General features: G+C 42.8%; 2 long non-coding RNA genes and 1 pseudogene across 6 annotated transcripts; 1 reads left to right on the forward strand and 2 right to left on the reverse strand.

The window, feature by feature from the left end:
* Window positions 1-8605: 8605 nt before the first annotated feature.
* LOC123072179 (uncharacterized) lies at window positions 8606-15482 on the reverse strand. 4 transcript variants are annotated; one of them, XR_006434885.1, is made up of 6 exons: window positions 15330-15482; window positions 14871-15210; window positions 10952-11090; window positions 10828-10888; window positions 10580-10680; window positions 8606-9995 (listed from the first exon to the last, which is right to left on the reverse strand). It is a non-coding gene; the product is annotated as an uncharacterized lncRNA (long non-coding RNA). The 4 variants fall into 4 exon arrangements; XR_006434886.1 differs by having other exon boundaries at window positions 10580-10674; window positions 10828-11090; XR_006434883.1 differs by having other exon boundaries at window positions 10828-11090.
* LOC123072178 (uncharacterized) lies at window positions 11084-14660 on the forward strand. 2 transcript variants are annotated; one of them, XR_006434882.1, is made up of 5 exons: window positions 11084-12246; window positions 13024-13235; window positions 13358-13592; window positions 13827-13899; window positions 13976-14660. It is a non-coding gene; the product is annotated as an uncharacterized lncRNA (long non-coding RNA). The 2 variants fall into 2 exon arrangements; XR_006434881.1 differs by having other exon boundaries at window positions 14348-14660.
* A 3292-nt stretch (window positions 15483-18774) lies between the features above and the next one.
* LOC123066334 (BTB/POZ and MATH domain-containing protein 1-like) lies at window positions 18775-20238 on the reverse strand (annotated as a pseudogene).
* Between the last annotated feature and the right edge of the window lie 51851 nt (window positions 20239-72089).

Consider the following 72089-nt stretch of genomic DNA (forward strand, 5'->3'; position numbering starts at 1 on the left):
GGCGTATTGGTGGTTACCCATGGTTGTCCTTGCGATGGAGCGGTCAAGCGAATTGTGGCATTCTATGGTCAGGGCTTTGGCATGGACTTTGGTGGCATTCTCTTTCTTATGCACTTGTCACCTCTGATGCACGCACATAAAATGTTGTTTTACAGGTCTCATAGTGTATTTGTAGCACAATAAAATCTAAAGCAGGGTTGCACTACTACATCAACATAATACCTTGACTTTAGAAATAACTTCTTTTGAGTGTTAAAAATGTGGACAACTACACCACTCACAGTAGAATTAAATGACCACAACAGTTTGGGTTGAAGCAGTGATGCTAAATTTCAACAACTACACCACACTCAGTAGAATTAAGTGATCACAGCAGTTGGCACGTGATGTTTGGTGAAGATGCGCCGGAGGAGGAAGACATGGTGTAGGGCATGATTGGAAATCGGGAGAAGCTAGATGGGAAGTAGGAAGGCTCTGATTACCATGTGCGAGATGCGGAAACGTCTTACCCTCGTTGGAGGAGACGACTACGTGTTTATAGGCAGGGGCGCAATAACCCTGATGCGCATACAAGAGAGGTTGAGATATTACAGGAGATTACAATATATATATATCTATATATATATATATATATATATATATATATATATATATATATATATATATATATATATATATAAGAGCTAACTACCAAGTCTATCTCTAAGCCGGTCACATATCTCCTTGAATAGTCGTGAGACAGGTATAATGACCTGTTTAACACCCTCCCTTAATCACAATTTCATCAAGTTGATATTATGTTTGAAGTCTTCAAAACTTCTTGTAGGCAAAGGCTTTGTGAATCCATCTGCAATTTGATCTTTGGAATGCACAAACCTAATGTCAAGTTGCTTCTTGGCAACTCTTTCTCGTACAAAGTGAAAATCTATCTCAATATGCTTGGTTCTGGCATGAAAGACATGATTAGCAGATAGGTTAGTGGCACCAAGGTTATCGCACCACAAACATGGAGCTTGAGTACTTCTGACACCAAGTTCCTTTAACATGGATTGTACCCATATAATCTCAGCTATAGCATTAGCTAATGCTTTGTATTCTGCTTCTATACTGGACCTGGAAACAGTAACTTGTTTTCTTGCACACTATGAAATCAAGTTAGAGCCAAAGAATAGTGCAAAGCCACCAGTTGAGCGTCTATCATCTAGACATCCTGCCCAATCAGAATCTGAGAAAGCACTAATAAGTGTTTATGGTGGCTTGCTAAAATTGACCAAGATTGAGAGTATTCTTGACATATCTAACTATACGTTTTGCAGCAGTCCAATGAACTGTAGTGGGTGCATGACGAAACTGGCAGACTCTGTTAACAGCAAAAGATATATCAGGTCTAGTGAGTGTCAAATATTGCAGTGCTCCTACTAGATTTCTATACCTTGTGTTGTCATCTTGGTTTAAAGGTTGTCCTTCTGTAAGAGATAATTTTTCTAAGCTTGATAATGGAGTAGGTGAAGGTTTACAACCTTGCAAGCCAGCTTTCTTAACCAGATCTATTGCATACTTTTCCTGAGAGAGATGAAGTCCATCATCATGTTTCTTCACCTCAATTCCTAAAAAGTAATGCAAGTTTCCAAGGTCCTTGAGTGCAAATCTGACCCAAGATCCTTCAAAAGTCCTATGATGGCCTCATCAGAAGAGCTTGTGACAATAATGTCATCAACATATGTGAGAACAAATATATGTGTGTTGTACTTGTTGTAAATGAACAATGAGGTGGCAGACTTAGAAGGAATAAAACCAAGAGTTTGCATTTTGTGACTGAGACGAGAGTACCACGCCCTCGGAGCCTGCTTCAGTCCATATAATAACTTGTCAAGCTTGCACACATGAGAAGGTGCATTCTTGTTCAGAAACCCAGGAGGTTGCTTCATGTACACTTCCTCTTCCAGAACACCATGGAGAAACGCGTTCTGTACATCTAGTTGTCTGAGACTCCAGCCCCTGGAAACAACAATAGACAAAACCAGGAGAATGGTGGCAGCTTTTACAACAGGACTAAAAGTGTCCTCATAGTCTATACCATAACGTTGTTTAAAGACTTTTGCAACGAGTCTTGCCTTATAGCGATCAATAGTTTCATCAGACTTTCTTTAAATTCTGAATACCCACTTGCAGTCAATGAGGTTTTTACCTTGCTGTGGAGGAACCAAATGCCAAGTCTTATTTTTCTGTAATGCCATATACTCTTCATCCATGGCCTTTTTCCATCTTTCATCTCCAAGTGCCTCTTCAAGCGTGTGTGGTTCACCAGGTTCACCAGTAGAACAAACCATCCCATACTTGGTTACATGCTTGTAATTAACAGGTTGGATTACCCCTTTTTGTAGTCGTGTACGATGTTGAGACAATGCTGCTGAAGCTTGTGCCACAGAAGATCCCGTGACATGCACAGAATCTGCTACTGCAGTTGCTCCCGAGGCGGATTCTGGCGCAGCGCCAGCAGGATCCACCTGAGCTTGATCTTTTGTGGCAGCCGGAGAAGTTCTGCAGGGTGTAATGGCCACAAAGGATCCGGCCCTGCATGCCTCATCATTGCCGGATGATGGCGCATCCACACGGGGTTCTGCGCCTCTCCCCGCGCCTGTCGAGCGGGCCGCTTCGCGTCGCTTGTAGCAAAGCGGCTGGACCGGGAACCTCGTCCCAGTGGAGCCAGCCGCGGGCCGCCAGGTGGAAGCATCTTGTTGGTGCGGAGCAGGAGAGGTGCTGCCCCCGGTTGTGTGCTGCCGTGTGTCGATGCGGGAGTCGCTCCCGCCCGAGCGCCCGACCGCACCTGACGAGGGATCCGGCGCGGACTCTGAGGCGGATCGCCCTGGCCCACCTGGCGCACCTGCAAGCGGTGATCCCGAAGACGATGCGCCTGGCGCGTCTGATGGCGTGGATCCCAAGGAGGATTTGCTCCCTGTGCCTGGACACATGCGATATGGCTGTGTTGAGGCGATTTCTTCATCATTTTGGCATCGGTTTTTTCTGCATGTTCTCCTGCGTCATCACAAGGCTCATACATGGGATTAGTCAATAGTTGATCATCACAGTTGTTACCCCCTTGATCAATGCCGATGAGATGAGGAGACAAAAGAAGGATTTCTTTGCGAAGAAGAGCTCCGGCGTTTGGATGCAGATCAGAAAACGGAAACTTTGTTTCGTCGAAGACTACATCACGGGATATATAAACACGACCAGTGGAAATGTCAAGGCATTTAACACCTTTGTTTTGGGCACTGTACCCAAAAAATACACATTGTTTTGACCTAAACATAAGCTTCCTATTGTTATAGGGATAGAGATTCGGCCAGCAAGCACAGCCAAAGACGCGAAGAGACTTGTAGTATGGCTTGATGTGGAGAAGCCGTTCCATGGGAGTTTCTTTGTGTATGACACGACTAGGAAGCATGTTAATAATATGCACGGCGGTCAAAAAGGCTTCATCCCAAAACTTAAGGGGCATAGAAGCACCGGCCAGAAGAGCAAGACCAACTTGAACGATATGGCGATGCTTGCGCTCAGCCGATCCGTTTTGTTGGTGAGCGTGTGGACACGACACGTGGTGTGAAATGCCAAGAGTTTGGAAGAAGGAATTTAACTTTTCGTATTCCCCTCCCGCAGTCCGATTGGACAGCAATGATCTTACAATCAAACTTGCGTTCTACTAACACTTGGAAGTTCTGAAACACTTGGAAAACATCGGATCTTTTCTTAAGAAGATAAATCCAAGAAAATTTACTATAGTCATCGATGAAACTGACATAATATGTGTGTCTACCAATAGAGCTAGGGGCAGGGCCCCAAACATCTGATAGGATTAATTGCAAAGGTTGAGTAGAAACACTAATAGAAATAGGGTATGGCAATTGATGACATTTTGCTCTTTGGCAAGAATCACAAATAGTTTCAGTATTACGCTCTCCAACAAATGAGAGCTTATTCTTTCTAAGCAAGCGTTCAACCAAAGGAAAAGAAGCATGGCCTAAGCGATCATGCCATCGTGCGATAATTTGGTGGCACTGTAGACTTGTTTATTGAATCTTGTAAACTCCGGAAGCAATGGGTAAAGCCCTCGAACACATCTACCTCGATAGAGTACTTTCTTCGTGACTTGATCCTTGATCAAAAAGAAGAAAGGATGAAACTCAAGGAAGACATGGTTATCAATGGCAATTCTATGAACAGAAAGAAGATTCTTATGGGCACTTGCAAGATTTTCCTAAGGTGTATTTTGCGATGAGGCGTATGTATAACTGAATGACCAACATGACTGATCCTCATACCTGCACCATCGGCAGTGTGAATCTGATTCTTGCCGTGGTACTTTTCACAGAGAGTCACTTTTTCCAGCTCACCAGTGAGATGGTTGGTGGCGCCGCTGTCGAGGTACCAATTGGTGTCGACGCTGTAGGAGCCATTTGTCGCCGCCGTGACCTTTTCATCATCTTGAGAATCTTCCTCGTCCTAGTCATAGTGATACCAGCAATCCCTAACAATGTGACCAGGTTTACCGCAGATCTGGCACCGCGGAGCATCGGGACTGGTCCTGCCAGAGCCGCCACCGCGGCGACCTTTGTTGCCAGATCGGCTGCCTTCGCCGCCACGAGTGAGGCGTGCACCACCTGACCTCTCCAGCAACGCCGCGAGCGCCTCCATCGCTGGGTCGGGCAAATCACCGAATACCTTGCGGATGAGGTGGGCACAAACCAGCCGGTGTACAGGCCCTGCGTGGCCGGAACGCCGGAAAAGTTGCCCGGACGGCGGCGGAAAGGCTGCCTTGGCGAAACCTCTTCTTTTTCCGGCGGGGAATGATCTATCTAGCTGTGGTGTGCGGTGGACGGCGCCGGGATCGACAGTGCGGCGGCCAAGCGCGCGCGGGGGGGGGGGGGGGGGGGGTTGGAAGCGAATCTGGACGGGTGGCTTGACTTTTCGCCTGGCTATGCGGCCCCAGGTGCGCTTTTCCCTTGCGTCGGAGTCCCCGAGCACCCCCAGTGCGTCGGGTTCGGCCTGCGATCGCCGGGGCGCAAAAACTGGCCGAGTCGGCGGAATTCAGCGTCCTGGAGGCGCAACTGGGGCGTTTTTTCGGCACCGGTGCGGAAAAAACGCCTAGGGAGGGCCTGTTGGGGGCGCTACTAGAGATGCTCTTAGAAGTGGTACCCGTGGGGCCAAACGACTCCAACTGTTGGATTCGGCTAACTTGGAGCTGTACTTCTAGGCTCAAATTACACGTATTGGTACTTTTGGCTCCAGATGACTCGGAGCGGTGCATGTGGGGCAAAACAACTCATATTGGTACTTGTAGGCCCAAAATACATGTGTTGGTACTTCTGGGTCCAGATGACTCGGAACAGTACATGTCGGGATAAACAACTCATATAATGGTACTTATGGTATTTACGGGCCCAGATGACTCAAAGTGGTACATATGGCCCAAGGAGCATGAAGTGGTACATGTGGATTCAAACGAGTCATAATAGTACTTCTGGGTCTGAAAGACTCATGCTTGTACTTAAGGGGCGGGCCCGAATGACTCGGAGTGGTACTTGTGGATCCGGAAGACTCATACTAGTACTTGTGAGTGAGTCACAGTGGTACTTCTAAATCCAAATGAGTCATACTAGACTTTTGAGTCCAAATGACTTAATTAAAGTGGTACTTGTGAGGCCAAACGACTCCAACTGTTGAGTCTGGTTAACTTGGAGTTGTACATATAGGTCCGAAATACATGCACTGCTACTTGTTGGTCCAGAAGATCAGAGTGGTACATGTGGGCAGAACAAATCATATTGTTACATATGGGCCCAGATGACTCGGGGAGGTACATCTAGGCCCAAATGACTCATACCGGTACTTTTGGGTCCGGAAGCTCATGCTAGCACTTATGGGGGAAGGGATGACCCGGAGTAGTCCTTGTGGGTGAGAGGACTCATACTGATACTTACGGGTCCTTATGACTCCAAGTAGTACTTGTAGGTCCAAACGACTCATAGTAGTACATGTGGGTCCAGATCACTTGAAGTGGTGCATATGGGTCCAAATGACTCTAATTTGAAGTGGTACATGTGGGTTGAGATCTCTCTATTGTATAGGGAACAATACCAGGGTTGATTAAAAACATAGATTGGAGAGTGCTTTTTTTCTGTAATTGTTGATTTTGGAAAAAGGAAAGGTTTGGGTGATGATGTTTGGAAACAAAAAACATGAAGTCAAACCAAACAAAGGCAATTCCCGATGATGAAGTTTGTACCAAAAAAACGAAAGTGGTCTAGAACGAGCAACCAGGAGTATAAACAGTAGTGTCATACAAATGTTTTCCCATGTGGTCATTAATTTAGTTTGTAAGCAACTTTTTTGGTGTTATTTATCCAGTACATAGTGTCCTGATTTAATTATCTGTATTCATGGGCCTCTTTACATTAAAATGGTATCTTGTACTCAATCTTTGGTCAGATATCAAATATGCTACCCACATACTGTCCAATAGAGCTACAAAATGATGGAAAAAACATATTTTGAAACATTGTCAGAAGTTCTTGTTAGAGAAAATTGTTTCACATGGTATCTTTCCGTGAACTGAACATCATAATCTATTAAGTGATTTGATCCAGAACAGTTTGTCAGTTGGTTTGTTTATTCTTGATCACGTACTCCTTCACTGCATAATTTTCTCTTCTCCATACTTTGTATGGTTATTACATAGAAAATTACTGTATAATGGAGGGGAACAATTGGAAAGGATTCAGTGATCTTATGGCATATTCAGCCGTCATCTTGACAAAAAAATCCTGTTTGTCGACCATCCACAAGTACTGTCAGGGCCTAGGTACATTACAAATCCTCTCTCCGGCCGGCTGTACTACCCGGATGTGGGCAACGCTCCGGCGCCACTGGACAAAGCAGCTGCTCGACGAGCGGAGGTGGAGGAGTAGGGGACGAGCTGAGAGGCGTGTGCATCGCCAACGCCGGCTGCTGTAGGCGCGATCCGCGCCATGCTTTTAGCCACGTGGTTGAGGGAGAGGACGGCGCCGGAGGTGGAGAAGGAGGAGGCATGCGCCACGTTAACTATGGCTGCCGTGGCCGCCGCATACACCGACAGTGACGCTATCGCTGGAGGTGGAGAAGGCGGAGGCGGAGGTGTGCGCCTCGCCAACTAGGGCCACGGGCTAAGCCGGTCAGCGCCGCGCCGTTGGCAGCTTGGGCGAGGGAGAGGCCGTGCCGCCGCCGGAGGTGGAGACGAGGGGACGAGTGGGCAGGCTACGAATGGATTAGGGCAAAACGCTTAGGTTAGGTCGTTCATTTTTCCAGCCAGGAGAAAAGAAAAAGAAAAAGAAAAAGAAAATACTCTCACGAGAAAATCATAAACATAGCTGGGGATTGCCCCTTTTACCCCTCAAACGGAGGTACTCCACCTGTTTCCAAGTTGGTACTCCGTGGAACTGATGCTGGAGTACCAGATCACACAGATCGTTGGATTAAGGAAAACGAATTTAGTTGGTTGGGGAGCTGAAATAGGATAGCAAAGTGCAAGAAATGAACACCAAGTTCGAGTAGGGTGATTGACACTAACTGTCACATAGGTGACATAGCGTAATCTAGTGGGGGAATGGAATGTATTGGAAATTCGATTCATAGGGACATAAAGAATATTAGCCCTTAGATGAGCAATGAAACTTGCGACCACTGAACAAAGAGCTACTCTTGATGAGCGGACCATTAGGGCTCTATGTTTTCAACTCCGTGTGATTCAGCCAAGACGACATTACCCTAGATTTCACCACACAAGTGGCATATGAGTGGATCGAATTGTCCAACTCTCTTATGACCTACATGAATACCACACGACAACACATATATGTTTCCTTCGGTGCCCTCACAGCTCCTATAGTATCACCCCACCCACATCACAAATTGATGCGCAACTTCTTTACGTGTGTTGGTAATCACTCATGGTGGATGCCCAGTCCTTGAGATGGAACAATCAAGAAGACGGTGGCCCTGAAAGATCTGGTCTTTGGATTGGACTCTCGTGGCATGCTCTTTGCTATGCACTTGGCACCACATTTTAGTACAGAATGTGGCAGTTCTTATAATAATGATCAGGTAAGCTGTGGTTGTCCCTTCTCGTCAGTTTCAGAGCTCTTTCAAATTTCTCAATGTATTCGCTCACTATTTCAATTTGAATGACATGAAAATTCTTCACACTGTCGCAAATAGAACTTTCTGCAAATCTGTCTCCTAGATATCTGCAGAATCTGTGCCAAGGATGAGTTTGAGAATTAAAGGTTGTGCCTCTCCACCACTGGACTACAGTTCCTTTCAGATAAGAGGCATCAAATTCAGTTCTTTGCTCAAGAGGTGTTATAGCAGTGTCAAAGTATTGTTCAATTATTTGTATCCAGTGTTGAGTATCTTCTCCAGCAAATTCATGTATGTTGAGCTTAGCTGGTTTAAAACTGACAATTCCTCTTCTTGTTTCATGAGGGCTATTGCTCCCGTGCCTCTTGTTTTTGTTGCTAGTCTCAACAGCTGGAGCAGAAACACCAAGAAAGAACAGACTTCTTTTGCATGTTAAAAACAATTTAATGAGTCTAATCCTGCCTAACTTATAGTGCAGGAAGCAAAGATTGCATACAATATCTGAACTCAGCCACGTCCTATAACATCGTGGTTGCATACAAGCTACATACAATAGGATACTTTGACCCATAAGAAGAACTAGCGAATAGTGCGCGGCGGCACGCCGCGCCACATGGACTAATTAACTATTTAGATTTTTTGTAATATTTGGTAAGTACGACCCAAAACTTCTCTGTGGCGAAGAAGTTCATACAAGAACAGTAACCAGGCTGACGAACAACACCTTCTGGAACACCTGTGAGGCTGTGACTGCTGTGCTGCGAGCAAGCATGACAGAAAGATCGCTACATAGGGTGGTTTGTATACTGACTTGAGAATAATAACAAATAATATATTTCAAATTAAAAAGAGTTAAAAAAGCATGTACGTAACAAAATAGTTTGCTGTCAACAATAATAAAATAAAGCATATATATAAGAGGGGGGAGCAATATACTTGAATAATAAGCAGCTCCTGAACCAATTGTCAGGCAGGAAGTAACAATAGCAGCTCACAACCTATATAAAGAGAAGAGCCATCAGTAAAAGTTGACAAAAAAAAAACTATGTGCACTAATGCTAGAAGTACTTCTCTTGACTAATACAACTAAAAGCTCGATTTGACAATCTATAAACAAAGTCACATAGGTAATATTGTTTCATAATGCTTTATAGTATGTAATAAACTGAAGCACATAATTAAGAACACTAATTAAAAATGTTGTTTCAAAATACAACGGACAATGGATACACGCACACACACATAAACATTGAATTAGTCAATGTTAGAGATGAAGAGAGAAGAGAATATTTACCGCGAGATAACTTGCACAATAGGCCAGTTCGTCAACCAAACTATACTTCAAAAATGATCATCAGTGGAAGTACTTGACAAAAACTAAGCATTAATCAAAAACTGTCCTTTAATTTTATAGTATAGTTACAATGAGGCTTCTCAGTTGGCACTTCATATAAACTGCAGCACCCCTCTTGGTAGGAAATACAATGGAATATAAAAGTATGGGCAATAATTTGAAATGTACAAATGCACGGAAGCAATTTTTCAGCACTTCTATTTACAGAAGAGACAGGGAATATGCTTCTCCAATTCAATGTAGTCAAAAGTCAATTGGGCTCACAATCTAGATGTACAACATATTGTTCCTACACAAAGTACAATGTAAAATGACGCCTATCCACAAATCAAACTCAATACAGTTAAGTCTTAATTCTTCAGCATTAACACCTCAAGCACAATATTTCAAGATTAAGAAACACATCCATATGATGACATCGCGCAAACAGGAGATAAACGCCCATCACAATTTGTCCGGATCTTGGCTGTTAAAACAGAAATGAAGACATGAGCCATTGGCACTCCGAAAGCTTCCATATAAAGAACATAAACATGAGCCAAATGAAGGAATTAATGCTGAGTTTTCAAAAATACAATGAATTGATTTTTCTTTTAGATTGCTTCTAGCAAGAACATTTCAATTGTAGAGAAAGCATAGAGAAACAGTGCTATTTCAAGGATAGAACTACATAACAAGTCAAGCAAGATCTGGTTGATATGACACATATTATCGATTTTAGTAATGTACTGCCAGAAAGAAGTAAACCTGACATAGTGTGCAAGTTACCAGCTATAACAGAGACATAAAATGTGGCAATGCAGCCCTAACAAACATATTTTTCTGTGAGACACATGTTTAGTAGGAACAATAGTAGGAAAATGAGGGTTTGTTTCAGAAGAGCTATATACCAAATTATGGTCTGAAAATAAGCTCAACAACCCTTCCATTTATTTTTGGGTTAAAGGGAGCTTTATTGCATCAAATCAGTGTTCTAGTTACAATCATCCAACATACTAAAAGAAATAAAGGTGGAGCCTGGCCAAGCTGAACTTCAGAAAGATTGTCCACCTGTGCAACCCTGTTTTGTTCGCTTTGAATTTTCACAAAACGGTGATCGTCCAGAAAATTGCGCACGGTGCAGACTTCTCCATGCAATTTTAGCACTACATCTTATAAAAATCAAAGTAATGTCAGGAATAGCAAATATGTACTTCTAATAAATTCATAAAATTCGAAAGAATATCACATAAGTTTTCTTGGAATTCATACCAGAAGCGATGGAGAAGAAAGAGTCTTGAGTATGATTGGGAACTTACAGGAGAAACGGTGGACAGAGGGTGGGCCACACGCCAACAGGAGCTGTGCTATCTCTTTTTCCTGCAAAAAGATGACAGTTTTGTTAATGTTTTGGTTGTAAATTATGGGATAATCTAAGCATACCGAGTTGCTGAACTATGCCGTATCTGGCAAGGGCCGCAATCTGACGGGGGCCCAGCAGCCCAGCCCTGTATTCTTCTCTGTATTTTCACAGCAAAAACTGGAGCAGGACAAACCTTTACAGCTACATATCAGACTACACCTGCACAAAACAATCAATGCAAGCTAAATCAAAACATAATAGGAGTCCTACAAGTACATTTTGGGCATCCCTCGCCAAAGTTGTACCCAATATGCGCCACCAATGACTACATCTTACTCAGCGGGGGTGAAGAATTAGCATAAATTAATTGACACACTTTTCAGATTGTGACATGAGATCCTTATGTACCCAAGACTGAAAACAACCAGAAAAAACTTTCAAGAAGCAACAATAGTATTTTTGTTCGGTGAAACGTTAGTTAGTACTAAGAACAAAAAGTCATCATTGTCATTGTTTGTCTAGAACATCAGTACATAGAAGCTTGTTAATCTGAAGATTGTATGCTGAACTCACCGATTGCAAGGAAGAGGGAGTCGGACACGGATGGCTTGTTGAAGGCATGGATGCGGGAAGCTGATGGTGCCGGTCTGCCGGACACCGATGCCCAAATCATAGTATACGTGGGTCTCGATTCTTGAACACCTCCGCGCAGTCGAGGAGCCCCGGTGTTCGGCCAAGCGCGGAAGCTCTTGCGTGTGATGAAATAGTCGCCCAGCTGCGGGGAAGATCTATTATTCTTGATGCTACTTTGGTTCTCCGGCCCCACGCATCCAGCAGGTCGGCTGTTTCATCATCTCCTCCCTTCACGTGCTCCCGTGCACTGCGTTTTGATTTTCGGCCGAAAAAAATGAATTTCGGCCGAATTTCGGCCGTCTCGCTAGGGCCCGATATATGGGCCTATCGGCCGAATAATTTGGCCCAGTTTGAATTTTTTTTGCCCGGCCCAGCTTCGAGAGCCTTCCAGTTAGGCTTCCGCTGAGACAAAACCACGAACCCACGCTACCTAACCCTAAATCGCTCTTTCCCTGTCCGTCCTCCTGTGTGCGGCGCCGCCGCTGCGCACATCTCAGGCGAGTGCTTCCAACCATCTCCTTGCCCTCCTCCACATCTCCGGCCAAGGCGCTCACTTCTCCGACCCTCCTCCACATCTCCTCGCCTCCACCCATCCACTTCCTGTCCTTTGTTTCTCCAAGACTGCAGTATGGTGCTCGGCGGCTGCGACAACGGAGCTGATGGTGCGCCAGCCGACCAGTTGAACGGAGGCAGTAGCAAGGGGCAGCGGCAACAGCCTAGAGGGCGGAGGTTGATTGGCAAGGTACGAATTTTCTTGATGCCTTTATATCCTCCTACTTAAGCAACAATTTGTCTCATCCCTGGTACTTGCATGCAGTTTTAATTCTTCAACAATTTCAGATCGATGTTACTTTGTTTCTTAGTTATAATCTGTACTGCGATGTACTTGTGTTCCTTTAGATTAAGGAGAGCCCCCTGGTAAATGGCTTGGCAAATGCATATATCATACGGGGGTAAGAAAAGTTGAGTCTTGTTAAGTTGAACACAGTAGTGTAATTATTAATCTGAAATATACATGTATCTTGTAGTCACCATGGATGCTCTAGATCTGGTAATATTCGTTTTGGTCCAACAGAAAAGTGGATTACAAACCTTGTTATGAACATCCTAAAATATATAATTGTTCCATATATTTGTGCAGTGTGCTTATTTTTGAGCTGTTGAGATCATGCTTGTGCGCAACATTATTTTTTTTCTCAAGAACAGTTTAATTTCAACAGAAAAGTAGATGTTGACCGATGATTAATTTCAATCTTCAGCGGTACCATTAAGTGGTGGTTCTAGAACTAAGCATCATTCTATCTTTCTCAAGAACAGATTACAGTTTGTGACTTGTATGTTTGGCAAACTAGAGCATCGAGTTGTATATAAATTACTTACTTCCTTAGTATCTAAACTAGAGCATCGGGTTGTATAATTTTTTGTTTATTATTAATATGAGGACAACCTAGTAAGCATTTCTTCCTTAGTTACCTAATCTTCATAACTGACCGGTGTTCTTTTGTCATTTGATTTTCAGGTAATGGAACTGCAAATAGGAGTGGCAGCGGCAACCATGATGCAAGTGCAAGTGGTTCCCAAATATCTTGGAAAACTATTTGGTATTTGTTCGTAAATTGGTTGAAGTTTTTTGGTGTGAGTAGACATAACAGTGCATTGCGCTGTTCATGTAGTGAGATGAGGATGATCACAATTCAGAGTATTTGGATCTATCCGTCATATTTCTATATGGTAAGGCATATATCTCGATCTTATTGGTGCACATTTCTAGAGTATTTGCTTGGTATGCAGCCAGATTACTATGCTTTGCTTGTTCACACGATGCAAATTGAATATTGTTATTGATTTGCTAGGTTCAATTAAAGTGAGAGTGAGGATAATGATGGGGTGAGTGAGGACAAGGAAGATGATCCATCAATGCAAGATCAGCAAGAGGCACAAATGCAAGTGGAAAAAGAGACGCAAATTCAAGTGGAAATGGACGCACCACCAAACGATGGCAATTTGGAGACCCGTAGATCTGTACGGCTTGTCAAGAAGAAGACCAAGGACGTCAACAGCATATACTTGTTGCTTAGAAATCTGCGGGTAAGTCTCTTTTTAGTGTTTTATCATTCATGATAATTGCTTAGAATATTTTAGTGACTTGGAGCTGCTAGTTACTTAGATGTATGCACTTTCTATCTATGCCTAGCCTCATTGACATGTTAAGCGATGTATTTATATTATCCTGAAATGTTACCACTTGACTATTGTTGCACTAGACACTTCCCTGTTAGTCCTACATGCATCCTGATCCTTTCTCTGTTTTCTCTGAACCAGAAATGCCACATGGAGAACTAAGGATATCAAGAAGCTTTTGGATGTATGCAAGCTTGGAGCTGCTGTTTTATAGGTATGTTAACCACTATATTTATCCTTCAATATTTTTGAGCTTATGCATGATTTTTGATTCACATTTTTCACCATAGATTTTCCTTCCGTATGACAATTGACAAATGTCTAGTCCAAGCCAACAGCAGGTTGTTTGTGTCTATGTTGCTTTCTTTGTATCCTTACGAGTTTTGTTGTGCCGGAGTACAAACTATAAATTAGAATTCATCATTCTAGTATATGGAGGCATTTAACCTTTGCTCCTGAAGCTTTTTTGTGAATAAAAAACTATATTGCTGCAGTAGATTTGTTATTTGATTCATGAGCATGCATGACATTTGACTATTGTTCTACTAGCTACTTACTTGTCCTGTTAATCCATTATATTTTTTGTTGCACAAAGTGGTAGAAGATAATTCCGATGCAGAACTACCTCCATCCTGACCCTTGCTTTGTTTTCTCTAAACCAGAAATGACATGTGTAGAAATAGAATAACCAAGGATATAAAGAAGCTTTTGGATATAGGCAAGCTTGGAGCTGCTGTTTCAATGTCATGCTTTAATGGTTGTCTTTTGGAGCTGTTGTTTCTATCTGTAATCCTTTTAAGTCTGTTGGCTGTACCGGACTATTTAAAGTCTGAACTACGCTGTGATGGTTGAACTGATGCTGGACTGTTAAGGGTTATGTTGGAGGCAACTTTATAACTAATGTGTGCCTGTTATGTTGGACAGATGCAGTTTTATTAATCCCTAGAGCTTATTTGCTGAAGTTTATATGATCAATCCTGATGGTTGTTGTGCTGCTATGATTAGGCTTTGTTTTATTTCGAATTTTGTTCGAATTTCGGCCAAATTTCGGTCGAATTTTGGTCAATTTTTCAAATTTTGATTTTGCAATTTCGCCCGAGAATTTGCCGAAAAATTTAAAATTCCCGAAATTCGTCCATTTCGGCCAAGGACGAAAAAAAACACAAACCGAAATTCAAAACACACCTCGCCTCGGCTCATCTCACCGCGGCAAGGATGCGACATATACGCAGTTTGCCATGTCCATCTCGGCCGCCATGGACAGCAGCAATGGGAGCAAGGCCAACCTCGCTCGGTGACGAACGCCTCCAGGCAGCGGAACCATAAAAGCCACGGATGATCGTCCGGGGCGTCCGGAGGCAAGAACGTTGAAGCCCCGCTGTGCCTCCACCCAACCTCTCGCAACGGCTGTGACCTCCCAATGGCTGTCCACCTCCATGGGGCGAGCCGGATAGGTTAGCCAGCAGTGAAAATTGGCCACCTCCCGCCGCGCGCATAGTCTGTTGCCGGCCAAGTGCGGCCCTATCTGGAACGAAGGCAAAAAAAGAAAAATCGTAAGAGGATAGAAAGGCATCAGGAAGAGCCGAGTAAGGCCAGTAGCGCAGACGGCTGGCTTGCGAATTTTTTGGATGGTGAACACCTTACTTCGGTCGTGACCTCCATGAGCACCTTCCGTGTGCCGTCTCTCCTGTGTGCACCACCACCTCGGACGCACGGAAGGAGACGATCGAGGGTTCTGGCAGGCACTGGCCGTCGGCGAGGTAGGGCGTAGACGGGATTTGGGAGACGCTGGGAAGCAGCTGTGAGGTAGGATGTCGAAGGGGAAGCCCTTTTATAGGGCTATACATACCGGCAGTATAGCGGTAGCACGCGGCAGATGGTGGAAGGGCAGCGAAGTACTCAGCGACGGGTGTTGCTCGCCAGAATCGACGGGAGCCTTCCAGGACCGACGAAGCCAAAATATCTCTATCTAGGAAGAGGACAAAATAGTAAACAAAGCTCACCGGAAAAGCCCAGAAAGATGGCTGCTACATATAAAATCTAAACGTGTCGATGAAAGAACTCACGAGTCAACGTACGTGTAACTCAGCCCAAATCTACCTAAAGCAACAACCGCCACGTCTCCCTAAAACAAAACATCCGCCACGTCAAAATGGCACGTGCAAAACGGCCAACCAGATGAATAAAGAAAACACGTCCTGGAATTGATCCACACACGCGTCGCAGGAAAAAAAGGGAGTAACCACCACGCGGAAGTCGCTCCCTGCATGTTCCCCGGTAACAAGTGTCAATTTTTGGAGGCCGTAAAAAAAATTCCGGAAAAACCAGGTAAATGAATCCCTTACGGGCCTAGTATTCTCAATACTGAATCATCATTGTTTCTAATACAAACTAACTAACCCAGCTGTCAAAAAAAAAACTAACCAACCCTGTTTACAGGAAATACATATGATTGTGGAGATAGATGGCAGCTAGAGTATTAGTGCTTATAGCCCGACTCCACTTAGCATAACGGGAGCAGCTCTGCAGCTAGTGCATTTCAACGGGAACAACAAAACTGAACTTGGAGCTGAAAAATCAAGAAAAAAGAACTGATTCCTTTTGCACATTTACAACATTTTAAGGTGTCTAGTCGTGCCTAACTCAGCCAGATCCTGGACAAGGTGGTGCAATTTGAGGACCCTAAATCAGTAAATCTTACAAGCCACAATAAGATACACAAGAATTGCTTAACTTGACCAAAAGAAAAATATTGAATCATCATTGCAACTTTGCATGGAATGGAAAGAGGGGAGCCTGTACTTTTTGACCGAGAAGCAAGTGAAAACTACGAGGAACGGCGGACGAAAATAGTAAGTTGTAATTTTTCTTGCATTATGGTGTGGTATTTCAGTTAAATTGCATCATCTCACGGATAGTAAAAAAAAAGAAAAGGAACTATTTCTGATCAGGCCGCTCCGGTGATGAAGGTGAACACACCCCTGCAGCAGCATGCCAGCACAGTGTATACCACTATACCAGAGCTATGTTCGAGAAGTTTGGTGAGGTCATGTATGAAGGTGGACTAGTGGAAGAAGTTGAGAAAGGTGTAAAATACTTGGTACATAGGTATCATCCAGAAAGACATGACAAATGGTGCCGGGTTGTGTATGCTATTGCTGTCATGGATAAAGGTGCAGAGGTGTCGTGTGAGTGTGGTAATTTTGAACATATGGGGCTTCTGTGCTGTCATGTTCTCAAGGTACACTCTGACTACAAACGCACATATATCAGCATTAGAAACAGATTGTTTTAACAGAATTTGTCTAATTTATGGACAGGTACTTCACCTTCATGGGTTTCACTGAGATCCCTGCAAAGCATATAATGAAGAGGTGGTGGAGAAAGGATGTGCTGCCAGAACATCTAACACATCTGCAGAGGGACCAAATATCAGTGAATTCCATAATTTTTCGACACTCAGACCTGTACAAGCACGCTATGGAAGTTGTAAGGCTTGGCGATGCCAACACATCAGCATATGAAAAAGCCAAGAAAATGTGTTGAAGTCAGCTATGCAAGAGCTAACACCTATAGCTGTTGTACAAGATGGGATGGGCCTAGAAGACAAGGTAAAAGAAGCAAGGCAGTGCAGAAAGAACGAACTCTTTTGAAAGGGCCTGGCTGTGAGTATGGAAGCGACATAGAGGGGAGTGGTGTCGGCAATTTGTTAGGTCTAACGGCTCCTGAGCGCAAGCGCAAACCTGGACGGCCCACCAACAGCAGAGATAAACCTCCCTATGATGATTGAGGAGCAAAGTACAAGATGCATAAAACTATTGCGAAGACAAATGCTGACAGGGGCTGCGGGACAAGTAAGCGAACACGCTTTTGCAGCATATGCCGAGAACCACGGCACGAGCACAACTTGTCCGCAACGCGGAGACATTCCTCCGAAGCAGAGAAAGGAAGCTAAGTGTACAAGAGAAAACTGGGATGTGATGTTTCTCAGCCTAAGCTCAAGTGAGCTCGGGTGAAACAGTAAATTCAGAAGAAAAAAATCACAAAATTCTGAATATTTTTGTAGCAAACATTTACAAATGGATGCTTGCAAAATTTCGTCATGAAACATTTTTTATGGATGCTAGAGGATTACTGCTTATAACCTGACTCTACTTAGCATAGCAGAAAAGCTCTGCAGCTAGTGCATTTCAACAGGAACACACACTCTTTATTTCTAGTACTGCAAAACTGAACTTGGTGCTGAAAAATCAAGAAAAAATAACTGATTTCTTTTGCACATTTACAACATTTTAAGGTGTCTCTAGTCGTGCCTAACTTAACCAGATCCTGGACAAGGTGGTGCAATTCGAGGATCCTAAACCTTACAAGCTACAATAAGGTACACAAGAATGGCTTAACTTGACCGAAAGAAAAATATTTAATCATCATTGCAACTTTGCATGGAATGGAAAGAGGGAAGCCTGTACTTTTACACAGTAACTGTAAATGCATGAATTTGCTGTCTGCAGAATACAGGAAAGAAAGTTCAGATCTGTACCCACAGTTCCAGACCAAACGCGTAAGTGCATGAGTAACTGAATACTCCTTGGTGGATTTGAGTCAAGGACTGAGATTTATTCGAAACCTGATTTGCAGTAGGCATCCAAAGCATTCAATGAAAAGAAAAACAGTAGGCGTCCAAAGAAATTGCAAGCCTGGTGAATATCAGTCAATATGGCTACTTGATAACAAAGTTATTGCTAAATAATGGGAAAATAAGCACATAGCAAAGCACTAACATAACAGAGGCAAACATATGCATAGTTCTGCGTGCATTTAGGATAAATTTAGTAATATGCCAGGAAAAAAAATCCTAATTAGAAAATGTAAAAGATGTCAAATACTATCATTGGCAAATGAGCATCGTGAATTAAATAATTGTAAACATGGCCATAACTTTAGAATAGTTGTGTGGCAAATAATCCCTCGTGTTAGAGGCAACTCCTGATCAGAGATGCACTGATCCATGTTCTTTCCATAGATGCTTTCCAGTACTAAGATAGCTACCTGATATCCAAGTACTTCCTGATAAATTGATAAAGATTCAGACATGCAAGGAAACACCAAAACAGAAACAAAGTGACAGTGCTATAATACAATTTCCATCTTCTTCGAAAGTTAGGATAGGTAGTCTGATAGTACTAGGAATCTAAGATAACTGCGGATAATAAGTCTTCAAACCAAACCAGGGAGCTAAGCACCATTCCTAGTACAAGAAAACCATTTCAATCCCTGGGACTATATAACTGCTAAAGAAACAACAACCACTAAACGAGGGCGGACATGGCAATCAGATTCTTAATAACTGAGGGGCAGCTCCTGCTCAGATGATCGAAGCCGTCGCTGTCTAACAAAGCCCTAAGATTTGCCGGGAAGCGAAGAAAATTTAAGCATGCCTTCTTTAGGCCCTCACAGTGGTGCTGCTCAGCTAACGTCAGGATGGTCGCTATTGTGGCTGCGTTGATGAACTTGCATAGCTTTTCCTCGCAAATACTCTTCAGCCTCTCCATGTTATACCTGTCCGCCGCAACAAGCAGATGCTGGTACATGACATCTTCATCTTCCTTTTCTGTCACCGGTAAGGAGTCGGTATACGCAAAACAGAGCAACGCCTTGAACACCTCTGCCTCCATTTCATCTCTGTGCACCACACCTGCGGCATCGCCCTCCTTCATGCCACCAAAGAGCTCAGCACTGAAGACTGGCGATCGGGCAGCGGTGTGCTGCGAACGTGTGACCACCAACCTCGAAGACTACGTCGGCACCCTTCTCAGTGTTGAGGAGATCTCCGAGGTGCTGGTGCAGGTCAGATGGGGCCACAGTGACAAATGCTGGAGGAGTCTCTTCGAGCAAATCCTCTGCGCGGTAGTCGCCTATGACAATGATATCGCACCTGATGGTGAAGGAATCGTCCTTGAGATGCTCTGACTTCTCCAGGTCTGCCCTCTTGATGAATGTCGCGACTCCCCAGCCCTGCTGAGAACTGTAGCTGTTTACTGTTGATATCAGCGAAGGAGCTTGGTTCGTTTCCTCATCCGCAAAACTGAATTTTTGTTGCGCCTTCACCGCCGTGGCAACACTGGCATCAAGATTAAGGAACACAGATATGTATTCTGCGTACTCTGGTTTCTGGCCGTTGGGATAGTACTCAATGTGCCATCGATGTCCCCCAAGGGTGAAAGGGCGGGACTTTATCCTCTCTCCGGTGGGGACGCCCTTGGTGCGGGAGTAGCCATCGACCTTGAGAAGGTGGTACCCGCTCACCGTGGAGGCAACGATGGCGGAGGCAGATCGGGACGGCTTGCCGGCGGCGGCCGACATGGTAGACCTACTCCGGGAAATGTGGAGTTGATAACCCTCCTCCGCCTTGCTTGGAAAAACTCTCCTCCGCCCTCGCCAGCACGGATTGATGGGTGATTGCTGCGGAAGTGTTGCTGATCTGCTAGGGTTTAGGGCACAATGGGGGCGGATGGAGGAGGAGCAAGAAGGGGGAACGAAATAAGGAGATGAAACAGAGGTGATTTTTCGAGAGTATAGAAAAAGAGCTTTTTTTTTGAGTAAATATAGAAAAAGAGCTACAGCCCAAAGTACCAGTGACTCCCACCAAACCCACAGTTCCTATTTGTACCCGGCCCAGCAAGAACAAAAGCTCGAACTTATCAGATTTGTTTTTTTTACCCCTAAAAAAATTGATTTTGTTTCCCCCCTTTTTTGTTAATTTATTTTCAAATTCATTTTATCCACTTTTCCTTTTGTTTCTTTTTCATGGCTCTTCATTTTTTGGGGGTTTCGAAATTCCTTTTTGTCTTCTCTACTTCTATTTCTGTTTTTTCTTGTTCTGATTTGTTCTTGGTTTTCATGCCTTTGTCATTAGAGTCTCTCTCGAGCGGTGAGAACGTTGCACCTTACACGAGAGTGGTGCTTTCGTAGGAGTGTATTCATACAGCTCTCGCTTTTATAAAATATGTTCGTGCAACATACTTTATTATTCACCCTAAAAACATATTGTATTATTCACACTAGCTCATTATAAATTTTTATTTTAATAGTGCCTTTTTTGTTTAAAAAGAGAAGAAGAATGCATGTACTTGTGAATAAGGTGCACATTTCTAAGCACATATTTTTTTTCCATGGCAACATTTTTTCATGATTTGTATAACGATTCTAATACCTTAGAGTCAAAAGAATCGAAGTTCTGTGTTTGTCCCAAAGTCAAACATGTTTCAATTTGACCAAGCCTATAGAAAAATACATTAACACCCCAAACACCAATTTATTCTCATGATATTCTTTATGATTTTTTGGTACTATGTGTATTTGGTGTTGTAGAACTTAGCAACATTTTCTACCGGTGTTGGCATGGAATTTCGCCAAAGTAAAATATGGTGCAATAGCTATTATAAAAATATAAATTAATCCGAACGGTAAAAATGATGAATCGCCAAATGGGACTTTGGCCGCTTACTAGAAAATAGCAGGCGCGGAAATAAAAGGAATGAGCCAAATATCAATACATAATTGGTGAGCACTTACATTGGCTTAGAATATGAAAATATCGGGTATTCACAAAGTTGGTAAAATGAATAAATAAAATCTCCATAAAAGGCTTTTTCCTGATAAAATAATAACCATGAGACGCAAGATTATAGACGGCGCTAATATCTTCAAATATTAGACCGCATGAAATGTCAACATAGAATCATCGCGGGCGACGCTTATTTGGCAAATATTGAACCATGCAATATACATGGGCATTATTTCATCACCGCTAATAAAATATCGCGGCGACATAGAAAAAGATACGTACGTCATTCCGAATGAAATACAGGTATGAGGGATATAACGCCACATAAAAAAATTACATTTTTCATGTATTTATATACGGCATGTCACACTAAGAAAATAATCCTCAACGTGACATTAATAGTTAATTAAGCCTAGCCCATTAAAATATGTTGGATGACGCCAAGGCCCATAGGTTAATTAGTAAAGAAGGAGTTTAGCCCACATAAGCTAACCACGTACGTAACTTGCCAGCCAAACCACACAGTTCGGTAAATTAGTGATTAAACAAATAAATAAGGAAGGAGACAGCCCCACGCTCACACGATCTCAGCCAACGAACTGGAGAACGTGGGCGCGTCCCTCGGTTGATTTCCTCTGTTGCTCCCTCCTGTATGGTTGGGGTCGCCATTGCGGGTCGCTTGAAAGGAAGCTATGCACATTTTATTACCATGTTAAAAAATTTCAAAAATATTCTCACATCACATGAACATCACAACCATCTTAAAAAGAAAAAAAAGCCTAAAAAACTTTTTTTTTAAAAGTCTCCCTACCATTTAAAAACTCTAAAAAAAATCTCGCCATGACCAACTAGCATGCAGGGACGAAACTCTAGTATGGCCGCTGGGGTCAATTGACCCCAATGCCTTCGAGTATTTGAAGCTAACTAGGTCCATCCAAACTGCGTTTGACCCCAGCCCAAAATATGTGTTGACCCCAGCCCAGTAGCTAATGTCCAATTATTCATAGTCTCAGCCCATAACATCCGTAAATTCTAGTAAAAGATATAAAAGAATGTGGTGTACAGCTCCACACAGCGTTAGCACACAAGGCCCAATGCATAATACACGTACACGTTTGACGTTTCGTGAACAGCCCAGATCGCCTCTTCATCTCTTCCGCCATCGTCTGGTCACCTCTCCGTCTCATCGCCTTCCCCTAATCTTTTCCTTACCTCAACTCTCAATCCCTAATCCCCAATTTGCATCGGCGACGAACAGCGGCGATCCCTAATCTCCAAGGGTGATGCCGGCCGGCCGACGGCGCCGTATAATCCTTAATCTCCCGAGTGTTGGGTGCCCACTTGGCACTTGCCCTCCTCGTAGGCTGTTCTCACGCAGGTACACCAATCTCTTTCTCAGTTTCTCTTGGTCTCACGCACTAACAACTATGTCTCTTACTCTCTCCGGATGGCTAATTACTAAATTTGCGTTTATGTTTTTTTGCTGCATCTAGGAGGCTAGGGCTAGAAGGATATGGACAGATTTCTGCTGAAACGAACGGCACCAGAGACTGATCTGGCAGGGACTTCAAGGCCAGTTAGACTAAGGCAAGATCATGCATCAAATATTGGTACTACTACCACAGCAGATATTAATTTGGATGAACTTCCTTTTGATCCGGCCAATCGAAAAAGAATATCACAATACACTAAGAATCCAAAGAAGCAAGTTGAGATCAGAAGAATATATTTAACTAGAGGACCTTATAGGCCAAAAGAAGGCTTTGTATATCCGCAGAAGACCATCGGAGGATTCGAAAGAAGATTCAAGCTAGAATGATTTAAAGATTATCATTGGCTAGAGTAGAGTGATAAAGTGCACAAGGCATCTTGCCAATGTTGCTATTTGTTCAGAGATTGCATCGACGGTCAAGGTGGGAATGATGCATTTTTTGTCAATGGTTTCTCTAGTTGGAATAAGAAATACAGATTGGATACTCATGTGGGTGAGGTTAATAGCTATCACAATGTAGCTGCTAAAAGGTGTGATGCCTTGATGAATCAAGATCAGTCCATTAAAGTTGCCCTCAACAAGCAAACTGATATCACAAAAAGGCAAAATCGTATTCGGTTGAATACTTTCGTCGAATTTGTTAGATACTTATTACATTAAGGTTTAGCTTTCTGTGGCAATGATGAATCAGAGGAATCCAAAAATAAGGGGAATTTTCGAGAGTTGGTACAAACATTAGCAAATCAGAATGAGGATGTGAGGAATGTAGTTCTCAAGAATGCTCCAAAAAATTGCAAATGGGTGTCTCCAGATATTCAAAAGGAACTTGCAAATTATTTTGCAAAGGTAAATTACTACTTTCTGGCATCTCTATTCTTTATTTATTTCATATGATTTATCTCTCCGAGCACCTAAAAATATATTTTATCTGGTTTGTTACAGATAACATTGAATTCTATTCTTGAAGAAATTGGTGGTGATGTTTTCAGTTTGTTGATTGATGAGGCGTCCGATGTGTCAGACAAAGAACAAATGGCTGTTGTGTTGAGGTATGTTGATAAGCTTGGGTTAATCCTAGAACGACTAGTTGGGGTAGTACATGTGAAGGAAACATCGGCAACGTGTCTCAAGTCAGCCCGTGAGAAATTGCTTGTTCATATTGGATTAAGCTTCAAACAAGTTAGAGGGCAATGCTATGACGGGGCGAGCAATATGAGGGGTGAGTTCTATGGTTTGAAAGCTAAAATTCTAGAAGAGAATAAGTCAGCATATTACGTGCATTGTTTTTCTCACCAACTCCAATTGGTTATCGTAGCAATTTCAAAGAAGAATGAAGATATTCCAGATTTCTTTTACATGATTTCTCTTCTGTTTAATGTGGTTGGAGCTTCTTGCAAAAGAAAAGACATGATCAGAGAGACTAATAGAGAGAATGTGAAAAAAGCCATAAGTAGTGGGCGGATTAGTACTGGCACAGGGTTGAATCAAGATCAATCACTTCAAAGGGTGGGAGACACCCGTTGGGGTTCTCACTATAGAACCCTCTCAAGCCTAATTCAGTTGTTCCCATCAATTGTCAGTGTCCTCAAGTATGTATCAAAAGAAGGCAAGAAAGATTCGAAGAAAAGTGAAGCACGTGGTCTTCTATCATATTTTGGAACCTTTGATTTTGTGTTCTATTTGCACATGATGTTCCATATATTAGGGAGTGCCAACACTCTGTCACAAGCATTGCAACAAAAGGATCAAGATATCTTGAATGCAATGTCATGTGTGAAGTCAACAAGGAATGATCTACAACAACTAAGAGATAATGGGTGGGAATCACTTTGGGAGAAGGTATATGCATTCTGTGAAGAACATGACATTCCAAAGCTAAGCATGCAAGATGAATATGTCAATCGACATAATACACGAAAAAGAACCAATATAACAAACCTGCATCATTATCAAATAGAGTGTCTTGACACTGTTATTGATTGGCAACTTCGACAGTTTGATGACAGATTCAATGAAGTAAATTCTGCATTGCTTATTCACATGGCTTCTTTCAACCCAAAAAACTCTTTCGCTGCTTTTAACTTGGAGAGTTTGTTGAAGCTAGCTGAGTTTTATCCTGAGGATTTCGATTCATCAAAATTGATGGATCTTGGACATGAACTTCGGATTTACATTGACAATGTCCGAGCAGACCAAAGATTTGCCAATTTGGATGGCATTGTGGATCTTGCTAAAAAGTTGGTGGATACTAAGAAGCATCTTGCTTTCCCTTTGGTGTATCAACTTCTAAAGCTAGTGCTAATTTTGCCGGTTGCCACAGCGTCAGTGGAGAGATGATTTTCAGCAATGAATATTGTGAAGAGTGTTTTACGCAACAAAATGGGTGACCAGTTCATGAGTGATTGCTTGATTTGCTATGTGGAGAAAGATATATTTGCTACCATTACAAATGACGCCGTAATTGATCTATTTAAGAAGATGGGAGATCGAGAAGGCAAGTTATAAAATGTGAGTCTAACATCACTTTAACTTTTTTGTTTCTGCTATTTATTCTCTATAGTATTTCTTACACACCATTGTTGTGAATATAATATATTACTTTTGTTCATCCTTTTCAGGAAGACATCGTTTTTTGCTTATTTTCTCTGAATATGTAAACAAATGATTTTATGACTTTGCGGAACCAGTACTTGGTATGACAATCTTATTATTATGATACTAGTTTATCATTGGCTCATTGCATATTTTCGCTCTTCATGTCGCCCTTGGATGATATTTCTATTTGTGTTATAGTGGGCATATTTTTGGTTTTTGCTCTTTATATTGCTCTCAGCATGAGTCACACCATAGCATGTGCTGTAGTAGGCATTGGACATTGGTTGATCCCAATGACAATTTTTTCTAGCTTCGTCCCTGCTAGCATGCGCCACATGGCGTAGCTGGTTGGCCATCATTGTAGCGCCTCTTAATGGGTTTAAATACTTTGAAAGGGACTGATATTGGGGATCTCTTTTCCCCGGCCGGCCGCTGCTGCTCTGCTGCTACTTTCCCTACTCATATTCTTGATCTCTCGCCTCACGCTGCTGCTCTCATCCATATATGCGCTGCTGCTGCAAGGCCTCATTAGTAGAAAAATGGCCTAATGTCAAGCACACTAGTCCCGGTTTGTAACTGAACCGACACTAATGTGACCATTGGTACCGGTTCCAACGGCTAGGTGGACGGCGCTCATTAGTACCGGTTCGTGGCTAACCTTTAATACCGGCTTGTGCCACAAACCGGTACTACAGAGGTGGTGGCAGGTTGTTGTTAGGCTAGGGCCCCACCAGCATCTTTAGTACCGGTTCATGCCACAAACTGGTATGAGATGAACCTTTAGTTGATTCCTTTTGCTATTGAAGAATATTATAGCTATCTTTAAGTGGATCATAGCAAAATTAGTCCCACCTCGCCAAGCGAGAGGGACTAACAGTGGTTTATAAGCCCTGAGTGTAGAGACGAGGAACGGTGAAGGAGAGGCGCAATGCTCACATGCACGTTGCTTAGCTTCAGGCCTTGAGGAAACGGTGTAGACTGCACGGAGCTATGCGTAGTTTCTCAAGGCCTGAATCTAAGCAACGTGCCGGTGAGCATTGCGCCTCTTCTTCATTTTTAGTAACTTATTTTAACTCCGGACTTTTTGTGTGTTCATTATGCATCATTCAAAGGCACATCATCAATGTTCAACTCTTTTCTGCCTTCATTTTCTATTTTTCATGCATTTAATGATTTGGTTTGAACTAAATGACCCTAAAATTAAAAACACTACAAATGAACTCTAAAAAAGTTGAAACTTGGCATGGTATCATAATTTCACCCACATAGCATTTGCTAAAAAATTGAGAGGGTTACGACAAAAACTGGATGCACTTCGTGTACAAACTGGACAATCTCTTTCGAAGTATCAGGGTTTCGGAGAAACTCATCTGTTATAAAAGGGATTTAATTTTTAATAACTTATTTTAACTCTAGACTTTTTGTGTGTTCAATATGCACCATTTAAAGGCACATCATAAATTTTCAACCCTTTTCTGACTTCATTTGCTAGTTTTTAGCTCATTTACTGATGTTTTGGAGCTAAATGACCCTGAAATTGAAAAGCACTACAAATTAACTCTGAAAAGGTTGAAAGTTGGCATGGTATCAACATTTCACACACATATTTGTGCTAAAAAGTTGAGAGGATTATGGCAAAAACTGGATGCACTTCGTGTGCAAATTGGACAATCTCTTTCGAAGTATCAGGGTTTCAGACGAAACTCATCTAATAAAAGGGATTTCATTTTTAATAACTTGTTACAACTTTAGACTTTTTGTGCATTCAGTATGCACCATTCAAAGCCACGTCATCAACTTTCAACCCTTTCTGACATCATTTGCTAATTTTCAGCTCATTTACTATTTTTGTAGCTAAATGACCCTGAAATTGCAGTACTACAAATGAACTCTCAAAAGGTTGAAAGTTGGCATGGTATCATCGTTTCACCCACATAGCATGTGCAAAAAAGTAGAGAGTATTATGGCAACAACTGGATGCACTTCGTGTATAAATGGATAATCTCTTTCGAAGTATCAGGGTTTCGGACGAAAACTCATCTGTTATAAAGGCATTTCATTTTTTAAATTTATTACAACTCCAGACTTTTTGTGCCTCAGTATGCACCATTCAAAGCCACGTCATCAAGTTTCAACCCTTTCTGACATCATTTGCTAAATTTCAGCTCATTTACTGATTTTTTAGCTAAATGACCCTGAAATTGAAAATCACTACAAATGATCCCTGGAATGGTTGAAAGTTGGCATGGTATCAACATTTCACCCACATAGCATGTGCTAAAAAGTTGAGAGAGTTACGACAAAAACTGGATGCACTTCGTGTACAAACTGCACAATCTCTTTCGAAGTATCAGTGTTTCCGTCGAAACTCGTCTATTATAAAAGGGATTTCATTTTTAATAACTTATTACAACTCCAGACTTTTTGTGCGTTCAGTATGCACCATTCAAAGCCACGTCATCAACTTTGAACCCTTTCTGACATTATTTGCTAATTTTCAACTCATTTGTTGATTTTTTAACTAAATGACCCTAAAATTGAAAAGCACTACAAATGAACTCTGAAAAGGTTGAAAGTTGGCATCGTATCATCATTTCACCCATATAGCATGTGCAAAAAAGTAGAGAGGATTACGGCAAAAACTGGATGCACTTCATGTACAAAATGGACAATATCTTTCGAAGTATCAGGGTTTCAGACGAAACTCATCTAATAAAAGGGATTTCATTTTTAATAACTTGTTATAACTTTAGACTTTTTGTGCATTCAGTATGCACCATTCAAAGCCACGTCATCAACTTTCAACCCTTTCTGACATCATTTGCTAATTTTCAGCTCATTTACTATTTTTGTAGCTAAATGACCCTGAAATTGCAGTACTACAAATGAACTCTCAAAAGGTTGAAAGTTGGCATGGTATCATCGTTTCACCCACATAGCATGTGCAAAAAAGTAGAGAGTATTATGGCAACAACTGGATGCACTTCGTGTATAAATGGATAATCTCTTTCGAAGTATCAGGGTTTCGGACGAAAACTCATCTGTTATAAAGGCATTTCATTTTTTAAATTTATTACAACTCCAGACTTTTTGTGCCTCAGTATGCACCATTCAAAGCCACGTCATCAAGTTTCAACCCTTTCTGACATCATTTGCTAAATTTCAGCTCATTTACTGATTTTTTAGCTAAATGACCCTGAAATTGAAAATCACTACAAATGATCCCTGGAATGGTTGAAAGTTGGCATGGTATCAACATTTCACCCACATAGCATGTGCTAAAAAGTTGAGAGAGTTACGACAAAAACTGGATGCACTTCGTGTACAAACTGCACAATCTCTTTCGAAGTATCAGTGTTTCCGTCGAAACTCATCTATTATAAAAGGGATTTCATTTTTAATAACTTATTACAACTCCAGACTTTTTGTGCGTTCAGTATGCACCATTCAAAGCCACATCATCAACTTTGAACCCTTTCTGACATTATTTGCTAATTTTCAACTCATTTGTTGATTTTTTAACTAAATGACCCTAAAATTGAAAAGCACTACAAATGAACTCTGAAAAGGTTGAAAGTTGGCATCGTATCATCATTTCACCCATATAGCATGTGCAAAAAAGTAGAGAGGATTACGGCAAAAACTGGATGCACTTCGTGTACAAAATGGACAATCTCTTTCGAAGTATCAGAGTTTCGAAATAAAACTCATTTGTTACAAAAGGCATTTCATTTTTTTAAAACTTATTACAACTCCAGACTTTTTGTGCGTTCAGTATGCACCATTCAAAGCCGCGTCATTAACTTTCTACCCTTTCTGACATCATTTGCTAATTTTCAGCTCATTTACTGTTTTTTAGCTAAACGACTCTGAAATTAAAAAGCACTACAAATGAACTCTGAAAAGATTGAAAGTTGGCATGGTATCAACATTTAACCCACATAGTATGTGCTAAACATTTGAGAGGGTTACGGCAAAAACTGGATGCACTTCGTGTACAAACTGGACAATCTCTTTCGAAGTATAAGGGTTTCGGACGAAACTCATCTATTATAAAAGGGATTTCATTTTTAATAACTTATTACTACTCCAGACTTTTTGTGCATTTACTATGCACCATTCAAAGCCACGTCATCAACTTTCAACCCTTTCTGACATGATTTGCTAATTTTCAGCTCATTTACTATTTTTTATAGCTAAATCACCCTAAAATTGAAAAGCACTACAAATGAACTCTGAAAAGGTTGAAAGTTGGCATAGTATCATCATTTCACCCACATAGTATGTGCAAAAAAGTAGAGAGGGTTACGGCAAAAACTGGATGCACTGCGTGTACAAAATGGATAATCTCTTCCGAAGTATCAGGGTTTTGGACGAAAAATCAGCTGTTACAAAGGTATTTCATTTTCTAGAACTTACTACAACTCCAGACTTTTTGTGCGTTGAGTATGCACCATTCAAAACTACGTCGTCAACTTTCTACCCTTTCTGACATCATGTGCTAATTTTCAGCTCATTTACTGATTTTTTAACCTAAGTATTACCAAATTGAATATAATGATAAAGCACACTAATATTAAACATTTTTTGACCATAGAATAGTAGGGAAAATGCCCTACTGTGTGTCATTTTTCATTAATAATGAGGGGAACATAAAATGAGTCTTTACAATGGTTGAAGAGGGGACAACCAGAGATATATGGGCTAGTAAATGAAAAAGATAACTAATTATTGAATATAAGAAAAAAGAATCACTGGAAAATCTATTTTTAAAGTAAAGTTATTCCCAAATTAGTGATTCACACAAATTTCAAATAATTTAAATTTAAACTATTCAAATTTGAAAACTGCTAGCACTAAGAAAGTTTGTAATTTTTTGTATCTAAAGCAAAAATATTCACAAAAAAATTCTAAATACAGCAAAAAGCAACTCAGAAATAAATAAAAGAAATAAATAAAGAAGAAAAGAAAAAAAGGAGAAAAATTAAATAAAAAAGCCCGCCTAATGGGCCACAACGGCCTGCGTACGAGTGGAAACCCAACCTGTAGTTGGGCCATGATGCAAGCCCGTAAGCCCAGTAGGCCCAACAGGTCAGCGCAGCAAAGGTAGGCCCAGAAGGCCTGCTTTAGAGAGGAGCTCGATGGAGCAGCCGCGGCTGGGTTAATAAACCAGTGCGGTTGCTCTTCTCTCGGCGAGGTAGGACTAAACTTTGTGCACCGCACCTGGGCCAGTGCACCCCTTCAGTACCGGTTGGTGGCTCCAACCGGTACAAAAAGGGGTGTCTTTACTACGAGTTGCAGCCTTGACCCGGTAGTAAAGGGGTTCGCTTCCCGCCGCTTCGCCTGGCCAAATTTGACCTTTAGTACCGGTTGGTGGGTCTAGCCGGCACTAAAGGTCCATTCTATATAAGCAGCACTTACGAAATTTGCAGTTTTCTTCTCTTTTTTCTCTGCTTGAACCTCGTCCCCGTCACCGCTCCGTCGCCGCGCCCGTCCCTGTCGCCGCCTCCGTCACGCACGGTCGCCGTCGCCGTCGCCGTCCCCATCACCGCTCCCGTCCCCGTCGTCGCCCCGTCGCCACGCACGCCCGTCCCCGTCGTTGCGCGCTGCCTCGGCCCATCCCCGTCACGCGCCGCCCCTGTCGCCTCGCTGTAAAACCACCCCCTGCCGCGCCATGGCCGCCCTCACACACACAGTACACACACACACACACAGAGAAATGTTAGATTTTAATGTCAAATGTTAGATGAATTAGATAGAAATGTTAGATATTAATGTCAAATGTTAGATGAATTAGATAGAAATGTTAGATTAATAGAACTAGGTTTTATACTTTTGTCAAATTAATAGAGAACTAGTTGAATTCTATATGAGATTTGAATTAGTAAGTGCTTAGTGAAGGAAATATGCCCTAGAGGCAATAATAAAGTTATTATTTATTTTCTTATATCATGATAAATGTTTATTATTTATGCTAGAATTGTATTAACCGGAAACATAATACATGTGTGAATACATAGACAAACATAGTGTCACTAGTATGCCTCTACTTGACTAGCTCGTTTATCAAAGATGGTTATGTTTCCTAGCCATGGACAAAAGAGTTGTCATTTGATTAACGGGATCACATCATTAGGAGAATGATGTGATTGACCTGACCCATTCCGTTAGCCTTAGCACTTGATCGTTTAGTATGTTGCTACTGCTTTCTTCATGACTTATACATGTTCCTATGACTATGAGATTATGCAACTCCCTACTGGAGGAACACTTTGTGTGCTACAAAACGTCACAACGTAACTGGGTGATTACAATGGAGTTTTACAGGTGTCTCCGAAGGTACATGTTGGGTTGGCATATTTCGAGATTAGGATTTGTCACTCCGATTGTCAGAGAGGTATCTCTAGGCCCACTCGGTAATGCACATCACTATAAGCCTTGCAAGCATTGCAACTAATGAGTTAGTTGCGGGATGATGTATTACGGAACAAGTAAAGAGACTTGCCGATAAAGAGATTGAACTAGGTATTGAGATACCGATGATCGAATCTCGGGCAAGTAACATACCGATGACAAAGGGAACAACGTATGTTGTTATGCGGTTTGACCAATAAAGATCTTCGTAGAATATGTGGGAGCCAATATGAGCATCCAGGTTCCGCTATTGGTTATTGACCGGAGACGTGTCTCGGTCATGTCTACATTGTTCTCGAACCCGTAGGGTCTGCACGCTTAAGGTTTCAATGACAGTTATATTATGAGTTTATGAGTTTTGATGTACCGAAGGAGTTCAGAGTCCTGGATGAGATCGGGGACATGACGGGGAGTCTATAAATGGTCGAGACGTAAAGATCGATATATTGGACGACTATATTCGGACTTCGTAAAGGTTCCGAGTGATTCGGGTATTTTTCGGAGTATCGAAGAGTTACGGGAATTCGCCGGGGAGTATATGGGCCTTATTGGGCCATACACTACTGGAATCAGCTACTTTGCCATCTGCCAGCTCTTTGCCGTCTGCTAGCAGACGACAAAGAAGCTCTTTGCCATCAGCTACCCGAAAGCAGACGGTAAAGAACTGGCTGATGGCAACGAAAGCCTTTGCCATCAGCCTATTCTTTGCCATCCGCTAGCTGACGGCAAAGAATCTTTGCCGTCCGCTAGCAGACGGCAAAGAGGGAGGGGGGGGGCACTGAGGAGCTGGTTAAAAAATACTTAAAGTCCCCTCGCTTTGCCGTCCGCCGCAGACGGCAAAGGACGGGGGACGGCAAAGGCTACCCTAACTAACCTAACTAACGGCCGAGCCCCCTCCCCCGCCCGTTACTCATCTCTCTCCCTCGACCTCCTCCGCCCCCTCCCCCGCCGCCCCCGCCCCTGCCGCCCGGCACCGCCCCCGCCCTCGCCGCCCCCGCCACCGCCTGGCGCCGCCCGGCGCCGCCGCCGCCCCACCCCCTCCCCCACCCGCCACCGCCCCCACCGTCCTGCCGCCCGGTGCTGCCCCCGCCCCTCCCGCCCCCGCCCCCGCCCCTCCCACCCGGCGCCGCCCCCGCCGCCGCCGCCCGGCCATCCCACTGCCCCGGAGCGCCGCCGCCCCCCCCACCCACCCACCACCCCGGCGCCAGCGTCGCCCCCTGCTCCGGTGAGTTTTTTTTTTCTGTTTTTCTTTTTTTTGCTGTTTAATTCTTGTTTAATTGTTAGTGTTAGTGTTAGTGTTAGATTTAGTGTTAGAAAAGAAGAAAATTTAGTGTTAGTGTTAGAAAAAAGAATATGTAGAAGAAAAGAAGAAGAAGTGGAAAAAAGATGAAAAAGAAGAAAAGAAAAGAAGTAGAAAAAGGATGAAAAAGAAGAAGAAGAAAAGAAGTAGAAGAAGTAAAAGAAGACGAATAGAAGAAAAGAAAAGAAGTAGAAAAAAGATGAAAAAAGAAGAAGAAGAAGAAAGGAAAGAAGAAGAAAGGAAAGAAGAAGAAAGGAAAGAAGAAGAAGAAGAAAGGAAATAAGAAGAAGGATAGAAGAAGAAGAAGAAAGGAAAGAAGAAGAAAGAAGAAGAAGAAGAAGAGAAGGAAAGAAGAAGAAGGATAGAAGGAAACACCCCGTCCACTGACCCCGACACCCCGACCCCGACACCTGACCCCGACACCCTGACCCCGACACCCCGACCCCGACACCACACCCCGACACACAGACCACGACACCACACCCCGACACCCCGACCCCGACACGACACCCTGACCCCGAAACAGCACCCCGACACCGACATGACACCCCGACCCCCTAAACCTCCCGAAAAGGTGCTCTTTGGCCTTCCAGAGGCCGACGGGGTTATATATTTGTGAATTATTAGTTAGGTCATATATTTTTCGATTTTGTTATGAAAAACATCATATATAATTGTGTTGATCGGGTAGATTTAAATGTGCAGTTGTTTCATCGCTGCGAGGTTTGGTGTTCGACGACCTCGCCGTGCGTTTGACGAGCTCTGCCCCTTCGTTCGTGGGTGAGCACAAATGACATGTCCTTCTCCCCCATTAATTATTTTCACAAATGACATGAAATTTGGTAGCTAGCTATATATGTGTCTTGAATCATCAGTATGCGTAACCAATATGTGTCTCTCGTTCGAAAGCATCATAGTTATAAATATGCATGCATTTGCATATTTATAACCTTAATTCTTTCGAATTGTCCAACACTATCCATGGAAAGCCCGAGTATGTGTAGATTGGGTTCGTTTTCCCATATGCTTTGCTCCGGATCCGACGCATAAATTTCGTCAGTGCCTCCCCTGTTGTTCTCCGGGTACACATCCTCTCTGTTTATTGCAGAGACGTGTATCAGGAGAACAGCGGGGAGGTGCTGCCGAAATTTTGCGTCGGATCCGGAGCATAGCTTGGGAAAATGAACCCAATCTACACATACTTGGGTGGGATTAGGACCTATCATTACCTATTAGAGTGTAGGTTGCATGGACGTAATAAAATTGACAAAGTAGATCAACTGATGAATATATACATGGTGAATTATATATATAATTGTTGTGTGTCCAGTAGCTCTGAAAGTCAAGATGAGTGATCGTGCGTGGATGTATACCGGTCACACTGGTCAGAACAAATGGAGCGCTGAATGGTTCACAAAAACCAAGGGGTTTGTGCAAGCCGCATTTGCAAATGGCCAGAGGAAAACTTGGTGCCCCTGTTTCCGATGCGGCAATTGGGAAAAGAGGACAGAGGCTGAAATGGGTAAACACCTGCAGAAGAATGGTTTTACGCCCGATTATACGGTGTGGACATTTAGTGGTGAGTCTGCCCAACGTGACCGAGCTGAGGTGGATCATCGTCGCACCGACGAGCATGGTACCGGGATGGAAAACATGGTGCAAGACTATGATGATGCGCAGGATTCGGACGAGGAGATGGAGGAATCTGCAAAGGCCTTCAATGAAATGTTGGAGAGTTCAAAACGTCCGCTCCACGAGCACACTGAGCTTTGTCAGTTGGATGCCATCTCACAAGTAATGGCTTTGAAGGCTCAGTTCAACTTGGGCAGAGAATGCTATGACGCAATTATGACAGTATTTGGACGCTTTCTACCCAAAGGCCATGTAATGCCTGCAAACCTGTACCAGTCGGACAAAATCCTCCGTGCACTAAAGATGCCCTATGAGAAGATACATGCCTGTGAGAAAGGATGTGCCTTATTTAGGCTTGAGTATGCGGACTTGAACTATTGTCCCATTTGCAAGTGTTCTAGGTATATTGTGCTAGACAACGGTATGCGTGAGAAGACACAAACCAAAATCCCTGTTAGTGTTCTTCGGTATATGCCAATCATACCAAGACTTCAACGTCATTTCATGGTCGAAGAGACGGCCAGACAGATGACATGGCAAAAGAACCGAACTAGATGCAGATGGTAATCTGATGATGGTACACACATCGGATGGTGTTGCGTGGAAAAAGTATGATGAATTACATGCTGACAAAGCGGCAGATCCGAGGCATCCTCGAGTCGGCATCAACACCGATGGGTTCAGTGTGTTTGGTATGACGGCAGCCCAATACAGTTGTTGGCCCGTATTTGTCTTTCCACTCAATCTCCCCCCCGGATAGATTATGCAAAGAAAGAACATTTTCCTGACGTTGATAATTCCAGGGCCCAACTATCCGGGGAAAAATATGAATGTGTACATGCAGCCGCTTAAGGACGAATTGCAAGAAGCCTGGGATAATGGGTTCAAGACATACGACGCCTATAGCAAACGAAACTTCATAATGCGTGTCTGGTACATGTACTCGACGCATGACTTGCCGGCGTATGCGCTATTCGTTGGCTGGTGTCTGCATGGAAGGTTCCCGTGCCCCACATGCAAGGGAGCTCTTGAGTTTCGTTGGCTTCAGGCCGGTCGCAAGTTTTCTTGCTTCGACATGCATAGACAGTTCCTGGATCCTCGCCATAAGTTCAGGAAAGACAAGAAGAACTTCATCAGAGGTAGAGTTGTAAAAAACTCTACACCACCTGCGTTGACAGGCCAACAGACCCTGGATCAGTTAAACGCTCTCGAGCCAGATCCAGAGCGTCCAGGGTACTTCAAGGGATATAATTCTGAGCACGCCTGGACTCACAAAACATGCTTATGGGATCTGCCTTACTTCAAAGACCTCCTTTGCCCACACAACATCGACGTGATGCACACTGAGAAGAATATCGCCGAGGCACTTTTTGGTACATTGTTCGGCGTAGATGGGAAGTCAAAGGATAATACTAAGGCTAGAGTCGATCTGGAGGCGCTATGTGATAGGCCGTTACAAAACATGAAAGAACCGAAAGGAAAGAAGAACTAGACGAAGCCAAAGGCATGGTTCAATCTTGTAAGGCCAGCTATGAGGGAAATTATCTTGTGGGTGAAAATGCAGTTGATGTTCCCCGATGGGTATGCAGCGAATCTAAAGAGGGGAGCGAGTCTTGATAAATTGAAGATATTTGGTCTCAAGAGTCATGATTGGCACATATGGATTGAGCGGGTAATGCCGGTGATGTTGCGTGGCTTCATCCCTGAGGGTGAATGGCTAATACTGGCAGAACTCAGCTATTTCTTCCATGTTCTTTGTGCGAAAGAACTATCGCCTGGCGTGCTAGAAGAAATGGAAGAGTTGGCGCCAGAGTTGATCTGCAAGTTAGAGAAGATCTTTCCACCGGGCTTCTTTAATCCAATGCAACATTTGATTTTGCATCTCCCGACCGAGGCAGGATTGGGTGGGCCCGTGCAAAATCGTTGGTGCTACCCAACTGAGAGGATGCAAAAGACGCTTCGAGAAAAATGTAAAAATAAACGTAGAATTGAAGCATCTATGGCTGAGGCATTCATCACTAAGGAGGCGGCAAACTTCGTGACAGCACACTACGAAACCAAAAATCGTCATTTGCATAATCCGAAGCCTCGGTACAATGCTGACGAGCCTAAAAAGGGTGGATCCAACCTCATCCTATTCAAAGGCAATCTCGCACCAGCTAGTGTTTCAAAGACAGTATCTTTGGATAACGAAGAATGGCGGACCATTTCATTGTATATCTTCAACAACCTGATAGAAGTGCGGCCGTACATCGAGTAAGTTCTCGCTACATTGTTTCGCAACTTCTATTTCCTTTGAACTGCTCTTATTCCTGGATATTTCATACAGTCGATACGTCGCCCTATTCTCGTATGGAGCGGTGATCCAAAAGGATTTCGTCGAAGAGTATGAGCTTCTCGCAAAGCAAGGAGGCGGCTATCCCGGTTTCATCTCTTGGTTCAAACAAACGGTAAATTCTATTAGACAATTTCATTTCATTCGCTAATTTGTGCGTAATGCAACAATCCTTTCATATTAAACTTGTAGGCTAATTCAGAGTCTATGCACGCCGAATTGAGACAAGTCGCTAATGGTTTTGACTATAAGGTCCGTTCATTTGACAAATACGACATCAACGGGTATCATTTTCGTACCTATGGCAAAGAGCTATCTATGGCCGACCGAAAGTCTACAAATTGTTGTGTATCTGCTATCGGCGAAGGAGGTACCGAGTATTATGGGAGAGTTGAAGCAATTTATGAACTTCTATTCTATGGTGAAAACCCACCGAATGTCGTAGTCTTCAAATGTTATTGGTTTCAGCCGAAGGTGACTAGAAGGACTCATGAACATATAGGGCTAGTTGAAATCAACCAAAGCACCCATTTAGATGTTCTTGATGTCTATATTATGGCTCAACAGGCGACCCAAGTATTCTATCTACCCTGGGCCTGCCAAACTAATCCAAATCTAAAAGGTTGGGATGTCGTTTATGAAGTGCTGCCACGTGCTAGACTATCTCCCCCAAAGGAAGAGGATTATGAACCTCACATTAACCCAGACACATATGAAGGAGAATTCTTCCAAGAAACACGTCTTTCCAAAAAGCGTTTCAAGAACCGGTATACTTCACCCCAAAACATTGAAGTAGATAGCGACAGTGAATCCCACATCACCCCAGAGGAGGAACAAGAAGAGCCAGAACAAGAAGAGGTTACTGCTGCGGACGACCTCTCAATGCTTGACCGATTACGTAAAGGTGGCCTTCCACATGTTGATGCCATTGAACCCTATGAGCCCGTCATTGATTATAGTGATGATGATGATTATGCATTTATTGATGATACTGATCGAGATTATTAGTAGTGTCAGGTATTCAATTTTTTATGTTGTACTTGATGATGATACACTTAAGTGATATACATATTATTATTCATGTCGGTATTTTTTTATGTTGTACTAATTTCGTTTACTCTTTGTCATGGCAGGTGTTGAAAGATGGAAGGGGAGCCGACTGAGGCCAAGGACAAACGTGCCCAAATTGAAGGTGTGCCACACCATCAAGGTAGCTCCAGCTTATATCAGTTCGGGCGGAATTGGGTAATGTGGTTTGCTTCATTATTAATGCAATTCATTCATCATGCTAGCTTGAGCCCTTTAATTACTAATTTACTTTGTTTCTCTCTTTCAGGCACGCTACAATAAGACGGATAAGGTGCCAGAGGGGTACGACCTATATGCCATGGCCCACACTGCCTCTTACAAGCAAGTCAAGGGGAAGGCGAGGAAAGGGGAGGAGTTTAACCCGAGCCAGATCCCCTACAATCCAGAGCAGGTGATGATATCTAGTGGCGGGAGGTCCCGTGGCTCCATAGCCATTGATCCAGAGATTGCTCCTGAGACCACGATGAGTTTAATTTGAATGGACGTTACTTGCTAGTCTTAAAATTTGAGTGTCATCATGCTAAGGAAACATTGGAAATGATCTTTGGTGCAGCCTTACTCCACACAAGCATCACAAGATCCTTCTCCAGCTACTGGCCTGAGCCAGCCCGCTCCCACACCTCCATGATCAAGGTAAGTTTCTCTAGTTTTTTGCTTAACAAATGCATAAAGACCTAGACTTAGCTTTATTTCATCCAATATGCTTACCTTAATGACCTGGACGTAGGTTCTTTTCCTGCAAAATGACTTAATAATCTTACTGACCTCCAAAACCAGCCATTTTACCTAAGTTAGCTCTATAACGATCTATACTTAGCTTTGTTTCCTCCAAAATGACCTAAGTTAGTTATAATATGCATAGTTAACTAGGTTTGCTCAGTAATGACATGTACTTACCTTACTTATGTAAAAAACGGCATAATTAGCTTAGTTAGCTCATAAACGATCCATTTTACCTACATTAGCTCTAAAATGATGCATTTTACCTAAGTTAGCTCATAAACGATCCATTTCACCTAAGTTACCTCACAAACGATGGCGTGCTTCTTCTTCTAGTCTTCTTCTTCTAGTCACCTTTTCCTAACTTTCTTATTTGCCATTTTGCAGATTTCATTCACTTCTCGAAAGCTAGCTTGCTATGATGGAGTGCTTGTTTTTAATTTCATTCTCTTCTAGTATTCTTCTAGCTTGCTACGATGGAAGTTGCTATCTTGATGAAACTTTGCATTGTAATATGTATGTGCAACTTTGCTATCTTGATGGAACTTGCTATGTATGAGTGGATGGAACTATATATGTATATACGATGAAACTTATGTGCTGTTAAATAGCTCTGTGAAATATATCTATATATGTCATATATATTTGTTGTGAAAATTGTTGGATTAAAAAAAACAGAAAAAAGAGCCAATATGCAGGCTCTTTGCCGTCAGCCACCGACGGCAAAGGTCTCTTTGCCGTCAGCCACCGACGGCAAAGGTCTCTTTGCCATCAGCAGCGGACGGCAAAGAGGCCACATGGCAAGCAACTATGCTTCCTGGGAGGCTGACCTATTTGGTCAGTTTGCCAACAGTGGCTGACGGCAAAGAGAATTTTTTTTTGCCTACAGCGGCGGACGGCAAAGGCCTTCCGATGTTTGCCGTCAGCGGCCGATGGCAAAGGCTTGCCGTTAACCACCTAACGGAGTAACAGCGCAATTATTGCCGTCAGTATTCTTTGCCGTCGGCAGCTGATTGCAAAGGACCCTTTGCCGTCAGCCGCCCGAAGCGGACGAAATGTAGCTCTTTGCCGTCCCGTACGTTGCCGTCCACTTTTGCCGTCCGCGGCGGACGGCAAAGACCTTTGCCGTCCGCCATCCGTGCCTTTGCCGTCTACCGTGGCTGATGGCAAAGTAGCAGATTCCTGTAGTGATACGGGAATACAGGAGAGAGGCCGAAAGGAAGGAGGCGCGTAGCCCCCCTCAGGTCCGAATTGGACAAGGGGTGCAACCCCCTTTTCCTTCCTCCTCTCCCCCTCTTTCCTTCTCTCCTACTCCAACAAGGAAGGGGGGGAGTCCTACTCCCGGTGGGAGGAGGACTCCTCCTGGCGCGCCCCTCCTGGCCAGCCGAACCCCTCCCCCTAACTCCTTTATATACGGGGGCAGGGGGACACCTCTAGGTAGAACAACAATTGATCCCTTAGATCTCTTAGCCGTGTGCGGTGCCCCCCTCCATCATAGTCCTCCTCGATAGTATTGTAGCGGTGCTTAGGCGAAGCCCTACGACGGTAGAACATCAAGATCGTCATCATGCCGTCGTGCTGATGGAACTCTCCCTCGACACTCGGCTGGATCGGAGTTCGAGGGACCTCATCGAGCTGAACATGTGCTAGAACTCGGAGGTGCCGTAGTTTCGGTGCTTGATCGATGGGGCCATGAAGACGTACGACTACATCAACCGCGTTGTGCTAACGCTTCCGCTTTCGGTCTACGGGGGTACGTAGACAACACTCTCCCCTCTCGTTGCTATGCATCACCATGATCTTGCATGTGCGTAGGAAATTTTTGAAATTACTACGTTCCCCAACAGTGGTATCAGAGCCAGGTTTTTATGTGTAGATGTTATATGCACGAGTAGAACACAAGTGAGTTGTAGGCGATACAAGTCATACTGCTTACCAGCATGTCATACTTTGGTTCAGCAGTATTGTTGGATGAAGCGGCCCGGACCGACATTACGCGTACGCTTACACGAGACTGGTTTTACCGCCGTGCTTCGCACACAGGTGATTAGCGGGTGTCTGTTTATCCAACTTTAGTTGAACTGAGTGTGTCTATGCCCGGTCCTTGCGAAGGTTAAAGCAGCACTAACTTGACGAACTATCGTTGTGGTTTTGATGCGTAGGTAAGAATGGTTCTTGCTCAGCCCGTAGCAGCCACGTAAAATTTGCAACAACAAAGTAGATGACGTCTAACTTGTTTTTGCAGGGCATGTTGTGATGTGATATGGTCAAAACATGATGCTATATTTTATTGTATGAGATGATCATGTTTTGTAACCGAAGTTATCGGCAACTGCAGGAGCCATATCGTTGTCGCTTTATTGTATGAAATGCAAACGCCCTGTAATTGCTTTACTTTATCACTAAGCGGTAGCGATAGTCGTAGAAGCAATAGATGGCGTAACGACAACGATGCTACGATGGAGATCAAGGTGTCGCGCCGGTGACGATGGTGATCACGACGGTGCTTCGGAGATGGAGATCACAAGCACAAGATGATGATGGCCATATCATATCACTTATATTGATTGCATGTGATGTTTATCCTTTATGCATCTTATCTTGCTTTGATTGACGGTAGCATTTATGATGATCTCTCGCTAATTATCAAGAAGTGTTCTCCCTGAGTATGCACCATTGCGAAAGTTCTTCGTGCTGAGGCACCACGTGATGATCGGGTGTGATAGGCTCTACGTTCAAATACAACGAGTGCAAAATAGTAGTGCACACGGAATACTCAGGTTAAACTTGACGAGCCTAGCATATACAGATATGACCTCGGAACACGGAGACCGAAAGGTCGAACGTGAATCATATAGTAGATATGATCAACATAGTGATGTTCACCATTGAAACTACTCCATCTCACGTGATGATCGGACATGGTTTAGTTGATTTGGATCACGTGATCACTTAGATGACTAGAGAGATGTCTGTCTAAGTGGGAGTTCTTAAGTAATATGATTAATTGAACTTTAATTTATCATGAACTTAGTCCTGGTAGTACTTTGCAAATTATGTTGTAGATCAATAGCTCGCGTTGTTGCTTTCATATGTTTATTTTTGATATGTTCCTAGAGAAAAATTGTATTGAAAGATGTTAGTAGCAATGATGCGGATTGGATCCGTGATCCGAGGTTTGTCCTCGTTGCTGCACAAAAGAATTATGTCCTTAATGCATCGCTAGGAGACAGACCTATTGCAGGAGCAGATGCACACGTTATGAATGTTTGGCTAGCTCAATATGATGACTACTGGATAGTTTTGTGCACCATGCTTTATGGCTTAGAACCGGGACTACAAAAACATTTTTGAAACGTCACGGAACATATGAGATGTTCCATGAGATGAAATTGATATTTCAGACTCATGCCCGTGTCAAGAGGTATGAAACCTCTGACAAATACTTCGCCTAAAAGATGGAGGAGAATTGCTCAACTAGTGAGCAAGTGCTTAGATTGTCTGAGTACTACAATCTCTTGAATTAAGTGGGAGTTAATCTTCCAGATAAGATAGTGATTGGCAGAGTTCTCTAGTCACCATCACCAAGTTACTGGAACTTCGTGATGAACTATAATGCAAGGGATGACGAAAACGATTCTCGAGCTCTTCGTGATGCTGAAATCAACGAAGGTAGAAATCAAGAAAAGAGCATCAAGTGTTGATGATTGACAAGATCACCAGTTTCAAGAAAAGGGCAAAGGGAAAGAAAGGGAACTTCAAGTAGAATGACAAGCAAGTTGTCACTCCCACGAAGAAGCCCAAAGCTGAACCAAAGCCTGAAACTGAGTGCTTACACTGCAAAGGAAATGGTCACTGGAAACAGAAATAACCTAAATATTTGGTGGATAAGAAGGATGGCAAAGTGAACAAGGGTATATTTGATATTCAGGTTATTCATGTGTGCCTTACTAGTGTTTATAGTAGCCCCTGAGTATTTGATACTTGTTTGGTTGCTAAAATTAGTAACTCGAAACAGGAGTTACAGAATAGACAGAGACTAGTTGAGGGTGAAGTGACGATGTGTGTTGGAAATGGTTCCAAGATTGATATGATCATCATCACACACTCCCTATACTTTCGGGATTAGTGTTAAACCTAAATAAATGTTATTTGGAATTTGCGTTGAGCATAAATATGATTTGATCATGTTTATTGCAATACGGTTATTCATTTAAAGTCAGAGAATAATTGTTGTTCTGTTTACATGAATAAAACCTTCAATGGTCATACACCCAATGAAAATAGTTTGTTGGATCTCGATCGTAGTGACACACATATTCATAATATTGATGCCAAAAGATGCAAAGTTAATAATGATAGTGCAAACTTATATGTGGCACTGCCGTTTGGGTCATATTAGTGTAAAGCGCATGAAGAAACTCCATAAAGATGGATTTTCGGAATCACTTGGTTATGAATCATTTGATGCTTGCGAACCGTGCCTTTTGGGCAAGATGACTAAAACTCCATTCTCCGGAACAATGGAACGCGCTAGTGACTTATTGGAAATAATACATACCGATGTATGCGGTCCAATGAGTGTTGATGCTCGTGGCGGGTATTGTTATTTTCTGACCTTCACAAGATGAATTGAGCAGATATGAGTATATCTAATTAATGAAGCACAAGTCTGAAACATTTGAAAAGTTCAAAGAATTTCAGAGTGAAGTGGAATATCATCGTAACAAGAAAATAAAGTTTCTGCAATTTGATCGCAGAGACAAATATTTGAGTTACGAGTTTGGTCTTCAATTAAAACAATGTGGAATAGTTTCACAAACTCATGCCACCTGGAACACTACAGCTTAATGGTGTGTCCGAACGTCATAACAAGTACTTTATTGGATATAGTGCAATCTATGATGTCTCTTATCGGTTTACCACTATCATTTTTGGGGTTATGCATTAGAGACAGTTACATTCACTTTAAAAAGGGCACCATCAAAATCCGTTGAGACGACGCCTTATGAACTGTGGTTTGGCAAGAAACCAAAAGTTGTCGTTTCTTAAAAGTTTGGGGCTACGATGCTTATATGAAAAAGTGTCAACCTGATAAGCTCGAACCCAAATCGGAGAAGTGCGTCTTCATAGGATACCTAAGAGGAAACTATTGGGTACACCTTCTATCATAGATCCGAAGGCAAGATATTCGTTGCTAAGATGGATCCTTTCTAGAGAAGAAGTTTCTCTTGAAAGGAGTGGGAGGAAAGTAGAACTTGATGAGGTAATTGTACCTTCTCCCTTATTGGAAAGTAGTTCATCGCAGAAATCAGTTCCAGTGATTCCTACACCAATTAGTGAGGAAGTTAATGATGATGATCATGAAACTTCAGATCAAGTTGCTACCAAACCTCGTAGGTCTTCCAGAGTAAGATCCGCACTAGAGTGGTACGGTAATCATGTTATGGAAGTCATGTTACTAGACCATGATGAACCTACGAACTATGAGGAAGCGATGATGAGCCCAGATTCCGCGAAATGGCTTGAGGCCATAAAATCTGAGATATGATCCATGTATGAGAACAAAGTATGGACTTTGATTGACTTGCTCGATGATCAGCAAGCCATGTTAAATAAATGGATCTTCAAGAGGAAGACAGACACTGATAGTAGTGTTACTATCTACTAACCTCGACTTGTTGCGAAAGGTTTTCGACAAGTTCAAGGTGTTGAATACGATGATATTTTCTCACTCGTATCGATGCTTAAGTCTGTCCGAATCATGTTAGCAATTGCCGCATTTTATGATTATGAAATATGGCAAATGGATGTCAAAACTGCATTCCTGAATGGATTTCTAGAAGAAAAGTTGTATATGATGGAACCAGAAGGTTTTGTCGATCCGAAAGGTGCTAACAAAATGTGCAAGCTCCAACGATCCATCAATGGACTGGTGCAAGCATCTCGGATTTGGAATATACACTTTGATGAGTTGATCAAAGCATATGGTTTTATACAGACTTTTGAAAGGCCTGTATTACAAGAAAGTGAGTGGGAGCACTACAGCCTTTCCGATAAGTATATGTGAATGACATATTGTTGATCGGAAATGATGTATAATTTTCTAGAAAGCATAAAGAAGTGTTTGAAAGGAGTTTTTCAAAGAAAGACCTCGGTGAAGCTGCTTACACATTGAGCATCAAGATCTATAGAGATGGATCAAGACGCTTGATAAGATTTTTCAATGAGTACATACCTTGACAATATTTTGAAGTAGTTCAAAATGGAACAGTCAAAGAAAGAGTTCTTGCCTGTGATGCAAAGGTATGAAATTGAGTAAGACTCAAATCCCGACCACAACAGAAAATAGAAAGAGAATGAAAGTCATTCCCTATGCATCAGTCATAGGTTCTATAAAAGTATGCCATGCTATGGACCAGACCTATTGTATACCTTGCTCTGAATTTGGCAAAGGAATACGATTTTGATCTAATAGTAGATCACTGGACAGCGGTCAAGAATATCCTTAGTGAGGACTAAGGAGATGTTTCTCGATTATGGAGGTGATAAAAGAGTTCGTCGTAAAAGTTACATCAGTGCAAACTTTTACACTAATCCAGATGACTCTAAGTCTCAATCTGGATACATATTGAAAGTGGGAGCAATAAGCTAGAGTAGCTCCGTGCAGAGCATTGTAGACATATAATATTTGCAAAATACATACGGCTCTGAATGTGACAGGCCCGTTGACTAAACTTCTCTCATGAGCAAAACATGATCATACCTTAGTATTCTTTGGGTGTTAATCACATAGCAATGTGAACTAGATTATCGACTCTAGTAAACCCTTTGGGTGTTGGCCACATGACGATGTGAACTATGGGTGTTAATCACATACAGATGTGAATATTGGTGTTGAATCACATGATGATGTCAACTAGATTATTGACTCTAGTGCAAGTGGGAGACTGAAGGAAATGTGCCCTAGAGGCAATAATAAAGTTATTATTTATTTCCTTATATCATGATAAATGTTTATTATTTATGCTAGAATTGTATTAACCGGAAACATAATACATGTGTGAATACATAGACAAACATAGTGTCACTAGTATGCCTCTACTTGACTAGCTCGTTTATCAAAGATGGTTATGTTTCCTAGCCATGGACAAAAGAGTTGTCATTTGATTAACGGGATCACATCATTAGGATAATGATGTGATTGACTTGACCCATTCCGTTAGCCTTAGCACTTGATCGTTTAGTATGTTGCTACTGCTTTCTTCATGACTTATACATGTTCCTATGACTATGAGATTATGCAACTCCCGTTTACTGGAGGAACACTTTGTGTGCTACCAAATGTCATAACATAACTGGGTGATTATAAAGGAGCTCTACAGGTGTCTCCGAAGGTACATGTTGGGTTGGCGTATTTCAAGATTAGGATTTGTCACTCCGATTGTCGGAGAGGTATCTCTGGGCCCACTCGGTAATGCACATCACTCTAAGCCTTGCAAGCATTGCAACTAATGAGTTAGTTGCGGGATGATGTATTACGGAACGAGTAAAGAGACTTGCTGATAACGAGATTGAACTAGGTATTGAGATACCGACGATTGAATCTCGGGCAAGTAACATACCGATGACAAAGGGAACAACGTATGTTGTTATGCGGTTTGACCGATAAAGATCTTCGTAGAATATGTGGGAGCCAATATGAGCATCCAGGTTCCGCTAATGGTTATTGACCGGAGACGTTTCTCGGTCATGTCTACATTGTTCTCGAACCCGTCGGGTCCGCACGCTTAAGGATTCGATGACAGTTATATTATGAGTTTATGAGTTTTGATGTACCTAAGAAGTTAGGAGTCCCGGATGAGATCAGGGACATGACGAGGAGTCTGTAAATGGTCGAGACATAAAGATCGATATATTGGACGACTATATTTGGACTTTGGAAAGGTTCCGAGTGATTCGGGTATTTTTCGGAGTACCAGAGAGTTACTGGAATTCACCGGGGAGTATATGGGCCTTATTGGTCCATACGGGAATAGAGGAGAGAGGCCGAAAGGAAGGAGGCGCGCAGCCCCCCTCTGGTCCGAATTGGACAAGGGGTGAAGGCCCCTTTTCCTTCCTCCTCTCCCCCTCTTTCCTTCTTTCCTACTCCAACAAGGAAGGGGGGAGTCCTACTCCCGGTGGGAGGAGGACTCCTCCTGGCGCGCCCCTCCTGGCCGGCCGAACCCCTCCCCGTGGCTCCTTTATATACGGGGGCAGGGGGGCACCTCTAGGTAGAACAACAATTGATCCCTTGGATCTCTTAGCCGTGTGCGGTGCCCCCCTCCACCATAGTCCTCCTCGATAATATTGTAGCGGTGCTTAGGCGAAGCCTTGCGACGGTAGAACATTAGGATCGTCACCATGCCGTGATGCTGATGGCACTCTCCCTCGACACTCGGCTGGATCGGAGTTCGAGGGACGTCATCGAGCTGAACGTGTGCTAGAACTCGGAGGTGCCGTAGTTTCGGTGCTTGATCGGTCAGGCCGTGAAGACGTACGACTACATCAACCGCGTTGTGCTAATGCTTCCGCTTTCGGTCTACGAGGGTACGTAGACAACACTCTCCCCTCTAGTTGCTATGCATCACCATGATCTTGCGTGTGCGTAGGAAATTTTTGAAATTACTACGTTCCCCAACATTTAGTTGAATTAGTAAGAAAACTAATAAGTGCTTAGTTGAATTAGTAAGTGCTTGGTTGAATTAGTAAGAAAATAAATTATTTTTATTTATAGTAAGTGCTTAGTTAGACTAGTTGAATTAATAGAACTAGTTATTTTTAGTAAGAAATTTTAGGTATATGACATTTGATGATAAAATTAAAATTTTACTATAGAACTAGTTTATTTTTAGTAAGAAAATCAATAAAACTAGTTTATTTTTAGTAAGTGCTTAGTTGAATTAGTGTATTTAGTTATGCTTCGTAACGAAATGAAATGTTCGGATTATAAGATTTTCAATTAATGTTTCAACTATGAACATAGAAATGTGTGACGACGAAAAAGAAGTCGGTATGTGCGAATACTGCGAAGACGAGCGCGGCCTGTGCAACATGCCTCACCTAGTTGGTTGTAGGCGCTTCAGCATCAAGCTGGATGGCACCTTTGAAGTGTGTCGTGGAATTGTCACGGCAAATGTCCTAGTGTGAGGACTTAGTCGTGGAGTCATCGCAACTAGGTTAGCTTAAAGGGGTTAAACGGGATGAACGACACATGAAGTTTATACTAGTTCGGTCCCATGCGGCGAAGGTAAAGGCCTAATCCAGTTTGAGGTGGTGTTTCTTGTGTCTTGATTACCAGGGAGCGAAACCGCTTGACCTAGCTTTCGATTTGTTATTTCTTGCCCTAAACCTCTGTCGGGTCGTCTCTTTATATACACAAGTTGACGCCCAGCGGCTCACAGAGTCCCAGCTGGCTCATAAACAACATGTCCAGCTGGGTGACTAATTGTACTTGTCTTACAATATAAGTCATACACATATGGAGGTTTACCCCTATGGGCCTTAAGTCGCCTTTGGGCTTTTGGCCCTTAGCAAGTCTGCTTCATGAACTGCCATCTTCAACATCTTTATGTGCTTTGTATTGATGAACCGCCATTGGTATAACCCGGCCCCTCCTGGGCGGGTCATACCCAATCGTCATATCCCCAACATTAGACCCCATGTTGATTTAAACTTGTTCATGTCAATCTTCTGCACTTAGAAAAATCATTCTTCCTTTATTCTCGCGGGACCTTATAGCCTGCCATGACGTCACCTCCTGCGATTGTGGTAACCCGCCAGGACGTCACCTGTCATTAATATTACACAAAGCCCAAATCTTAATAAATCTTTTCTTCTAATGAAACTTCGAAAATCGAGGCGTCTGCGCCGTCACATATCCATTTTTTGGTCTTCTCGATTCCCGCGCATGCCACTTATCCTTCCAGCCTTATAAATAGGGCCATGGGTCCCTGTCACTTTCCCCCCTTGCCTCTTCGCCTGTCTTCAATCTCTATCTCTCATGACGCATCTGCACCTCTGCACACCGCCGCCACCGACCTCATCGACTTCCTCAACCCCGGCCGCTGCATCGACCTAAACGGGACCAGAGAACTGTGGTGCTTCTCCGTTGCTCAGAGGATCCGGTAAGCTCCTTATCTTCTCCAGCATAGATCTCCATTAGGGTTTCTGAAGTTCTTATGAGTTCATCATTAATCTTCATCACACCTCTGTTTAATCCTTACTTTGATCCAAGAATGGCCTTTAAGATATGCAGAATCTATTTCTATCCTTTCTCTTAATCACTGAACATGCCTCCTAGATGTAGAAATCTCGCCAATACATTAGCTCTTCTACTGCTGCAATACTAGGTTTTTATTTTATTTTATTTTCCGAATAGCGTCAGATCTGAAATTGCCTGCCCCAACCTGTGAAACCTCACTACTAGGGAAAACCCTAGTAGTAGCGCGGGTTTAGTGTCCACTAGTAGCGTGGGTAACACCGCGCTACTAATAAGGCGCTATAGCTACTATTTAGCAGTAGCGCGTGCTACACGCGCTACTGCTAAGACACACAGCCGCAACGTGTGTTCTTTCCCGCGCTGCTGCTAATCTAGCTAGTAGCAACGTGTTTTCTGTCCATCACTACTAGTATTATTTTTTCATTTTTTATTTTGAGTGTATTTATACGCCGTTATACAAATTTTGGTACAATACCAATTATGAGGTTTATATCATTGTGTCCATAACAGTGTGTCAAATAAATGTGGATTAGGTTCAAGTGGAGGCAATATGTGGTGCATGTCAAAAGTACACTACTAATCCAAACTTGATCTAGTTTGGACTAGTAGTACTTTCTATGTGCACCACATGTTGCCTCCACTTGAATCTAATACGCCAGCACAAGCTATTTAATCATCATCATAGTCATTACCACCAACAGTAGTTATTCAATCATCATAGTCATAGTGTAGCACATCATCATCTTCAAACTCATTCTAGCTAGATAATCACCACCAACACTAGCTACGGTAGCTATCTAATCACCACCAACACTAGCTAATCATCATCATCATAGTCATTAACACCAACACTAGCTATGTAATCATCATAGTCATAGTGTAGCACATCATCATCTTCAAACTCATTTCTAGCTAGTTAATTAATCACTCATACTGCTCTCTCTCAGGTAAAATAACATAAAACATGTGTAGCACTCCCTTTTCATCAAGTTGGAGCGTGCAGATGAACCTGTCTCCTAATCGTGGGCTGCGCTTCTGATTGCTGCCCCCTGGCACTTCTCCGCGATCGTTCACAATTTTGCTCCAGTCTTTCACTATTAAGCATTCCTCGCTATTAGAAAACTTGTATGCACTAAAGTGCATTGTAGGATATCTTGGCTGTAAGCTAACAATTCTCATGCTACCTTTAATTTCGATCCAATGAGGCACAACATTCATCGGGAGTCCCTGTTGAAGAACATCGTATAGTAACATACTTAGCAATGAAGTTTAGCTTAAAAAATAATGTATGCAAAAGATGCACTGAGGACAAATAGTAAAAATCTTACCATCTTTCCTAAATAGATGTGACCGTAGTTAAGTACGAACACTATTGGTTGCACGTTTTGAGTACTAAGATTTTCATGTCCAGAAAAATAATTTGTCTTGACAGTATGAAGATCCTCAAGCCATGAAACATAATGACTTATCTCCTCGCAGTTTACTTCAGCCCCGGGACAGTAGTAGGTCCTGTCTACTAAGCGCTGGACATGTTTGCTTGAATGGAAATAAGCTCTCAATAGAAATTAGTTGTCAACTATTTTTGAATAAACAATATCAAAGACATAAATATGGTTGAGAAACTCATATAATGGTATAACTGGAGGCGTCGGCACATCGACCCAGATGTCAATATTACCTTCAATATCATCTTCCGGACGAATATCAAAGGTGATAACCATATCAGGCGCAAATGAATAAGTCTTGCATAGTGCTTGCCAAGTTTTGCATCCAAAATAGGTGTAGGTGTCTGCATTGTATAATTTTGCATGGAAAATACAACCATGCTCGGTCTTCAAGTAAACTCTCTTTACCACCATATTTTCGTAGGACTGAAACCTATCTTATCCAAGACAAAAACTCTTGCATGGCAAAGGGGATACGCTAGTAGAATAGTAAAAAAATTAAATTATAAGTTGAAGCAAATGAAGCAGATGTCATGCTTAATTACGAAAAAAGACTTGTCGTTGTGACTTACTGTATCCACTTCTAAGTTCTCATCCAGCTTGATGCTGAAGCGCCTATCATTATCTAGGAAGATTCTGTCGCACATGCCTCACTCGCCTTCACAGTATTTGCATATACCGAAATCCTTTTCGCCGTCAGACATTTCCTATGTCCATAGTTGAAACATTAATTGAAAATCGATCGAAGACAACTACCAGGATACTCAACACACAAATATGGGGCACTCGATATTTCCTACATATTCTGGCACAAGTCATGCCAAAATTCACGGAAAAATCTGGCATGACCTTTGCTAAAATAGGACATATTGAGCACCTGAAATTTGCCGGAACGGAATTGAATCTACACTCCGGCAAAACATAGGCCAGTCGGAGGTGTAACCTGCAAACATGACCGGCCACTTGGGCAAGCACATATCCTATTTGAGCAACACAAGATATACATTTCAAAATATCTTATAGGACTCATATTGATATGAGCATTCAGTAAACAAAACCAAATCGTAAAATAAATAAGTATTCAAATTAGCATACATTCAATAAGAAAAAGTAAATCATCTCTTGCGTACGTACATCGTCGAATATTATCACTAATAAATCCCGAATAGTATCATACATATAATATCACTAATACAAATAAAACCCTAGCGAACAACGGGTATCGGCGCGGGTGGTGGACACCCAAAGAGAAGGAACCATCACAGGATCATTGATACATCTCCAACGTATCTATAATTTATGAAGCATTCATGCTATTTTATTATCTGTTTTGAATGATTATGGGCTTTATTATACACTTTTATATTACTTTTGGGACTAACCTATTAACCAGAGGTCCAGCCCATATTGCTGTTTTATTGCCTGTTTCAGTATTTCGAAGAAAAGGAATATCAAACGGAGTCCAAATGGAATGAAACCTTCGGCAACGTTATTTTTGGGAAGAATATCATCCTGGAGACTTGGAGTTTACGTCAGAAGATCCTCGAGGAGGCCAGGAGATAGGGGGGGTGCCCCCCCTACTGGGCACCCCCCTGTCTCGTGGGCCCCTCGAGCACCTCCTGACCGACTTCTTTCGCCTATATAAGCCTACGTACCCTAAAAATATCAAAAATCAAGATAGATCGGAGTTCCGCCACTGCAAGCCTCTGTTGCCACCAAAAACCTCTTGGGAGCCCTTCTCGGCACCCTGCCGGACGGGGGGATCCCTCACCGGTGGCCATCTTCATCATCCTGGCGCTCTCCATGACGAGGAGGGAGTAGTTCACCCTCGGGGCTGAGGGCATGTACCAGTAGCTATGTGTTTGATCTCTCTCTCTCTCTCGTTTTCTCGTGTTCCCTCTGTGTCACGATCTTGATGTATCCCAAGCTTTGCTATTGTAGTTGGATCTTATGATGTTTCTCCCCCTCTACTCTCTTGCGATGAATTGAGTTTTCCCTTTGAAGTTATCTTATCGGATTGAGTCTTTTATGAGAAAACTTGATGTATGTCTTGCCGTGCTTATCTGTGGTGACAATGGGATATCATGTTCCACTTGATGTATGTTTTGGTGACCAACTTACGGGTTCCGCCCATGAACCTATGCATAGGGTTGGCACACGTTCTTGACTCTCCAGTAGAAACTTTGGGGCACTCTTTGAAGTACTTTGTGTTGGTTGAATAGATGAATCTGAGATTGTGTGATGCATATTATATAATAATGCCCACGAATACTTGAGGTGACAATGGAGTATCTAGGTGACATTAGGGTTTTGGTTGATTTGTGTCTTAAGGTGTTATTCTAGTATGAACTCATGAATAGATTGATCCGAAAGAATAACTTTGAGGTGGTTTCGTACCCTACCATAATCTCTTCGTTTGTTCTCCGCTATTAGTGTCTTTGGAGTGACTCTTTGTTCCATGTTGAGGGATTGTTATATGATCTATCTATGTTACTATTGTTGAGATAACTTGCACTAGTGAAAGTATGAACCTTAGGCCTTGTTTCCTATCATTGCAATACCATTTACGCTCACTTTTGTCGCTTGCTAACTTGCTGTTTTTATAATTTCAGATTACAAATACCTTTATCTACCATCTATATTGCACTTGTATCACCATCTCTTCGCCGAACTAGTGCACCTATACAATTTACCATTGTATTGGGTGTGTTGGGGACACAAGAGACTCTTTGTTATTTGGTTGCAGGGTTGTTTGAGAGAGACCATCTTCACCCCACGCCTCCTACGGATTGATAAACCTTAGGTCATCCACTTGAGGGAAATTTGCTACTGTACTACAAACCTGTGCACTTGCAGGCCCAACAACGTCTACAAGAAGAAGGTTGTGTAGTAGACATCAAGATCTTTTCTGGCACCGTTGCTCGGGAGGTGAGTGCTTGAAGGTATATCTTTAGATCTTGCAATCGTGTCTTTTTGTTTCTTGTTTTATCACTAGTTTAGTTTGTAAAAGAAAACTACAAAAAACATGGAGTTAAGTTTGTCTCATACGCTTCGTCTTTTTAATATCTTTTGTGAGTTTGATGGAAAGGAAAATTGTGCTCAAGTGCTAGAAGAAGAATGCTTTAAAATGCTTGGTACTAAATCTTTGAATGATGAGCATGATTGCAATGTTGTTAGTATAAACTCCTTGAATATCCGTAGTATTAATGATGGTTGCTCTAGTCATGATGAAAATATCTCTTATGAGCATGTCAACTTTTGTGGAGTGCATGTTTGCATGAACACACCAAATAGAGAAGATACATATTGCAAAAATCATAAGTATTTAAAAACTAAGAGGCTGGAAGAAAGGATAGATAAGAGTGCGGAGAATTTAAGATATCTTTTCCGTTGTGAATTTTGCAAAAAACAAGATCATTTACATCTCCAATGCAAATTGTTTCATGATCGGATCGTGTCCAAAAATTGTGATGATTTGGTCTCATTACAATGAACTTTGATTGCTTTTGGGTTGTGAAGAGTTGAAATGTTTAACTAAGCCTATTCCAGAATTTAATCTTAGGCATTTCCTTGTTATTGATCTAGAAAAGATTTATATGTTTTGTGTGGAGAATTGCATTGAAAATCCTTATATTGCCAATTACATAAAGAAAAGAAAGCAAATAGAATATGATGAGAATACTAATGAAAGGGAAGAGACTTCCCAATATCCTCCTATTATTTCTCATGATAAATCAGGTAACGAGGAGGAGCTTTCTATTCAACCAATCTCATCAATAAGGAGCTCAAAGAGGAAGGTTGAACCTACACATAATGTGAAGAATAAAAAGAAAAGAAGGAGCAACAAAGGTAGAAAGGTATCCCTCCCAAATTATGTTGCTCCTACTACTCATTGTGATGATCATAATTGCTTTACTATTGGTGCTATCCATATTTTTAATGATGAGAGTGATTATGCTTATGATATGAAAGAGCCCAAGCTTGGGGAAGCTATGTTTGATGAGGAGGAAATATTTGAGAATATATTTGCTGAAATTGATGTTTGTCCCAAGCTTGGGGATGCCATATTTAATGAAGATGATATTTTTAGCATCCCAAGTTTTGATATGCAAAGTTGTTATGATGATAGCATGCCTCCTACCTATGATGATTATATTGATGAAAGTGGGTTCGGAAGAGTGTCAACTTTAGGAAGTAGTGATCCCACTATTTTGGAGGACGTTTAATCTATTTGTGATGAATATGAAAGTGGATTTGGAAGAGTGTCAACTTTATTTAGTGATTCCACTATCTTGGGAGAGGTTTCAATCGATTATGATGAGAACGAAGTTGCTACATATGATGATTATTGTGATGAAACTTATGCTATAAAAAGTAGTGATGATTATATTAACAAAACTTGTCATGATTATAATTACCCTTTCGCTGAACATTACTCTTTTAATGTGGAAACAATTTTTAGTGTTCAAGTCTTTTATGATACTCTCACTATTCCGAATGAGAAGAATTTTGCTTATGGGGAGAGTAGTAAATTTTCTATGCTAGTAGATCATGAAAAGAAAGCTTTAGGTTCTGGTTATATTGTTGAATTCATTCATGATGCTACTGAAAATTATTATGAGGGAGGAACATATGCTTGTAGCAGTTGCAATAATGTCAAGTTTCCTCTCTATGTGCTTAAACTTTTGAAGTTATGCTTGTTTTACCTTCCTATGCTAGTTGACTATTGTTCCCATAAGTTGTTTGCTCACAAAATCCCTATGAATAGTAAGTGGGTTAGACTTAAATGTCCTAGTCATATTCTTCATGATGCTCTCTTTTTATTTCAATTCTTATCTTCTATGTGAGCATCATTGCTATCATCATGCCTAGCTAGAAAGGCATTAAACAAAAGCGCTTGTTGGGAGACAACCCAATATTTATCCTTACTGTTTTTGTGTGTCCACATGATTATGCTACTGTAGTAATCATGTTTTATAGCTTTTGTTTCAATAAAGTGCCAAGTAGAACCTTTGGGAAGACTTGAGTGAACTTTATGTGATCTTGCTGTGAAAAACAGAAACTTTAACGCTCACGACATTAGCTGCCATTTTTTAGTGGAGAGTGATTTTAGGTTGATTATTTTTGAAGATGATTAATAGACAAATTACTCAGGTCCAGAAATTTATTTCATAATTTTTGGGGTTCCAGAAGTATACGTTTGATACAGATTACTACAGACTGTTCTGTTTTGACAGATTCTGTTTTCATTGTGTTGTTTGCTTACTTTGATGCATCTATGGCTAGTATTAAGTGGTATGAACCATAGATAAGTTGGAGTACAGTAGATATTAAACCAATATGAATTTAGAATGAGTTCATTACAGTACCTAAGTGGTGGTTTTATTTTCTTATACTAATTGAGCTTACGAGTTTTGTGTTGAGTTTTGTGTGGTTGAAGTTTTCAAGTTTTGGGTGAGGATTCGATGGACTATGGAATAAGGAGTGGCAAGAGCCAAAGCTTGGGGATGCCCAAGGCACCTCAAGGTAATATCCAAGGACAACCGAGATCCTAAGCTTGGGGATTCCCCGGATGGCATCCCCTCTTTCGTCTTCGTTCATTGGTAACTTTACTTGGAGCTATATTTTTATTCGCCACATGATATGTGTTTTGCTTGGAGCTGTTGGGGAACATAGTAATTTCAAAAATTTCCTACGCACACGCAAGATCATGGTGATGCATAGCAACGAGGGGGGATAGTGTGTCCACGTACCCTCGTAGACCGAAAGTGGAAGTGTTATAACAACGCGGTTGATGTAGTCGTACGTCTTCACGATCCGACTGATCCAAGCACCGAACGTACGGCACCTCCGAGTTCAGCACATGTTCAGCTCGATGACGATCCCCGGACTCCGATCTAGCAGGGTGTCGGGGATGAGTTCTGTCAGCACGACAGCATGGTGACGATGATGATGTTCTACCGACGCAGGGCTTCGCCTAAGCACCGCAACGATATGACTGAGGTGGAATATGGTGGAGGGGGGCACCGCACACGGCTAATGAACGATCACGAAGATCAACTTGTGTGTCTAGAGGTGCCCCCTTCCTCCGTATATAAAGGGGGGGGAGGAGGGGGCTGGCCAAGGGGTTGGCACGCCCTAGGAGGGGGAAACCTACTCCAAGTAGGTTTGCCCCTCCCTTTCCTAGTCCAAGAAGGAGGGGGAAGGAAGGAGTGGGAGAGGGGAAAGGCAAGGGGGGCGCCGCCCCCCCTTCCTTGTACTATTTGGACTCAAGGGGAGGGGGCGCGCCACTTGCCCTGGCCGGCCCCTCTCTTTCTCCACTAGGGCCCAATAAGGCCCATTAGTCCCTGTGGGGGTTCCGATAACCCTGCGGCACTCCCGTTTTCTCCGAAATCACCCGAAACACTTCCGGTATCCGAATATAGTCGTCCAATATATCAATCTTTATGTCTCGACCATTTCAAGACTCCTCGTCATGTCCGTGATCACATCCGGGACTCCGAACTCCTTCGGTACATCAAAACTCGTAAACTCATAATATAACTATCATCGAAACCATAAGCGTGCGGACCCTACGGGTTCAAGAACTATGTAGACATGACCGAGACACATCTCCGGTTAATAACCAATAGAGGAACCTGGATGCTCATATTGGCTCCTACATATTCTATGAAGATCTTTATCGGTGAGACCGCATAACAACATACGTTGTTCCCTTTGTCATCGGTATGTTACTTGCCCGAGATTCGATCGTCGGTATCTCAATACCTAGTTAAATCTCATTAACGGCAAGTCTCTTTACTCGTTCCGTAATACATCATCCTACAACCAACTCATTAGTTGCAATGCTTGCAAGGCTTAAGTGATGTGTATTACCGAGAGGGCCCAGAGATACCTCTCCGACAATCGGAGTGACAAATCCTAATATCTAAATACGCCAACCCAACATGTACCTTCGGAGACACCTGTAGAGCACCTTTATAATCACCCACTTACGTTGTGACGTTTGGTAGCACACAAAGTGTTCCTCCGGTAAATGGGAGTTTCATAATCTCATAGTCATAGGAACATGTATAAGTCATGAAGAAAGCAACAGCAACATACTAAATGATCAAGTGCTAAGCTAACGTAATGGGTCAAGTCAATCACATCATTCTCCTAATGATGTGATCCCGTTAATCAAATGACAACTCTTTGTCCTTGGCTAGGAAACATAACCATCTTTGATTAATGAGCTAGTCAAGTAGAGGCATACTAGTGACACTCTGTTTCTCTATGTATTCACACATGTATTATGTTTCCGATTAATACAATTATAGCATGAATAATAAACATTTATCATGATATAAGGAAATATATAATAACTTTATTATTGCCTCTAGGGTATATTTCCTTCAATCTCCCACTTGCACTAGAGTCAATAATCTAGTTCACATCACCATATGATTCAACAACAATATTCACATCTGTATGTGATTAACACCCATAGTTCACATCGTCATGTGACCAACACCCAAAAGGGTTTACTAGAGTCAATATCTAGTTCACATCGCTATGTGATTAACACCCAAAGAGTACTAAGGTATGATCATGTTTTGCTCATGAGAGAAGTTTAGTCAACGGGTCTGTCACATTCAGAGCCGTATGTATTTTGCAAATATTCTATGTCTACAATGCTCTGCACGGAGCTACTCTAGCTAATTGCTACCACTTTCAATATGTATCCAGATTGAGACTTAGAGTCATCTGGATCAGTGTAAAAGCTTGCACCGATGTAACTCTTTACGAGGGGCTCTTTTAATCACCTCCATAATCGAGAAACATCTCCTTAGTCCTCACTAAGGATATTCTTGACCGCTGTCCAGTGATCTACTCTTAGATCAAAATTGTATTCCTTTGCCAAACTCAGAGCAAGGTATACAATAGGTCTGGTACACAGCATAGCATACTTTATAGAACCTATGACTGAGGCATAGGGAATGATTTTTCATTCTCTTTCTATTTTCTGCCATGGTCGGGTTTTGAGTCTTACTCAACTTCCCACCTTTGCATGATAGACAAGAACTCTTTCTTTGACTGTTCCATTTTGAACTACTTAAAAATCTTGTCAAGGTATGTACTAATTGAAAATCTTATCAAGCGTCTTGATCTATCTCAATAGATCTTGATGCTCAATATGTAAGCAGCTTCATCGAGGTCTTTCTTTGAAAAACTCCTTTCAAACACTTCTTTTATGCTTTTCCAGAAAATTCTACATCATTTTTGATCAACAATATGTCATTCACATATACTTATCAGAAAGGATGTAGTGCTCCCACTCACTTTCTTGTAAATACATGCCTTTCCAAAAGTCTGTATAAAACCATATGCTTTGATCAATCCATCAAAGCGTATATTCCAACTCCGAGATGCTTGCACCAGTCCATTGATGGATCGCTGGAGCTTGCACATTTTGTTAGCACCTTTTGGATCGACAAAACCTTCTGGTTGCATCATATACAACTCTTCTTCTAGAAATCCATTAAGGAATGCAATTTTTACATCCATTTTCCAGATTTCATAAAATGTGGCAATTGCTAACATGATTCAGACAGACTTTAAGCATCGATACGAGTGAGAAAATCTCATCATATTCAACACCTTGAACTTGTCGAAAACCTTTCGCAACAAGTGGAGCTTTTGTAGATAGTAACACTACTATCAGTGTCCGTCTTCCTCTTGAAGATCCATTTATTTACTATGGCTTGCCGATCATCAGGCGAGTCCACCAAAATCCACACTTTGTTCTCATACATGGATCCTATCTCAGATTTCATGGCCTCGAGCCATTTCGCGGAATCTGGGCTCATCATCGCTTCCTCATAGTTCGTAGGTTTATCATGGTCTAGTAACATGACTTCCAGAACAGGATTACCGTACCACTCTGGTGCGGACCATACTCTAGAAGACCTACGAGGTTATGTAGTAACTTGATCTGAAGTTTCATGATCATCATCATTAGCTTCCTCACTAATTGGTGTATTACCTTATCTAGTTCTACTTTTCTCCCACTCACTTCTTTCGAGAGAAACTCCTTCTCTAGAAAGGATCCATCTTAGCAATGAATATCTTGCCTTCGGATCTGTGATAGAAGGTGTAACCAACAGTTTCCTTTGGTATTCAATGAAGACGTACTTCTCCGATTAAGGTTCGAGCTTATCAGGTTGAAACTTTTTCAAATAAGCATCGCAGCCCCAAACTTTAAGAAATGACAACTTTGGTTTCTTGCCAAACCGCAGTTCATAAGACGTCGTCTCAACGGATTTTTATGGTGCCCTATTTAAAGTGAATGCAGCTATCTCTAATGCATAACCCCAAAACGATAGTGGTAAATCGGTAAGATACATCATAGATCGCACCATATCCAATAAAGTGCGGTTACGACGTTCGGACACACCATTACGCTGTGGTGTTCCATGTGGCGTGAGCTGTGAAACTATTCCACCTTGTTTAAAATGAACAGCAAACTCGTAGCTCAAATATTCATCTCTACGATCAGATCATAGAAACTTTATTTTCTTGTTACGATGATTTTTCCACGTCACTCTGAAATTCTTTGAACTTTTCAACTATTTCAGACTTATGTTTCATCAAGTAGATATACCCATATCTGCTCAAATCATCTGTGAAGGTTAGAAAATAACGATACTTGCCACGAGCATCAACACCCATTGGATCGCATACATCGGTATGTATTATTTCCAACAAGTCAGTAGCTCGTTCCATTGTTCTGGAGAACGGAGTTTTAGTCATCTTGCCCAAAAGGCACGGTTCACAAGCATCAAATGATTCATAACCAAGTGATTCCGAAAATCCATCTTTATGGAGTTTCTTCATGCGCTTTACACCAATATGACCCAAACGGCAGTGCCACATATAAGTTTGCACTATCATTATTAACTTTGCATCTTTTGGCATCAATATTATGAATATGTTTGTCACTACGATCGAGATCCAACAAACTATTTTCATTGGGTGTATGACCATTGAAGGTTTTATTCATGTAAACAGAACAACTATTATTCTCTGACTTTAAATGAATAACCGTATTGCAATAAACATGATCAAATCATATTTATGCTCAACGCAAATGCCAAATAACATTTATTTAGGTTTAACACTAATCCCGAAAGTATAGGGAGTGTGCGATGATGATCATATCAATCTTGGAACCATTTCCAACACACATCGTCACTTCACCCTCAACTAGTCTCTGTCTATTCTGTAACTCCTATTTCGAGTTACTAATTTTAGCAACCGAACAAGTATCAAATACTCAGGGGCTACTATAAACACTAGTAAGGCACACATGAATAACCTGTATATCAAATATACCCTTGTTCACTTTGCCATCCTTCTTATCCACCAAATATTTAGGTTATTTCTGTTTCTAGTGACCATTTCCTTTGCAGTGTAAGCACTCAGTTTCAGGCTTTGGTTCAGCTTTGGGCTTCTTCGTGGGAGTGACAACTTGCTTGTCATTCTACTTGAAGTTCCCTTTCTTTCCCTTTGCCCTTTTCTTGAAACTGGTGATCTTGTCAATCATCAACACTTGATGCTCTTTTCTTGATTTCTACCTTCGTCGATTTCAGCATCACGAAGAGGTCGAGAATCGTTTTCGTCATCCCTTGCATTATAGTTCATCACGAAGTTCCAGTAAATCGGTGATGGTGACTAGAGAACTCTGCCAATCACTATCTTATCTAGAAGATTAACTCCCACTTGATTCAAGCGATTGTAGTACTCAGACAATCTAAGTACTTGCTCACTAGTTGAGCAATTCTCCTCCATCTTTTAGGCGAAGTATTTGTCAAAGGTCTCATACCTCTTGACACGGGCATGAGTCTGAAATACCAATTTCATCTCTTGAAACATCTTATATGTTCCATGATGTTTCAAAAACGTTTTTGTAGTCCCGGTTCTAAGCCATAAAGCATGGTGCACAAAACTATCAAGTAGTCATCATATTGAGCTAGCCAAATGTTCATAACGTCTGCATCTGCTCTTGCAATAGGTTTGTCACCTAGCGGTGCATCAAGGACATAAATTTTCTATGCAGCAACAAGGATAATCCTCAGATCACGGATTGAATCCGCATCATTGCTACTAACATCTTTCAACATAGTTTTCTCTAGGAACACATATAAAACATAGGGAAGCAACAACGCGAGCTATTGATCTACACCATAATTTGCAAAATACTACCAGGACTAAGTTCATGATAAATTAAAGTTCAATAAATCATATTACTTAAGAACTCCCACTTACATAGACATCCCTCTAATCATCTAAGTGATCATGTGATCCATATCAACTAAACCATAACCGATCATCACGTGAAATGGAGTAGCTTTCAATGGTGAACATCATTATGTTGATCATATCTACTATATGATTCACGCTCGACCTTTAGGTCTCAGTGTTCCGAGGCCATGTCTGCATATGCTAGGCTCGTCAAGTTTAACCCGAGTATTCTGCATGTGCAAAACTGGTTTGCACCCGTTGTAGATGGACGTAGAGCTTATCACACCCGATCATCACGTGGTGTCTAGGAACGACAAACTTTGGCAATGGTGCATACCCAGGGAGAACACTTTTATCTTGAAATTTAGTTTGAGATCATCTTATAATGCTACCATCAATCAAAGCAAGATAAGATGCATAAAAGATAAACATCACATGCAATCAATATAAGTGATATGATATGGCCATCATCATCTTGTGCTTGTGATCTCCATCTCCGAAGCACCTCCATGATTACCATCGTCACCGGCGCGACACCTTGATCTCCATCGTAGCATCGTTGTCATCTCGCCAATCTTATGCTTCTACGACTATCGCTACCGCTTAGTGATAAAGTAAAGCATTACAGGGCGATTGCATTGCATACAATAAAGCGACAACCATATGGCTCCTGCCAGTTGCCGATAACTCGGTTACAAAACATGATCATCTCATACAATAAAATATAGCATCACGTCTTGACCATATCACATCACAACATGCCCTGCAAAAACAAGTTAGACGTCCTCTACTTTGTTGTTGCAAATTTTACATGGCTGCTACGGGCTTAGCAAGAACCGTTCTTACCTACGCATCAAAACCACAACGATAGTTTGTCAAGTTGGTGCTGTTTTAACCTTCGCAAGGATGGGGCGTAGCCACACTCGGTTCAACTAAAGTTGGAGAAACAGACACCCGCTAGTCACCTGTGTGCGAAGCACGGCGGTAAAACCAGTCTCGCGTAAGTGTACGCGTAATGTCAGTCCGGGCCGCTTCATCCAACAATACCGCCGAACCAAAGTATGACATGCTGGTAAGCAGTATGACTTGTATCGCCCACAACTCACTTGTGTTCTACTTGTGCATATAACATCAACACATAAAACCTAGGCCCGGATGCCACCGTTGCGGAACGTAGTAATTTCAAAAATTTCCTACGCACATGCAAGATCATGGTGATGCATAGCAACGAGAGGGGAGAGTGTGTCCACGTACCCTCGTAGACCGAAAGCAGAAGCGTTATGACAACGCGGTTGATGTAGTCGTACGTCTTCATGATCCCACCGATCCAAGCACTGAACGTACGGCACCGCCGAGTTTAGCACACGTTCAGCTCGATGACGATCCCCGGACTCCGATCCAGCAGGGTGTCGGGGATGAGTTTCGTCAGCACGACGGTGTGGTGACGATGATGATGTTCTACCGACGCAGGGCTTCGCCTAAGCACCGCAACGATATGACCGAGGTGGAATATGGTGGAGGGGGGCACCGCACACGGCTAATGAACGATCACGAAGATCAACTTGTGTATCTAGAGGTGTCCCCTTCCTCCGTATATAAAGGGGGGGAGGAGGAGGGGGCTGGCCAAGGGGTTGGCGCGCCCTAGGAGGGGGAAACCAACTCCAAGTAGGTTTGCCCCTCCCTTTCCTAGTCAAAGAAGGAGGGGGGAGGAAGGAGTGGGAGAGAGGAAAGGCAAGGGGGGCGCCGCCACCCCCTTCCTTGTCCTATTCGGACTCAAAGGGAGGGGGCACGCCACTTGCCCTGGCTGGCCCCCCTCTTTCTCCACTAGGGCCCAATAAGGCCCATTAGTTCCCGTGGGGGTTCCGGTAACCCTCTAGCACTCCGGTTTTCTCCGAAATCACCCAGAACACTTCCGGTGTCTGAATATAGTCGTCCAATATATCAATCTTTATGTCTCGACCATTTCTAGACTCCTCGTCATGTCCATGATCACATCCGGGACTCCGAACTCCTTCGGTACATCCAAACTCGTAAGCTCATAATATAACTGTCATTGAAACCTTAAGCGTGCGGACCCTACGGGTTCGAGAACAATGTAGACATGACCGAGACACGTCTCCGGTCAATAACCAATAGCGGAACCTGGATGCTCATATTGGCTCCTACATATTCTACGAAGATCTTTATCGGTCAGACCGCATAACAACATATGTTGTTCCCTTTGTCATCGGTATGTTACTTGTCCGAGATTCAGTCGTCGGTATCTCAATACCTAGTTCAATCTTGTTACCGGCAAGTCTCTTTACTCGTTCCATAATACATCATCCTGCAACTAACTCATTAGTTGCAATGCTTGCAAGGCTTAAGTGATGTGTATTACCGAGAGGGCCCAGAGATACCTCTCCGACAATCGGAGTGACAAATCCTAATCTTGAAATATGCCAACCCAACATGTACCTTCGGAGACACCTGTAGAGCACCTTTATAATCACCCAGTTACGTTGTGACGTTTGGTAGCACACAAAGTGTTCCTCCAGTAAACGGGAGTTGCATAATCTCATAGTCATAGGAACATGTATAAGTCATGAAGAAAGCAACAACAACATACTAAACGATCAAGTGCTAAGCTAACGGAATGGGTCAAGTCAATCACATCATTCTCCTAATGATGTGATCCCGTTAATCAAATGACAACTCTTTGTCCATGGCTAGGAAACATAACCATCTTTGATTAATGAGCTAGTCAAGTAGAGGCATAGTAGTGACACTCTGTTTGTCTATGTATTCACACATGTATTATGTTTCCGGTTAATACAATTCTAGCATGAATAATAAACATTTATCATGATATAAGGAAATAAATAATAACTTTATTATTGCCTCTAGGGCATATTTCCTTCAGGAGCGTCTTTTTATTTTGCTAGTTTTTGCTTGCTGTTAGTTAGAATAATGTTTTGCATCTTTAGTTTCAATAAAAAAGTCAAGGATAGCCTTTGCCATGCTTATTTTGCTAGTATACATGTGTGGGGACCGCTTTTTCCGGGTATTAAATTCCCATAAAATGGCCCTTGTGCTCATCAGCCCCAGGATAACTTTTAGCTGATGAGGCACCAACTTGATACAGAAATTCCAAGCAAAATACAACATATGTAGTACAAGACCATTCTGGTCTGTGAGTACAACAAATGGGTTCTAGTGGTTGATGGCGGAAGCTGGTTGTGAAACATCAGTGCCCATGGAACTCCATTTCCCACGGGAGCAGCTGACCAGGTTAACTCCTATCTTCGCGAGGCTGCTATCACCGTAGCATAGGTTCTGGGCCGTCAACACGGTCGCTCCTTTCCGTGCAAGAAATCTGGCCAAGACAATAGCCAGGGACAAGCCAGTGAGTACTTTGAATGTACTCGCAAACATTATGAACACAAGTATAATATGGCAATGATGTGCTGAGAAATATTTTATGCTCATGAGGTCAGTCACAAAAGATAAATAAAACTCTGATGCGAATAAGCATGTTATATATGAATATGCAATGCCATAGAAGCATTAAATTTTTTGAAATAAATAACAAGCATGCACATAAAGGGCTTTAAAAGAAATGCCACAGTCGGGCGTCTGAGCGACACCACATAAAGGGCTTTAAAAGAAATGCCACAGTCGAGCGTCTGAGTTACACCACATAAAGGGCTTTAAAAGAAATGCCACAGTCGGGCGTCTGAGAAACACCACATAAAGGGCTTTAAAAGAAATGCCACAGTCGGGCGTCTGAGCGACACCACATAAAGGGCTTTAAAAGAAATGCCACAGTCGGGCGTCTGAGCGACACCACATAAAGGGCATTAAAAGAAATGCCACAGTCGGGCGTCTGAGCGACACCACATAAAGGGCTTTAAAATAAATGCCACAGTCGGGCGTCTGAGCGACACCACATAAAGGGCTTTAAAAGAAATGCCACAGTCGGGCGTCTGAGCGACACCACATAAAGGGCTTTAAAATAAATGCCATAGTCGAGCGTCTGAGCGACACCACATAAAGGGATTTAAAAGAAACAATCATATTGAATATCCCGGAGGTAGAACCATCCCAGAGATACTCGATGATGACAGTAATATCACGGGTTAGTCAACAACAATAATAATCATAATATTCACAAGTCACAAGTAGTAATTCCCGTTCTGGTTTAACAGTTTCACCTCCGAAGACCGACACTAAGACCGACACTTGACCCATCCCAGACTGTAATCCTTAACCATGGACACGACTATTCGAATAGATTTAATCTCTGCAGAGGGTGTACTCTTTACCCACGAGTAACGGATTCCATTAGTCCATTGGGACTAATTCCGTCTACGGTCTTTTAAATGAAAACGCACCTGACTTGCACACACCAGCTTAACTCACATGTGTCTGGAATCAACCACGACACCTGTCAAGCAAACTCTAAGTGGGGAGGCTACAACCTCGATTAGCATGGGATCACAAAATTTATACCGCGCGCAAAACTAGGGAAGCTACCCCCTCGGCTTCAACCGAAAACACCCATGCCCCCTGACCAGATGACTGGCTTTAATCCATGGCCGTGGTACCCTCATCCCGGCCCCTCTGTACGGTGGGTGCTAGAAAGGGGTTGACAAATTACTGAACCGTACTCTACTCGCTGTAGAGACGAGTGGTAGTACGGAACAAGTATGGGGGTTACTGGAACAAGACTCGATCTACGGTCGACTCAGGAGGTTTATATTCTTCCCTGCATGTCATGTATAACAACAACATTTCGACCAACAGGATCACCGCTCATTATACCCTACCATGCCATACCGGACATAACCGTCCCGACGGAGACCGGTGACAAAATCATGCCTACCCAAGGCAGAGGTTTTCCCAGGTTCCTGCCGGTATGCATGCAAGGCACATGAGGATGATTATCATCACACGTGTGTTCATTTCCAACAGCATGGAAATCAATAACATGCAGCCATGCATATGATCATATCACATGAAATAACAAGTTTCTCCAAAGTGAGGTCATGTTATAAACGTGTCATCGAACACAAAAAATATTATGCCGGGGTTCAGAATGCTTGCCTTCAGGTCATGGGAAGGCAGGGTGCATTTCAAACTCTTGAAATACTTCTCCTCTCTTCAAAAATCCTATTTTTGAAAATATAAATGAATTAACACACAAAAAAAAACAGCACAAAAAGTTGTTTGAAAATTTTCAAATAAATCTTAAAATAAACTAGGTTAAATTTGAGAGAGGTAGGAAAAAGAATTAATTCATTTGGAGTTATATTTAAAAAGTTATAGCCAGTCAAAGCTGTGGTCAAAAATCTGATTTTAAAAGTAAAATAAAACAGAAAGAGATAAAAAATGATTCGGACTGACCACGTCGAAGGCGTATACTAAAAAATATGTTTCCACTTATCCTGCATGGACCGTGCGTGGTCACTGACAGTGGGCCCGCCTGGCCCATTGGTCAGGTTTGACCAGTCCACGCGCGCGTCGCCTCCTCCGGCCGAAACAGAGGCGGAGCTCCGGCAAGGCTCGCCGGTGAATGACGGCACCACTCGGAAAACGGAGGCCATCCACGTGCTCCGGGGATCAAGACGGTTACTCCGGTGGTTGATATGGTCTCTGGGGTGGACGGAGTTGCCGACGGTGAGCTTGGCGGCGGACGGTGGTCGTCGGGCAAAGTGATTTTTCCCCCGCAGTGGGTCTCGATCAAAATTGAGCAGGGGGATGGATTTACAAGGGGGAGAGGGAGTTCCTGGTGAAGAGAGTGGAGAGGGGGAGGCTCTGGTGGTGTCGGAATGATCGGGGCAGTGGCGGCGGCTGTAGTTGCCGAAGATGGGGGAGAAGACCTCCCCGGGTCGATTGGCTGCCACGGGAGAGCTAGTGGAGCATGCTGAGGCTGCTTCCCAATGGAACGTGCTCGGGGGCCTCCTTATATAGCGCAACAAGGTCGGTTTGCGGCGGCCGGGGATAAGTTTGTCGGCGAACCACCTCCCTGTAGCGTCAGGGCGTCGTGGCGACGACGAGAGCTAGCCGACGGGCGAGGGGATAAACTTGCGCTGCTCACAGGGGCAGGTGGTGAGCCGGGGTGGCTTGGGCGGCGCTGGCCTGAGTCAGGGCTGTCGGGCGGCCGTGGCGGCTAGTTCTCGGCTTGCCGGGGACGCGGCGAGGCTCTGCTTGGCGCGTTGCGGTGAATGGGGAGCATGCTGCGCGCAAGGGGACACGGCGTGCCGGCTGCGGTCGGTCACGGGCTGGGGTGAGTGCGGGGCGTGACGCGGTGGCTCGGGCGTCGCTCGTGCAATACGCGCGCTCTGGGCGTGTCCAGTGCACGCACGGAAGGTGTTCGACACAATGCCGTGGCGTGCTACAGGTCACAGGTGAGGTTGGCAAGCAACAGAACTAGGTTAGAGGTAGAGGGAAACTCCAGGGACAAGGTGGTTTGGTCAGGTGGCCAAGTTCATAATGTAGACTTGAGATCATGCCAATACAGTCCATGCACTCCAGGTGTTTGTCAAAATGCCAAAGACACCTAGGCTTTTCTTGGAGGAGCCAAATCTTCCAGATCAGTGTCACCTTGGATGCACAAGAGGGTGGTGAGGTTAGTTTGCAAAAAGGAGAAACTTGCTAGTGCAAGTTTTGAAAAACTTCAATTCTGGGCAGAACTTAATGGCATTAGTTCATGCACCAAAAATATGACAATGGTGGCATGCTCCTATGCTTAGGGGTATAGTATGGAGAACTACAAGTAGGGAAAAGAATCTAGGGCCAAAGAGCAAGCAATAATATGGTTGCTGTACAAACCATCATGTTGGACCAGAATGGAGATGAGGTTGATTCACTCAAAATTTTCAAAGAACATCCCTGGATTTTTGCATATAATGGAATCATATGCTCCTACTGACATCCCATAATTTTGGTGGAAGCTAGAAAGAAATATTTAAAAGGGTTGCAGTGCAAAACATGTGTAGCACTCAAAATATGTAATGAATGAACTATATTATTGCATAAAAGTGATTTAGAGGCATCACATGACATCTTCAAATTTTGGTGGAATTTTTAGTTAAGTTTATCAAATGGTTGTAGTACAAAAAGAGCTCCAAACTTGAAACAAGTCATTTTAAAGAATATAGCTCAGGGTGGAATAATTTAATAAATAATCCTACTGATTAGGAAATTGTTTTAATGAGATGGCATAGAAGTTCAATATGTTTGGAAGGATCCACTTGGGAAAAATAAATCCTTAATAATAAAAGAAAGGTTTTGAAATCAACAGAAATATTCTTGCAGGCAAAAATTATAACTCTTGGCAAAATTTTAATAACTAAAACCTGGTTAAATTTTTTGGGGTGTTACAGTTACTACCCCCCTTAAGAGAAATCTCGTCCTTGAGATTTGCTAAGAGCCGTTGTGGAAAACAAATGCTCCATATGTGTTCGAGCAGTTGTGAGTCTACTGCCGTGGTGCTGCGCGAATAAAAATAATCCATGTAGTGAGGGGATAAACGTTGCAGCAACTTAGGGAAAGGAAATCTCATTCTAGGATTTTTCGCGGTTACACAAGTTAAATCACGAAGAAAACTGGTCATACTAGTAGAAACTGAATACACGACTGGTCGCACAAATTCGAGGTACCATGCACAAGTTACAACGTAATAATAAATGTTGCAATAACAAACACAGTAGTGTTGTCTAACATGAAAACGGTAACTGGACGGGGTCCCGATAAAATGTCTCTGGTAAAGGGATACACTCCTCTTCTATCAGAGGAAGTGGATTGACCAGTCGATGTATGCGTCTCTCCGGGTCGGGTCTCAATGGTCTGCCGATGGCAATCTGAGGGTTCAGATTAGTGAGATTCTGGAGATAATCCATTACTCGCTGGTTCAAATGCTCTTGAGCGATGATGTACTGGATAAGGTTGGTCAGTACTGGGTCTCTCTCAATCCGTCCACCGGGAAAAGATGTTACTCCTCCGGGTGCTGCACGGCTCGGAAAGTAATAATATCCTCGTTCACGGGCATAGGGCACTGCGGATCAAAGTTGAGCAATCGCTTCTTTCGCAGCAGCTTCTATGGCCAGGTGTGGGGTTGGCATAGATTTCCCCACGAAGGAAACTTCCGTTGGATCTTGATTGGAGTCTACGGGAGGAATGTGTACTTCTGCCCAATATTCCGAGGTGGAAAAAGTGATTCTCGATTTGAACAGCTCGTACTGGGGTGGATATGTAGAACCCATAGTACTGCGGGTAAAGTCCCACAATATCTTGACAAAGCTACCTGGGGTTGCATCTGGGGTTCTTAGATGAATACTGGGGCTCGACATGACAGGAAGAAGGTTGTGAGGGTGGTGCACAAGATGTGGGGTGCTTGGTAAGGTCACGAGGTGGCCTTTATATAGCAATGGAGCTGGGTCATTTCACCGTGGTGAAAGGTAATAAATTTACCAGCTTAGCTCCAAAGGTCGGGTCAGTGTCAGAGATACACATATCTCATAAAGAGACGTGTTACTGTGGTTGTCGTCGGGGTTGGTTTTGGTAGCTGTGCCCGGAAAATGTGCACTATGTGCTAACAAAAATACGCAAGGATATTATTAAAACAGAGGCACAACGATAGGCTGCGTTTATATACAAGGTCGCACGATTACAAAGCGAGGATACACTGAGACTCGGCAATACTCGTACAGCTTAGTCTACCTCGTTTATGTCTAAACAGGCGTGTCTGGTGGATGTCGAGGCTTCTCCACGGGTCTCACTGCCGGGATTAGTCGGAGATGGCGGAGGAACTGCAGGGTTAGGGTAGCGATGATGACCATCACGGGGATTGTTTGCCACAATCTCGTTGGAGTGTGCTCCCAAAAGGTGACGAAGCACTTCTGGGGTCATCAAGACACCTTGGCCGCTGGTTGGAGTTGACCTCAGGGTCTCGATCGGGTGTCCAAACAGCACGAGTGGGTTGTCGGCGTCGGACTCGGCTTCCCTGCTTGCCGAGGCTCGGCGAACCAGCTCTCCTCGAGCTGCGATCAGATCAATAGTGATCTGATCAAACAATGCCTCTAGTGCACTTACATAGCGCACTAGGTGCAACAACGCGGGATCCGTCTTGTGGTCTCCGCTGGCAACTTGGGGTGGTCTACCATACCCTTCACGCCTGGGGTAGTAGTAGAACGAGCGACAGTGAACTCTGGGCGACAACTGCCGAAGTTGAACTATAGCTTCTCGAGCAGCTAGCTGGACGGCTTGTGGCTCGAAGGAAGTTGTTCTCCCAGTGAACCTGTAGGGGCGTTCTGGGGATAGACCCCTACCGTAGATGTGCACAGTGGCCCAAAATTGACAGCTTTCACCGCCCATGGGTCCTTGGTACACAACATATTTTGGGGTTCTTCTAACGCGTAGGCACGACGGGTGAGGTTAGTGAGTATGGTCACAAAACCTCCAAGGTTGGTCGCTGTGGTCTCGTTGTGCACGACGGGGCCTGGCATTATGGCTCGGTTTTGGGGTAGAGGCTGTGCTAGGTTGGGGCTAGCGTGCCCTTTTTATAGAAAAAGGGGATGAAGTCTTCCTTCGCACGCTTGTGAAGTAGACATCTTGGGCGCTGGTTACTGGCGCGTGATCGACAGGCTAGGTGGATAGGTTGGGCACCGACTGCCAAAAGTGTCGGGGTCACTGTGTGGCTATCTTGCATGAGAAGCTCGGCTGGGGTTTGGTTAAGGTCTGGTGGGTTGGTTTACCTAAGATTTTTGACCTGGCTAAGATAGGATTAGCCAATGGTCAACCTGACTCTGATACCAAGTCTGTGGGGACCAGTTTTTCTGGGTATTAAATTCCCAGAAAATGGCCCTTGTGCTCATCAGCCCCAGGATAACTGTTAGCTGATGAGGCACCAACTTGATACAGAAATTCCAAGCAAAATACAACATATGTAGTACAAGACCATTCTGGTCTGTGAGTACAACAAATGGGTTCTAGTGGTTGATGGCGGAAGCGGGTTGTGAAACATCAGTGTCCATGGAACTCCATTTCCCACGGGAACAGCTGACCAGGTTAACTCCTATCTTCGCGAGGCTGCTATCACCGTAGCATAGGTACTGGGCCGTCAACACGGTCGCTCCTTTCCGCGCAAGAAATCTGGCCAAGACAATAGCCAGGGACAAGACAGTGAGTACTTTGAAAGTACTCGCAAACATTATGAACACAAGTATAATATGACAATGATGTGCTGAGAAATATTTTATGCTCATGAGGTCAGTCACAAAAGATAAATA

The sequence above is a fragment of the Triticum aestivum genome, chromosome 3B (genome assembly GCF_018294505.1).
Source record: "Triticum aestivum cultivar Chinese Spring chromosome 3B, IWGSC CS RefSeq v2.1, whole genome shotgun sequence".
In the NCBI taxonomy this organism is placed as follows: Eukaryota; Viridiplantae; Streptophyta; class Magnoliopsida; order Poales; family Poaceae; genus Triticum; species Triticum aestivum.